The following is a 72,089-nucleotide window of genomic DNA, read 5'->3' on the forward strand; positions in this document are numbered from 1 at the left end:
AAAATGCTGTACTTTGAAAGGCATTCTATGTTTGGATTGCTTTTCTGCAGAGTTTGACAGGTGGTGAGGATATGCCATTTTTAATGTCCTCCAAGTCTGAACAAGCCCTAAAGGACATTTTTATTTACTTAAAATTGAAAACAATTGCTGACAGGTAGGTCTAGAGTCAGAAACCAAAAGGAAAACAAGGAGAAAATGGAAGCACCTGTGAATGATGGAAGCTCTAACATCATGTCGGTAGAGGGGACTGCTTTTAAGGTAAGTCTGCCACAATGTGATCTGAGATGAGCAGGGGGATGGGAACGGGCAGAGAGATCAGAGCATGCAGCTACAGCTCTCTGTTCTCTGTGCTACCAGACACAGCAGAACAAATAACTGATTGACCCTAATTAACAAAGTGGTTTGAGCCCCTTTTGTTAATTAAAAGAAATAAGATATACTGTACCTGTGCTCAAATCACAATAGTTTACACTTACAGAAAGGTTTCTTCACAGTAAGAGCTGTGAAAATGTGGAATAGACTCCCTCAAGAGTTGGTTCTGGCCAGCTCAGTGGATTGCTTTAAAAAAAGGCCTGGATTCTTTCTTAGATACACAGAATATAACTGGATAATAACATTTATAGGTAAAGTTGATCCAGGGAATATCCGATTGCCTCTCGGGGATCAGGAAGGAATTTTTTTTCCCTGCACGAGCAAATTGCACCATGCTTTCCTGGGTTTTTTTTGCCTTCCTCTGGATCAACTGTGGGTATAATATTATAACTTTTTTTTTTTTAATGGTTGAACTGGATGGACTTCTGTCTTTTTTCAGCCAGACTAACTATGTAACTATGTCACGATATATATACTCCATCAGGTGCTAAAGGGGTGGACCACATGTTAACACTAAAAATTCTGGATGAACCCTCTGCACACTGCAATACACCCTTTCTAGCAAACTTTGCACAAACACCGAGATTTTTAGTTCATATACATTGCAATACATGTGTAAGCTGGCCAACTTCCTCAAAGTCTCTGGCCAGCGGCCAGTCCTTACTCTGCTCTGCAAACTGCAAATGCTCCAGTGGAGATAGTGCGCCTATATGGGGCAAATAGAAAAAAGTTGCAGGAGAGTTACAGGTTCAGCTCTGGTCACTGAACTGAATTATTCAAAAGGAATAAGATACAGCATATCTATACTCAAATCTAGATTTTATATATATATATATATATATATATATATATACACACACACACTATATTGCCAAGAGTATTGGGACACCCCTCCAAATAACTGGTTTCAGGTGTTCCAATCACCTCCATGGTCACAGGTGTATAAAATCAAGCGCCTAGGCATGCAGACTGCTTCTACAAACATCTGTGAAAGAATGGGTCGCTGTCAGAAGCTCAGTGAGTTCAAGCGAGGTATCTTGATAGGTTGCCACCTGCAATAAGTCCATCCGTGCAATTTCCTTGCCACTAAATATTCCACAGTCAACTGTTATCCCTGGTTCACACTGATGCGGTGCGGAATTGCAGCGTTTTCAGTGAGAATTCCGCACCACATCACAATCGCCCTCCGTTCATACGAACTGATGCGGGTGTGTAGGTTAAGTTAACAACACCCCGACATGGTTCCACAAAACGCGGTGCGATGTGCAGAATTAGATCGCATAGGTGTGAATACTTATGCGATCCGATTCTAGTGCGGACCAAAAAAGGGTCCTGCATGTTTTTGGTGCGGGTGCGGTGCGAATAGAGCCATGCAAAATGTATGGCTCTGATCGTACCACATAAAAATCGCATGTGATTTGTACAGGAATGCGGTGCGGTTTCTGTGTGAATCACATGGGATTTACCACACCGCTGTAGTGTGAACCTAGGCTCAGTGGTATTATAACAAAGTGCAACCAACTGGGAACAACAGCAACTCAGCCACAAAGTGGTATGCCATGTAAAATGACAGAGTGGGGTCAGCACATGCTGAAGCGCACAGCGCGCAGAAGTTGCCAACTGTCTGCAGAGTCAATAGCTAAAGACCTCCAAACTTCATGTGGCCTTCAGATTAGCACAACAACAGTGCGTAGAGAACTTCATGGAATGGGTTTCTATGGCCGAGCAGCTGCATCCAAGCCTTACATCACCAAGTGCAATGCAAATTGTTGGATGCAGTGAAGACGTGTTCTCTGGAGTGATGAATCACGCCTATGTCTGGCAATCTGATGGACGTGTCTGGGTTTGGCAGTTACCAGGAAAACAGTACTTGCCTGACTTCATTGTGCCAAGTGTAAACTTTGGTGGAGGGGGATTATTGTGTGGAGTTGTTTTTCAGGGGTTGGGCTTGGCCCCTTAGTTCCAGTGAAGGGAACTCTTAAGACGTCAGCATACCAAGACATTTTGGACAATTTCATGCTCCAACTTTGTGGGAACAGTTTGGGAATGGCCCCTTCCTGTTCCAACATAACTGAGCAGTCACCAAAGATCCATTATCTCCTGCGCTCAAAGACTCAGATCAAACAGGCGTTAGTAACAAGCAGCGTGTTGTGTGTTCATCCGCTTATGATCAGAGCTTGTGCAGCTCTATCATGAAGCTGGGGAAGCTTAATAAAACTGTAGAAGATGAAAGAAAGAGCGCACAAACCTTGTGCATTGCCTCAATAAATAGTGACTAATTTTATTATTAAGGAAATAACAGGCATAAGTAACCATAATCCAAACAGGGTTACAGGTAAATCCAAAGGGGGGGGGGGATGAAGGCTATCGCGTTTCGAAGGGTGCTCCCTTCTTCATCAGAGCTGGGTTGAGCAGATAGAGACTTCAGTATGGCAGAGTTCCCATGGCAAGGAGATATTCAGCCACTGAGTGTCAGTATTACAGCAGTTCAGCCTGTTTCACATCTGCTCATTCCCCCCCCCCCCCTTTTGGATTTACCTGTAACCCTGTTTGGATTATGGTTACTTATGTCTGTTATACCATCATAGTATATTTCCTTAATAATAAAATTAGTCACTATTTATTGAGGTAATGCGCAAGGCTTGCACGCTCTCTTTCTTTCATCTTTTCCAACATGACTGAGCATCAGTGCACAAAGCAAGGCCCATAAAAGACAAGGATGAGCGATTTTGGGGTGGCGGAACTTGACTGTCCTAACCTCAACCTGATAGAACACCTTTGGGATAAATTACAAGGAGGCTGCGAGCCAGGCCTTCTCGTGCAACATCAGTGCCTGACCTCACAAATGCACGTCTGAAAGAATGGTCAAAAATTCTAATAGACACACTCCTAAACCTTGTGGACAGCCTTCCCAGAAGAGTTGAAGCTGTTATAGCTGCAAAGGGTGCGCCAACTCAATATTGAACCCTACGGACTAAGACTGGGATGCCATTAAAGTTCATGTGCGTGTAAAGGCAGGCATCCAAAACTATTGGCAATACAGTATATATATATACTGACATTCTCTAGTGGGCCCTGTGTTCACTGTGCAGCACCATAGAGCTCGATTTGCATTTGCCATTGAATACCAGAATTGGCAGGTCCACCACTGGCGCTCTGTGCTTTTCACAGATGAGAGCAAGTTCACCCTGATCACATGTAACAGACATGAAAGGGTCTGGAGAAGCTGTAGAGAACATTATGCTGCCTGTAACATCGTTCATCATGACCGTTTTGGTGGTGGGTCAGTAATGGTCTGGGGAGGCATATCCATGAAGGGATGTACAGATCTTTACTGACTAGAAAATGGCACCCTAACTGCCATAGTGCAGTGAATCCTGGGTTCCTCCTGGTGCACGACAATGAACGGCCTCATGTGGCGAGAGTGTGCAGGCAGTTCCTGGAGGATGAAGAAATTGATAGCATTGAATTGCTCCCACCTAAATCCTCTGGGATATCATGTTTCGGTCCATCCGAAGCAGCCAGAAGCTCCGTGATGCCCTGTTCCAGATCTGGGGGGAAATACCCCAGGACACCATCCATCATCTCATTAGGAGCATGCCTCGATGTTGTCAGGCATGCATACAAGCACGTGGGGGCCATACAAACTACTGAGTACCATTTTGAGTTTCTGTAATGACATTTCAGCAAAATGGACTAGCCTGCTGCATCATTTTTTCACTTTGATTTTCCGGCTGTCTTTGAATTCAGTCCTCTGTAGGCTGATAATTTTCATATCCAGCATGATATTTTTCCCCATTGAGATCTGATGTGTCATCAAAGTGTTCCTTTAATTTTTTTGAGCAGTGTATTTATACATACAGAACAAAAGTAGAAAAAAAAGTATATATATGTCTATCTATCTATCTATCTATCTATCTATCTATCTATCTATCTATCATCAGGTGCTAAAGCGGTGTGACCATATGTTAACACTGAAAATTTTGGATGAACCCTCTGCAATCTATGTGAAAAACATCCCTTATTTGTGGAAAATTTACCAGAAAGGGTGTGGCAGTGTGCAAAGGGTTCATGCAGAATTTGGAGTGTTAACATGCAGTCACACCCCTTTAGGACCTGCTGGGTTTTATATATATATATATATAAAAAGCTATAGGGATATCTTACTTCTATTTCATAGTCTAGGTCAGTGACTAGACATGCACCTGTAGCTCTCCTACAACTTGTGTCTGTTTCAATTTTGAACTATATCCACTGTAACATTTGCATTTTGCAAAGCAGAGAAGGGACTGGCCAGAGAGGAAATGCCTGATACAGATAAAGTGGAGTTCCACCCAAAATGGGAAGTAACGCTTTAAAGACTGGTCCCCCGCTCCCCATTAAGGATTGGAACCTTTGGGGAGCAGGGGGGAGCGGGTACCCGCTCCCACTTTCCCTGCGATCGCTTAGGCGAATGGAAGCGGAAGTTGTCCTCCTACCATCCCTCCTCGTAGTCTTCTGGGACACGTGACAGGTCCCAGAAGACTATGGGGTCATTCAGGAAGCACAGCACTACTCACGCATGCGCAGTGGGCACCTGGCTGTGAAGCAGCAAGCTGTCACAGCCAGGTGCCCACACTGAAGATGCTGGTATTTGGAATACCAGATGACTGGTGAAACTGGCAGCGGGGAGGACACCACGGGATCGTGGGACAGGTCAGTGGCTGTTTTTTAAAAGTCAGCAGCTACAGTTTTTGTAGCTGCTGACTTTTATTTTTTTACAGTGTAAGTGGATCTCCACTTTAAACACATATTGCAATGTATGTGAATATACATTTTTGTATAAAAATATTTGTTTTTGTGAAAAGTTTTCTAGAATAGTTGTATAGCACTGTGTAGGGTACATCCAGAACCTTTTGTTATTAAGCCCCGGTTCACAAATATGCAGCTGTGTGGGCTGCATTTTGTGCGAGCATGAGAGCACATTCATTTGAATGGACCCCCGTGCCCGTGACACGCAGAGAAGAAGTCCCTGCACTTCTTCCAAAAACGCAGCCCGCATGGGAACCTCAGTTCCCAGTATGGTTGCGTTTTCTAATATGTTTTCCAGTGCGGGCGGCGTGTCATTAGAACTAATGGCGCCAACCCGCGGGTCCGCATTTCTCTGTGCTGGTGGTGTGGCTGCACGGATTTTCGTGCAGATCCGCAGTGGCACCACCCGCACAGATGTGAACCTAGCCTTAGATAGAGTAATGCAAGCATGGTACCTGCATCACTCTTTGTTAATTCCTCCATTATGGCTAAAAGCACCTGGGGACTTTTTAATTTTTTATGAGGTTTAATTTCACTTTAAAACCTGAGTTGTCTTCCCAGAGCTCTTACTAACATAGAATCTGCCAGCTAGAAGCTAGTTTCATCATCTTTCATGGCAGGAAACTCCCTGTAACTCCGGCTACTGACTTTCTTGAAATGATATTGAACCCAATTGCACAACAGCCAGGTTTAATCGGATGGCATCAATGCAATGAAAGTGCATGACATGGCAATTGGAGAAAGCAGCATACAAGCCAACTAACATGAAAAGCAGGTCCTACTACATGTATTAGTCTCAAACAACAACACAATACAAAATGATCCATCATTTTACAATGCATTAAACTTTAGTGATAAAAGTTACTTATTTGCACCCTGCAATTCAAAGCAGTATGTGATTGTATACTGATGTCAGCACATTCACTGAGATGTGAAGATCTGATGGCGTTCACTGTGGTACAGCAAGCAGGATGTGTCACCGCACAATGTGCATGCAGCATCCAGCACCTTGTAAATATAAACCACAACAAAGGCTTGCCAACCACTGCAGAAAGTGGGGCATGCTAATTAATACAATTGCTGACATACAATCTCACACCTTATAGATACAAACTAGAGATGGTAAGGATTTCAGCAGATAAACACTCTTTTGGAAATAAATACTGTTTCTCATTAAATATGAAGATAAAATGTCATCAAGCAAACAAGAGTATGTACTTAATAGGAAAAGTTACACAATACATCCAGTCACATTTAAAAACTAGGAACATTTTCAAGGACAAACTTTAAAGACCGAGATTGTCCTTGGAACAGCTCGCAGCTCTATAAATTTTGGATATCAAAAGGCTATCTTAATTACTGTAAAGAAAAACCTGTGGTGGCACAGAAAATAAAAGAAAAACGTTAAAGCTGAATTTCAATCAATTCCAATCACAAAATGTATTTTGAATAAATTAAATATTTTAGTTACATATATTCTTCAATAGCCATAAAGGATATAAATTTACTTTGGGTGCACAAAATGCCTTTACAAACTCAGATAATACCATGTAAACGTAGCAGTGACATCATCACTGTGCTGTACATAGCTTGTGCAAAAAAGAAGAACTGTAGGAGGGGCCCAACAGGCCGCACCCACCACAGGCTACTTGCAGAAAACTAAAGGAGGGGGTGGAGACAAGACAAGTCACCCTGTACAAGGAGAAAGACCAGCAGTGACTGGTCTTTATTATAGGAAGCTCCTGTACAGAGGTAAAGTATCACACTGGATTACTGCAGAGATCCAGAAGAAATACACAAAGCACACCTAGATTCAAGGAAGAATACACATAATGTGTGTTGTTTTTTTTTCTTTTTTTCTTGGAGTTCAGATTTAACGTTTATTTTAGTATTTACTAAAACTGCAACTACTGCACCTTTATTTTTCAAATGCCACCTATCTTATAATATGAAAAAGAGAAAAGGAGATGGAGGTGCAGCAAGCAAGCAAAGGAACTGGAATTGTCATCATCCATCGAAATGGCATGGATACTCTACCGCAGTGGTTTTCATTTTATGACACATAGAGGGCCTCAACTGCTGCCCCTTAACCACTTCCCGTCCGCCCACAGCCTATAAACAGTGGACGGGAAGCAGCACGAATGCAGATTGACATGCCTGTACATCAACCTGCGACAGAGGCTCCTGCAAGGCTCACAGAGTGCACACCTGGGACCCTTGTGATCGATTTGTTGCCTGAACACAGCAGACCGCATTACTCTCCGGGTGATCATATGGTCTTGTACCATGTGATTGTTGTGTCCAATCACAGCATACACATAGTAAAAAATGCAAACTGAAAGTAAGCATTGGGTCCCTGCTGTCACTGTGAGTGCAGAAAGAACTGATGCTGCAGGCTGTCAGGCTGCATGTACACTGACAGTCTGCAGTGCCAGCCGGCCTCAGTGTCCCTGATCATTTTCCCATATGTAGTGCAAATAAAGAGTGCTGCCAGTCCCTGTCACCTGTCCCAGTGTCACCAGCGCTCACATTAACACCGCCATACTCAATACCAACATACTGATCACCACCGTACACCATACCAGAGTCCTGATCACTGCCATACACTGTACCAGTGCCCTGATCACCATCATATGCCATACCAGCCTCTTGATCACTGCAATATCCCATACCAACCTCCTGATCACTGCAATACCACATACCAGTAACCTGATCACTGCCTTACCCCATACCAGCATTCTGATCACCCCCATAACCCATACCAGCATCCTGATCACCTTCATACCTCATACCAACACCCTGATCAACACCATATCCCATACCAGTGTCCTGATCCCCATCATACCCCACCCCAGTGCCCTGATCACCTTCATATCCCATACCAGTGTCCTGTTCCCCATCATACCCCACTCCAGTACCCTGATCACCTCCATACCCCATACCAGCACCCTGATCACCACCATACCCAATACCAGCACCGTGATCACCGCCATACACCATACCAGTGTCCTGATCCCCATCATACCCCACTCCAGTACCCGGATCACCTCCATACCGCATACCAGCACCCTGATCACCACCATACCCAATACCAGCACCCTGATCACCGCCATACACCATACCAGTGTCCTGATCACCACCATACCCGATACCAGCACCCTGATCAATTTTCAAATATATATCCCATAGTTTGTAGACTCTATAACTTTCACACAAGCTAAATAATATACACTGTTTTGGGTTATTCTTACCAACAAATGTAGCAGAATACATTATGGCCTAAATTTATGAAGAAACATTATTTATTTGCAAAATTGTATAACAAAAACTGGAGAAAAAAAGAAAAAATTAGGTTTTTTTTTCAAAATGTTCGGTATTTTTTCTGTTATATAGTAAAAAATAAAAAAAAAAACCAGTGGTGATCGAATACCACCAAAAGAAAGCTCTATCAGTCTTAAAAAATTATACAAATTTCATTTGGGTGCAGTTTTGCATGACTAAGTGCCATTCAAAGTGTGACAGCACTGAAAGCTGGCCTGGACTGGAAGTGGGTGAAAGTGTCTGCACTTGAGATGGTTAAAGCACCAAAGGACCACACATACTGCTCATTATATCTAATGTTACAGAAAACTGTCAGAAATACAGACATACCAGAAAAAATGGTCAAAGACTGCAGATATGTCACTGGTGTTTTTAAAAACCTGTGCAGGAGAACATCAGAGACAAGACATGTTACATAAAAAAAAAACACTTACCAATACTCCCTCTTCGGAAATCAGTTCTCCTATTCCCAGTACTGGGGTCTTAAAGGGCCACATAGCAAGAGCTCCATGTGGTCCTCGAACCATAGTTTGGACACCTTTGGATCTACGCAATGAACCTACCCTCATCACACCCTCCTTCTGATAACCTGACAGGTGCTTACTGAAGATATCTTTTGATGTAGACCTGTCAACCAAAAAGCAGGACTTATAACATTTACAGATTAAAAAAGAATAAAATGTGAACCCACATCAGGCTCACCGCTCCGCTAGCTACTGAGGAAGCCCTTAGAGGGGGCGCAACGTATCTAGGAAGGAGGAGCCGGTACTGTGTTACCACGCTGCCACTATGTTGCTAGCGGAGTGTTGAGCTGGATGTGGATAAACATTTTATGCTTTTATATCCACAAGCAAGGGCGGACTGACCATTTGGAAATTCGGGCATTGCTTGAGGGCCCGGGGTCAGTGGGGGGCCCCATGAGATGCCCCTGGTACCTTTTTCATAGGCTTTTTTGAGTTTGGGCAAGGACACAGGGGCCCCATGATCCCCTATTGCCCGGGGGCCCCATGAGTTGTCAGTCCGCCCCTGTCCACAAGTGTTATTTTAGTGGGGGATACAATAAAGTGTTATACAGAGAGAACTATGTTTCCATCTTTCTGTTGCATGAGATCAATTTTGGCCTGATGTCAGAGTGAGTGGAAGGCGAGAGGAGATAAGAAGATATGTCACTGTGACTGAGGAGTTGAGTTCACCCAGATGAGCACATATTTTCTTTTCTTGAGGTGAGCAGGTTTTTCACCTGGTGTGGTGGAGGATAACTGAATACTAGTAAAGAAGAAGATATTCACAGGAGTGATACACGTCACTGAGGGGATTGTTTATGGACTCTTTAGTTTATCACGTTTTCTAACAATTATTCATTTAGAGAGTTGCGCTGCACTAGTAATTTGTGAACGTCTGTATTCTATCACACAGCAGGCCGAGGCAACAATAAGTCTGCTTTAGAACTGACAATCGTCCATATTACCATTGAGGGGAGGGAAAATGTCACCAGCACACCAAGGATCACCAATATGCGTCCAAAATTTTAATGAGCGATCACATAGTTACAGCAAGGCAACGTTTCGGAGTCTCGCAGGACTTTCAGCAGGCATGTGACGTCACATGCCTGAAGGGGTCCTGCGAGACTCCGAAACGTTGCCTTGCTGTAACTATGTGATCGTTCATTAAAACTTTTGGACCCATATTGGTGATCCTCAGTGTGCTGGTGACATTTTCCCTTGCTGATTCTGGTCGGTCCCAGCCGATGGTCGCTGCAGCACCCACTTATACACACAGCCATTTTTAACGCAGGAACGTGTGCGTTTTGACTGTACACTTACATATTACCATTGAAGGGAGGGAAAATGTCACCAGCACACTGAGGATCACCAATATGCGTCCAAAAGTTTTAATAAGCGATCAGATAGTTACAGCAAGGCAACGTTTCGGAGTCTCGCAGAACTTTCAGCAGGCATGTGACGTCACATACCTGATGAAGGGGTCCTGCGAGACTCCGAAACGTTGCCTTGCTGTAACTATGTGATCGTTTCTTAAAACCTTTGGACCCATATTGGTGATCCTCAGTGTGCTGGTGACATTCTCCCTCGCTGATTCTGGTCGGTCCCAGCCGACGGTCGCTGCAGCACCCACTTATACACACAGCCATTTTTAACGCAGGAACGTGTGCGTTTAATTGTACACTTACATATTACCATTGCACACATTCCTGGAATGGGCTCTAAAGTAATGGGTGCTGCCACAACCATCAGCTGGAGACTGGAACATGCAGTGTAGTGTAAATATATGCCAGCACACCACAGATCTTCAGAAAAAGTCAGAACTTTTTTATTGAAAAAAGATCACATCGCAAATAGGAAGTTGCTACATTTCTGAGCTGCGCAGGACCCCTTTGTCATCACATGCCTGACAAAGGGGTCCTGCGTGGCTCTGAAACCTTACACTTTCCTTTTTGTGATATGATCTTTCTTTAATAACAAAAGTTCTGTTTTTCTCTGAAGATCCGTTGTGTGCTGGCAAATGTTTATACTACACCATGCTTTAAAACGGAGCCCCAGAGCCTGCAGTGGATGTGACACAAGGTTTTAGGAATGTCTGCAACTGTAGGTTGATCTCTTCCATAAGCAAGTTTCCCACCTTGTTCATAAAATAGCTGGATCAAGCAATGCCCCCCATGTCCCAGATTGCCTCCCAGTGTGGCTGCAAGTTTTTAATCTGCTCTGATCACTCATGATCTCCATTGAGTTCTGAGCTATAGTGTCTGTTTTACATTTATATTGTACATTCACATCAGTACCTGCCCTCAAGGAACTTACAATCCAACGTCCCTAACTCACATGTTAAAGCCAACGCAGACAGGAGCCAATTAAAAGAGAAGCATAGCCAATGCTATTTTGGCTATACTTCGCCTGTAGGTGACGGGTGCAGTGTGTTCTGCACTCCTGTGGCCCATTTTTAGCTGACAGCAAGCTAAAGTCCGCCAGCCACTCCCACCCCTTCCAGACATTGACTGTCACAGCTCTCTATTTAGAGCTGGGAACTGAGCAAACAGTGATATTTGATCGCTCAATTCTCTGTGCAGAGCTGACAAAGGATCGGTGCTGTTTTCACCTAGGTGAGTATAATGGGGTTTTTTTTTTTGTTAAGTCCATAACTTGCCTTTTAACCTACCAGCATGGTTTTGGCGTGTGGGAGGAAACCCACGCAGACACAGGGAGAACATGCAAACTCCATGCAGGTAGTGCCGTGGTTAGGATTCAGACCCAAGTGCTGCCAAGCAGAAATAATAACCACATAGCCACTGTGCTAAGTGCAGAGCCACTCTGCTTAAATAATTGTTGTATGTTAACATATCCACTATCTCGTAGTTTATTTTGTGAGAACATGTATTGATTTTAAGGGGCTTCTCCAGGTATTTAATTTATTATTAAGATATAGCCAACAAATTACGCAGCACTTAACATATATTGCACATTTACATCAGTCCTTGCCCTCAAGGGGCCTACATTCTAAGGTCTCTATCTCACACGTATACATATATTAAGCTATGGTCAATTTGACTAGCTTTGCAGAGTGGGAGGAAACCAATGCAAGTCAAGAAGAACATGCACACTCCTTGCAGGTAGCATTCTGGTTGGGATTCAGGGCTTGACTGCTAACCACCAAGCCACTGAGCCATTGATTTACCAGTTTATGAAAACTGCATGGAATGTAATGGTCATATTTACTATGCTCTCAAACTGTCTAACCATCAAATGGCTGGTGTCATAACTGATTACATGTGCAACATCATGGCAATTGCAGATCAAGCAGTGGCTAAGATGGCAGCTTTCTTGGCTGAAAATGGTAGGAGGGTCTAATTCCTCTTTAGGAACATCATTCAAAGGCACAGGTCAGAGTTGCCTCCAAGCACTGAAAGAAGCTCTCTGGGGAGGATGGTGGGTACTGTTATAAGAGACCTACTGCCTCTTTTACAATAATTTCAGTAAAACATATACATTCTCCGTATATCACTCATTAAAGCAACACTAAAGCTTCCTTTTTTAATTAAAATAACAAACATAGTATACTTACCTGCTCTGTGCAATGGTTGTGCACAGAGCAGCTATGGTCCTCTTCTTCTGGGGTACCCCTCTGGCGCTCCAGGCTTCTCCTCTTCGGTGGCTGCCCCCAAGGAAAGCCGCTTTCCATGGTGCATCCATGTGGGCTTGCTCCCGAGCTTCTGTGTCTGTGTATTGACACTCTGCACAGCATTTGATTGACAGTAGCAGAAGCCAATGGCTCACACTGCTATCAATATGCCCAGTGAGGAGAGAGGACCAGACCGGTATTGGCCCTAGGTCCACCAAGTTGGTGGAGTTGTGGTGGTGGGAGCTGAGTGGTGGCTATTTTTGGCCACTATGTGGCGTTTAGTACTGCTATTTAGGTGCACGTTTGATATTGTAGGGTTAGTAAGGAGAATATATAGGTGTCATGGCCATCTCCTAGACGTGAGGATGCTGGAAGTGAAACTGGTAAGGACAAAAGTGACGTAGACGCGCATGCGCAATGTGTGCCGACCATGGTATGGGCGGTTTATTCTCATGTGATGTAATAATCCGGCCCTGATTGATGACATCATTTAAATGCCCAGTTAGATGATTGTTTTGGTGCCAACGTTGAAGGACGCACACATTGAGCGGTTGCCGCTATACAGTATATTGGAGGTAGGATATATACCATTTTGAGTCGGCATGTTGTTTGGAATGCTTGGAATGGGGAACAGTATGGTTTACTGAACATGGCCACATTTTTATACAATTATAGGAGCCATATGTGAATGATCCTGATGACCTATAACGAAGAGTTGCTGGATAAGCAATCTAGAGATATTGCATAATTATCATTTGTGGGTGGACTTTATCTACCTCCACTTTGATATTGATATTACCAGGTATGGGTCTATTGATTTTAGGTTTAGTGGGATTAATGGAATAGTGAGAATTGTGGATGTTCCCACTGACTTTGTATTATTGTGTTTAGACTGCTTTGTGGAAACTGTATACAGGATATATTGAATATGTCTGACCTCGACATGTGGATAGATTTGCTGTCTCTCTTACCAATCAGCTACTTATTGTGAATCATGTTTGGGAGTTTCCTTGTTCCCCTCCTTTTTTCCTCTTATTTTCCCATCCCCCCTTCCTGTTTCTATTTTAGGATGAAAAATGATTATCTGGTCTATTTACAGGGCCTCATTGTGTGGGGTATGAGGGGATCTGGCCGTATGTGCGGATGTTCATCTATGACTATTTTAACTGCTATGTGGATGCTGCTACCCTTTATCACCGCTCATGTTGACGTGAGTTTGTGGAGAAGGTTTTTTTTGGTAAATTGTGTGTAATTATTACATTTAATTAATTTTTTGTATATATATATATATATATATATATATCTATCTATCTTCCAGCTAGGGCATTGGATTTTTTTGCCTCCAACTCTTTCGAGGTCCTGAGGAAGCTAATAAACAAAACGTGTCCACCTCTGGAGAACTCTGGTTGTCATGACATACAATGCTATATACTAATAGGCTGACTAGCCAAAATACTGTTTTATGGTAAATTTTTGGAAGATATGTTTCAATAAACATGTTTTTATATAATAACATGACGTTGTTCGTTTTCTGTACCAGTAACGCCCCATTTGTTTTTTTTCTGTGGTTCTTTATACGATACATAAGGGATGAGGTACGTTTGCAGTCTGATTTCTATATAAAAATGCATAGAATGCATTAAGGTGAAAAACCTTAAGGCTTTAGAACCACTTTAAATACAAATACTTTGGTTGTATTTTCGCAAAACTGTTTTGTTGATGTGTGATCAGCTTATCCCTGCTGAATAACATATTTGACTTTTTAATCCCTCTGCTTGGCATTTAGCAGTGAGCAAATATTTTAATAATATCATGCATGACCACCTTATTCCAGGACCTCTCAGCAATCTGTAAATTATGTTGGTATACACCGTGTCTAACCATGACTAGAGGACAATGCCGTGTTTTCTGTACAAACACACGCAGATTCATCCTCAGATATTCCCACAACACAAATGTTCACATCAGACAGCTGGAGGTGCTTTACATATGTAGAAAGGGCAGGTAAAACTCAATGCAAACACTATAGTTTCCAGCCCTCTGACATGAGAACCAGAAACACCTTATAGGACAAAGTAGGCAGACAAAGGACACATCTTTAGTTATGTGGGCCACCGAAAATTATTGTGCAAAAATTGATTTGTATTGGGCAGTCCCTCCAAATGATGGAAAGTTAGACACTACAATATGTAATTACCTTCAGTGCTACATTAACAGCATTAAATATTAGCAAAGGGACAAGATTTTGTAACCACTTGACATCCATAGGCTATAAATAAGTGGCTCAGACTTTAAGTGGGTAAAATACATGTGATATCGTTCTTTTCAGTCAGCTCTCAGCTTTTCAGTAAAAACAATCACTTCTAGGCTCCATGTACACAGGACACTTCTGAACGATGGAAACTGACTGCTGGAAAACGTAGGTTAAAAAAACGTCTGTTTAGCCGCGTTTGCATACCGCGTTTATGAGCGTTTGCGTTTAGAAGCGTTTTTTAAAGATAACCTCAGGAGACCTTCCAAAATGCCCAAAATGCACTGAAAACAGTACAAAATTTACTATTTCAGACATTTTGAGAGAAATGGAGAGAGCAGAAGCAGAGAGAGCAGTATTTGTTGAGATTAGCTGTCTTTTTTTTTTTTGTGGTGTGGATGTGTTCCAGCTCATTTCTGTGCAGAGATTATTGCAGCAGTGTCTAACATATTTTCTTTCATGCAAAACCTCAAAGTATGGTGTACCAGGTCCATTTGAGTACCGGGAAAACGCTTTGCATGCCTTTTTCATGATGAAACAAGGCTCTGGACAGCATCTGAAAATGGAAGAGTTAAAAAAATTTCCAAATGCAAACGCTTATAAACGCGGTTAGACACTGATGGGAACTATTGGGGAATGATAGGTGGCACTGATGGGCACTGAACAATACTAATAATAAGATCTTATACACTGCCACACAAGCGACCAAACAACTAAACTAAAACAAAAAAACAAAAAGCAGCAAGCACCCAAAAACATGTGAACACCAGTGCCCTGATTATCAGTGCAGCCCCAGCAGTGCAGTTTATCAGTGCCCACCACTAAATAAATGTATAGAAGAAAGATAGTGCTGCTACACTAAACAAAAAAGAACAATCCCTATATGAAAATTTATCTATTTTCATGTAGGGATTGTTCTTTTTTGTTTTAGCGTGGCACTCTATCTTCTATACATTTCTTTACTGATGGGCACTGATAAACTGCACTGCTGGGGCTGCACTGATAATCAGGGCACTGGTGTTCAGTGCCCTGATTACCAGTGTAAACAAATCGCTTTCAGGATTGCTGGTTATGGACTTTCCTTTCCCCATGCTGTGACATCGCTGAGGAAAGAAAAGGCCGATAACCGGCAAGCTTTGTACTTGTGATCAGCTGTGACTGGACACAGCTGATCACATGGTAAAGGGCAGCTGTGATTGGACACAGCTGATCACATGGTAAAGGGCAGCTGTGATTGACCCTTTACCACGATGTGTGATCAGCTGTGTGCAAAGAACACAGCGGTCACAGATCATACCATAGGAGGCACGCGCAAAGGAAGTTCTGGGAGGACGTCCATAGACACCCTCTTAGAACGAGAGAACCGTGCCGCAGCCATCTTTCGGCTATAGCGCGGTAATGAGGTGGTTAGGTACAGATATCTCACCAGCACAGTGGCTAAATGGTTAGCACTTCCGCCTGGCAGGACTAGGGTTGTTAGTTCCAATCGCAGCCACGGCACCTCCTGCCTGGAGTTTGCATGTTCTCCCTGTGCCTGCGTGGGTTTCCTCTGGGTACTCCGGTTTTCTCCCACGCTTCAAAGACATGCTGGCAGGTTAATTGGCTCCTGTCTAAACTGGCCCTTGTATATGAATGTAAGTTAGGGACCTTAGATTGTATGCCCTTTGAGGGTTAGGGACTGATGTGAATGTACAATATATATGTAAAGCGCTGTGTAAATTGATGGCGCTATATAAGTACCTGAAATAAATAAATAAAAGCCACCTAGAATTTCTGAGCAGCCCCTCAGGTGGTTTAGCTCTCCAGTATCTCCTAGAAACTGAATTAGTTTTGGGTGAGATGGTCCTCTAAACGAGATAAGATATTTTAAAGTACAATTATGTTTTAGCCCAAAAGGAAAGTGGCATTCAGATTGCATGATGCAACTAATCAGAATGTATCCTTTGTCTTCTCTATTCTCATGACGTCTGAATTGTGACACTGGAGACCTACATATTGCTGTCTTTTGTATTATATCGTGAACTAAAAGACCTACAGTATAAGGTGAGGTCAATCACTGTCCTAAAGAGAAAAAGAATGCTTTTTCAGAAACCCAGCTGGTGCTCGTCAATATGGGGAGTGATGGCAAACAGATCTAAAGTAGTAAATGTCACTGATAAATAGTGGTCATTCCTCATTTTCTGGCCTGGTAAGCACCTGCTGACACAGTTCAGTTTAGTAAGGACTCGTTATCAAGGGATGACTCCGACAAGCTATATATAGATGTTTCTGAAAAGTGACTGTGGGATTCTTCAAGCAAGCATGACGGGGATCAGCCATATTTCTCAGTGCTAACACTCAGCTCACCTCTAGGTCTGCCTAGGAGGAGAACATGAAGCTATCTATGAAACACCTCATTGTATCTGTCCTCTTCTATCACCTAAGATATCACCCAACTGACACTGTAATGTAGGACAGGGAAATAATAAACCATAAAACCTACCTTGTTCTGTCATGTCTCTGCATATTTTAAAGGGAATGTACAATATTTAACCACTTGCCTACCGGGCATTTATACCCCCTTCCTGCCCAGGCCAATTTTCAGCTTTCAGCGCTGTCGCACTTTGAATGACAATTGTGCGGTCATGCAACACTGTACCTATATGAAATTTTTATCACTTTTTTTCAAAGTGATAAAAGGACGTCATATGACACCCTCCCAGAACTGGACAACCGCGCTGTAGCCGTCATTAGGCTATAGCGCGGTCGGCAAGTGGTTAAAGGGAGTTCTACAGTCAGAGCATACACTTTCCTTTTATAACATCAGCATTGTAATAACAATACAAACATGAATTACTTTTGACAAAACAATATAAGCTTATTGAAAAATCTCTCTCGAGATTTCTGCCTGTCTGCTGGTCATCTCTTTCCACAACTTCCTGGATTCCCTGCATGCTTTGCAGCTTTTCCTCTGCTGTTTACAGTCAATTTATAAGGACAACATATCCCATGGTACCTTGCTGCCAGCAAACAGTGATTCCCATACTGACTCTGCCTCCTGAAACTCCTCCTCTCAGCACCTCTGTACATCAGAAGGCAGGCTCTGTGAAATGTGTGACAAAGAAGTGCCTAATCACAGGGCATAGGGAATGAGTATGTGTTACAGAGTTCATATTTTTTTCTTCTTACAGTACATCCAGAAAGTATTCACAGCGCTTAACCTTTGCCACATTTTATTATGTTACAGCCTTATTCCAAAATGGATTAAATTCATTTTTTTCCACAACATTCTACTAACAATACTCCATAATGACAACGGGAAAGAAGTTTGTTTTGAAATTCTTGCAATTTGTTAATAACAGAAAACAAAAAAAAAACACATGTACATAAGTATTCACAGCCTTTTCTCAATACTTTGTTGAAGCCTCTTTAGCACCAATTATAGCCTCAAGTCGTTTTGAGGATGATGCTACAAGCTTGGCACACCTATTTTTGGGCAATTTCTCCCATTCTTCTTTGCAGTACCTCTCAAGCTCCATCAGGTTGGACAGGGAGCGTCGGTGCACAGCAGTTTTCAGATCTCTCCAGAGATGTTCAATCGGGTTCAAGTCTGGGCTCTGGCTGGGCCACTCTAGGACATTCACAGAGTTGGCCCGTAGCCACTCCTTTGTTATGTGGGCTGTGTGCTTAGGGTCGTTGTCCTGTTGAAAGATGAACCGTCGCCCCAGTCTAAGGTCCAGAGCGCTCTGGAACAGGTTTTCATCAAGGATGTCTCTGTACATTGCTGCATTCATCTTTCCTTATACTGTAAAACATCCCCACAGCATGATGCTGCTACCACCATGATTCACTGTAGGGATGTATTGGCCAGGTGGTGAGCGGTGCCTGCTTTCCTCCAGACATGATGCTTGGCATTCAGGCTATAAAGTTCAATCTTTGTTTCATCAGACCAGAGAGTTTTGTTTCTCATGGTCTGAGAGTCCCTCATGTGTCTTTTGGCAAACTCCAGGCGGGCTGCCATTTGCCTTTTACTGAGGAGTGGCTTCCATATGGCAACTCTACCATGCAGGCCTGATTGGTGGAGTGCTGCAGAGATGGTTGTTCTTCTGGAAGGTTCTCCTCTCTCCACAGAGAAACACTGGAACTCTTTCAGAGTGACCATCGGGTGCTTGGTTACCTCCCTGGCTAAAACCCTTCTCCCTCGATCGCTCATTTTGGCTGCTCTAGGAAGATTCCTGGTGGTTCCAAACTTCTTCCATTTACGGATGATGGAGGCCACTGTGCTTATTGGGACCTTCAATGCTGCAGAAATGTTTCTGTGCCCTTCCCCAGATCTTTGTCTTGATACAATCCTGTCTCGGAGATCTACGGACAATTCCTTGGACTTCATGGCTTGGTTTGTGCTCTGACATGCATTGTTAACTCTGGGACCTTATATAGACAGGTTTATACCTTTCCTAATCATGTCCAATCAACTGAACTCCCCTCAGGTGGACTCCAATCAAGTTGTGGAAACATCTCAAGGATGATCAGTGGGAACAGGATGCACCAGAACTCAATTTTGAGTGTCATGGCAAAGGCTGTGAATACTTATGTACATGTGTTTTTTTTTAACAAATTGCAAAGATTTAAAAAGAACTTCTTTCAGGTTGTCATTATGGGGTATTGTTTGTAGAATGTTGAGGAAAGAAATTAATTTAATCCATTTTAGAATTAGTCTGTAAAATAACAAAATGTGGCAAACATTAAGCGCTGTGAATCCTTTCTGGATGCACTGCATTCTTTTTGGGATGAAGCCTTTTCTCAATCGCCTCATCCCCACTGATCAGACTGTACATTGTAATTTTGTAGCAATTCATTCAGCAACAATAAACGTAGCCACTGCGCTGGGATAGAGGAGAGAGACGTGCACTATGCAGCTTTTGAATCAGGAAGCACGTTTGCTCATGTGATGCTGGGAGTGAGAGTCCAATGTCTGCACTTCCTGGAACTAGGCCAGAATGTAGAAATATAAACATTGGGAGTATTTCAGCCTGACTGCAAAAAGGCCTACAGGTATGGCAATTACATTAAAGCAGAACTAAACGTTTTCAATTAACATTAACTATGTGTAATACTTATGCTGCTAGTATTAATAAATAAATATGAAAGTATATCATATTTACTTATTTAAAACTTTTTTTTTACATTTCTTCAGTTGCTTCCTGGTTTCTGGCCTAGGCCAAAATTATGTCACATATCCCAAGAGTCTTTCTGACCATTTTTTGCTTTCATTTAGAGGAGGGGAGGAGGGCTTTTCTCAGCTAAGCACACCCTCCTGTCTGCAAGTCTGAGCTAAGGGTAGCTGGATTCCAGGAAGTTAATGCTACATGAATCATCTGCCCTTACTCAAGATGGCTGTAGCTAGAAAAGCTAGCAGGGTGTTTTTCAAGCTCAACAAAATAATTAATGCAGACACTTATGGATGGGTGAGTTTGCTTTTGATGTTAATAAAAAATTAAATAGCGTTTTCAGTTTGTGGTACACAGATACAGTTGAGTTCCACTTCTAATAGAATTTTTAAAAATGGGACAGTGTATCTTACTACTAGATCCCTTTACCTGCACGGGGCAGTTTGTGCAATAGATGTTGCAATGCTCATGGTTAAAGTGTATTTAAAGTAGTTGTAAAGGCTAAAGGTTTTTTACCTTCATGCTTTCTATGCACAAAGATAAAAAACCTTCTGTGTGCAGCAGCTTCCCCAGCCCCCTCAATACTTACCTGACCTCATCGAGATCCAGCGATGTGCACAACAGCCTCGGCTGTCCCGGGTGTCTGCCTCCTCATTGGCTGAGACAGCAAGCAGGAGCCATTGGCTCCGCTGCTATCAATCACAGTCAATCAGCCAATGAGGAGAGAGAGGGGGCGGGGCCAAGCCGTGGCTCCATGTGTGAATGGACACACGGAGCAATGGGTGCCTCCATAGCAAGCTGCTTGCTATGGGGGCACCCAACAGGAGGGAGGGGACAGGAGAGCCTGTGGGGGACCCGAGAAGAGGAAGATCCAGGTTGCTCTGTGCAAAACCACTGCACACAGCAGGTAAGAATAGACATGTTTGTTATTTTCCAAAAAAAAAAAAAAAACCTTTAGAATCACTTTAACCACTTGCCGCCCTGCCACTGTAGAAATACTGCGGCAGGGAGGCACTGGCAGGCAAAACCACGTTTTAAAACATGTGTTTTGTAAACAGATAGGGGGCACGTGCAAGGCGTGCCGCCGCCCTATCTGTCCCGCCGATCACCGCCGCGGATGTCAGTCGCCGGGTCACAGCCGGTCCTTAGCGGCTGTTTCCCGGCGATCGGCGGTAAACAGTGACAGAGAGCACAGCTGCAGTAGCTGTGCTGTCTGTCACTTCCTTGTCAGCTCGAGGACGAGCTGATCGTGACAGAAGAGTTTCTCTCTCTCGATCAGCCTTGTCCCGTCCAGCACACACCCCCGCCCCCTAGTAAAACACTCCCCCTCACTCAGATAACCCTTCCCTGCAAAATAAAGTTAACCCCTTCCTCCCAGTGCCATTAGTACAGTGTCAGTGTTTTTCTTTTTGCACTGATCACTGTATTAGTGTTTTTGGGGATGTCAGTGACCCCAAGTCAATACCCCCCAATGTCAGAATGTCCGCCGCAGTCCCGCCATAAGTCGCTGCCATAAGTCACTGATCGCCGCCATAATTCACTGATCACGCCCATTATTAGTATAAAAAAAACCCTAAAAATCCCAGTATCTTTCCCGCCATTTGTAAACGCTATAACTTTCACGTAAACCAATTAATTTACACGTATTGGTTTTTTTTTTTAGCAAAGACATGTCGCAGAATGCATTTTGGCAGAAATTTATGACTAAATTTGATTTTTGCATTTTTTTTTACTGGACATGTTTTATAGCAAAAAGTCCAAAATATTATTTTTTTTCCTCAAAATTGTCAGCCTTTTTTTTTATAGCAAAAAATAAAAACCGCACAGGCGATCAAATACCACCAAAAGAAAGCTCAATTTGTGGGGGAAAAAAAGGATGTCAATTATGTACCGTATTGCATGATTGCGCAATTGTCCGTTAAACTAGCGCCGCGCTGTATAGCAGAAAAATGGCGTAAGTTGCAGTATTTATACCATAGTTTGTAGACGCTATAACTTCCACACAAAGCAATCAATATACATGCATTGGGATTTTTTTTTACCAAAAACATGTAGCAGAATACATTTTGGCCTAAATTTATAACCAACTTTGAGTTTACTATATATTTTTTATAGCTGAAAGTAAAAAATATTGTTTTTCTTTAAAATTTGTGGCATTTTTGTTTATAGCGTGAAAAATAAAAAGCGCACAGATGATCAAATACCACCGAAAGAAAGCTCTATTTGTGTGAAAAAAAGGACGTAAATTTCGTTTGGGTGCAGCATTGCATGACCGCGCAATTTTCCAGTTGAATTAGTGCAGCGCCGAGTAGCAAAAAGAGGCCTGGTCATTAAGGGGGGTAAATCCTCTGGAGCTCAAGTGGTTAAAGTAGGACTAAAGGCAAAACTTTTTTTGTTCATCTTTAGATAGGGGTAAGAATGAGTTGTAACCTCTATCAGGTTTTTCGCTGCTATCTGTGTCCCATTGTGGAGATTAAAAATTAAAGTAACAAATACCGTGCTGTAGAAATAAAAACCCTAATACTCCTGAGTGATTCAAAATAGCAATAAATAGCAATAAATCGTTAATTCCCTCCTACTATAGCCATAAACATAATCATTTAAGTTAATTACTTGTGCTAAGTAATTACCTTATATTATTATGTTTATGGCTATAGTAGGAGGGAATTAACGATTTATTGCTATTTATTGCTATCACTCAGGAGTATTACGGTTTTTATTTCTACAGGGCAGCACTTGTTCTTTAAAGAGGAGTTTCGCCACCCCTCCCAAAAATTAAAAGTCAGCGGCTAAAAATCCTGAAGCTACTGACTTTTTTTATTAGGGCACTTACCTGTCCAGGCATCTAGTGGTGTCCCCCCCCCCCCCCCCCCCCGAGCTGATTCTTCAATCGGCTGTCTCGGATGCTCGTGCCACCATTTTGAGTAAGGGAAACCGGCAGTGAAGCCTTGTGGCTGCGCATTGTGAATGGGCTGAAGTGCGGTAGAAAGGAGGGGAGGGGGCGAAATTCTGCGACGAACTGATAGAAGTGGGAGCAGGTACCCGCTCTCCCCAAAATGTGCCAGCAGAGGGGGAAGACAGATAAGCAGAACTTACACTTCTGAGTGGAACTCCGCTTTTAATTTTTTTATTTCACACATTAGGGACTGTACATTTTATTAGTTGGTCCACACTGTTTGTGCCTAGCAGCTTGTTACATCGTTTTGAAACTGTTTAGGTTTTAGGAGAGTGCAGGATCTATACTACTAATCCATTGGAGAGATTCACTTAATTCCCTGTCCATGTCCAAAACAGGAAGTGCGAGGAAATCCCTCGTGATTCTCTGGTTGTCACCAGAACTAGTGTCCCCATAAGATTTTCCCTCCATTCTTCTTCTGGCTACAACTCAAAATTTGGTACTGTATTTTATTTTCAGTGATTATTATACAGGATTTATATAGCTCCAACAGTTTGTACAGCACTTTACAATATAACGGGAGACAATACAGCAACAATACAGTTCAATACAAGAGGGATTTGAGGGCCCTGCTCCTTGGAGCTTACAATCTAAAAAGTGATAATGGTAAACACAATGAAATGAGAAGGTGAATCTCCTGAATGGGGTCAAAGGCAGCAATAAAACCTAACAGGTGTTCTAATCCCTCTCCTCTCTATCCAAAACAAAAAAAGTTTTTGCTTTATTTATACTTTAAGCTTTTTCAAGGCAATGTATATAGGAGCTGTTTTACCTGCCAAATTTGTATTTCTGTCCATCCAGCTTGAGATTTACACAGCCCTACCACATAGCACGGGCCAGTCTGGCAGGGAACAGGACCTGTTTTTTTTCTCTGCTATATTTTAAGTGTATCTACAGTATATCCAAGAACAAAAAGTTATATTTTTGCAGATTATAGGAGCTCAGATGTGGTGGGTGCATTCATTTTCTTTTTCCTTTACTGGTAATCCTGCCATAAAAACACTTTCTGTCTTGGAGTGACAACCATACTAAGCAGCGTTGTCACCCAAGGACAGGGAGTATGTCAGAACTATGTAACACCTCCCTGTCTTCGTCATAACAGGAGGAGGTAGTTTGTAGTCTACAGAGATAGTAGGGAACAATATTAACAACAGTCCAGAGGCAGAGAGTACTTGTAAAACAGTTATAGTAACACTCTTTTAATTTTATGTCTACCAGACCAAAACGGAGCAAATGAGAGAAATGTATTGTTGAGGTTTACTCCACATCGATGTGAAAGACTCACTGCCAGTTTTCGCAAATGCTTGATTGCAGTTGTTGCCGCCAAGGGTGGCACAACCACTTATTCGGTTTAAGGGGCAATTACTTTTTCACATCAGACCAGGCAGGTTTAAACAGCTTTTTTCCCATAATAAATGAAATCTCGATTTAAAAACGTAATTTTGTATTTACTTGGGTTATCTTTGCGTAATATTAAAATGTGTTTGATGATCTGAATCAATAAGGTGCAACAAATATGCAAAAAACAAAATCAGGAAGGGGGCAAATACTTTTTCCAGAGATTTTTGAGCTTAAAAAAAAAGCTAGTGTCCATGGAGCCTGAGTGTGCAAAGGTGTATTTGCTTTGAAAGAATAAATCACTTCTACGTGTGCAATCGTTGCTTTGTTATGTCATAATAGTTTCATTTTTTACATTTTTCTTATATAGAATGGGGTGCCTCAAGATTGTGTATAATTTTAAATGGTTTCTTGACTGAAAAAAGGTTGAGAAACACTGGTCAAAGGTAAGAAGATTCCATTGTTTATGTTCTCAACGTAGATCAGAAAATGAAAGGTGAATCTGGATCCACTGTTGTGTCCATTTTCCTTGGCTTTATTTTATATATTTTATTTATTTTATATACTGTAAGAAGGTCAAAGCAGTAGTGGTCAACTTTCCTAATATGAGGCCGCTCTTAAGCAGCCACCAACATCACCAAAGGGCTGCACATAAAATTAAGTGAATATTCAGTGTCAGGGACAACAGACACAAACAGGATATAGTAAAAGACTGTGGACATGATACAAAAGATGGTCAGAGACTGAAGACATGACACAAGAGATGGTCAGAGACTGCAGACATAATACAAGAGATGGTCAGAGACTGCACACATGATATAGGAGATAGTCAGAGACTGCGGACATGATATAAGAGATGGTCAGAGACTGCAGACATGACACAGGAGATGGTCAGAGACTGAAGACATAATAAAAGAGATGGTCAGAGACTGCGGACATGACACAAGAGATGGTCAGAGACTGCAGACATGACACAGGAGATGGTCAGAGACTGCAGACATAATAAAAGAGATGGTCAGAGACTGCGGACATGACACAAGAGATGGTCAGAGACTGCAGACATGACACAGGAGATGGTCAGAGACTGAAGGCATAATAAAAGAGATGGTCAGAGACTGCAGACATGATACAAGAGATGGTCAGAGACTGCGTACATGATGCAAGAGATGGTCAGAGACTGTAGATATTACACAAAAGATGATCAGAGACTGCAGACATAATAGAAGAGATGGTCAGAGACTGCAGATATTGCATAAGCGTTGGTCAGAGACTGCAGACATAATATAAGAGACTGCAGACATGATATAGGAGATAGTCAGAGACTGCGGACATGATATAAGAGATGGTCAGAGACTGCAGACATGACACAGGAGATGGTCAGAGACTGAAGACATAATAAAAGAGATGGTCAGAGACTGCGGACATGACACAAGAGATTGTCAGAGACTGCAAACATGATATAAGAGATGGTCAGAGACTGAAGACATAATAAAAGAGATGGTCAGAGACTGCGGACCTGACACAAGAGATGGTCAGAGACTGCAAACATGATATAAGAGATGGTCATAGACTGAAGACATAATAAAAGAGATGGTCAGAGACTGCATACATGATACAAGAGATGGTCAGAGACTGCGTACATGATGCAAGAGATGGTCAGAGACTGTAGATATTACACAAAAGATGATCAGAGACTGCAGACATAATAGAAGAGATGGTCAGAGACTGCAGATATTGCATAAGAGATGGTCAGAGACTGCAGACATAATATAAGAGATGGTCAGAGACGGCAGACATGACACAAGAGATGGTCAGAGACTGCAGACATGATACAAGAGATGGACAGAGACTGCAGATATTACACAAGAGATGGTCAGAGACGGCAGACATAATAAAAGAGATTGTCAGAGACTGCAGATATTGCACAAGAGATGGTCAGAGACTGTAGACATAATATAAAAGATGCTCAGAGACTGCAGACATAATAAAAGAGATGGTCAGAGACTGCAAACATGACACAAGAGATGGTCAGAGACTGCAGACATGACACCCGAGACGGTCAGAGACTGCAGACATGACACAAGAGATGGTCAGAGACTGCAGATATTACACAAAAGATGGTCAAAGACTGCAGACATGACACAAGAGATGGTTGGAGACTGCAGACATCATTCAAGAGATAATTTGATCAAAATTATTAGATCAGTCAGGGCATAAAATGATAATTTTGAATCAATCATCAGCACTGAGATGTTTTGGTCATGAATCTGATCATATTTTCATCGATCAGATTATAAGTTTGCATGGTAGAAACAGAAATAGATTTGATAACTTACGATTGCATCTTTCAACTATCAATCAAACTCCACTCCTGGGTTGTTGACTTGAGAATGATTATTCTGATTGGAAAAAAATGATCAGGGAAGAAACTGATCATTTATAGAAGCATGTACGACCACCATTGCTCTTCTGTCTGTGATGAGAAAGAGGTACAGCTGTGTGACAGTGACCACATTGATCACGTTGCCAGCAATCATGATTCAGCAGCATTTGGACCAGGGACAGAGTGACTGCCTCTAGATACAGAGGAAGCAATTCCATGGGGATAGATAGGCAGCCTCTTTAGGGATCTTGCCACTGGTGATTTGTCTCTAACAACAGACGTGCCCCTCTGACATCAGGCTTATAGAGGTCATACATGTAACAAATTGATCGAAAGGTTCTGCACAGAATTGCATAACATTATTGGATCTATGAATTATCAGTGAGACATATACAGTGTCTTCAATTGATTTCCAACAAAACAACAATTTATTGGAAATTCTTCTGACTGGTCTGGACAAAAAAATCAGTTTGTAGGAAAGCAGTTAATTCAATATGATTGTTTAGTGTACGGTGCACTGAATGATCTTCTAATTGTATTTCTAATTGGGAAGTCAATCTTTTTACAGTGTGATCATATTTAAAATCAATAGACTGGTGTCATAGATATCATTAGAAATACAGTTTAGGAGGCTGGTTCAAAATACTAAAATAGTAGTAGAAAAAAGTCACAAAATAGTGCTAAATAATTACTTAGATCAAGGCTCAGAGTGGTACTAAACTCTTTTACGCTACTATTACCTACAGGTTAGCTTATAATAAAGTTTACCTGTAGGTAAAATGAATATCTCCTAAATGTGCACCATTGGGCGGCACAGTGGCTTTAGTGGTTAGCACGTCTGCAGTAAATGGGTTATCGGTTCGATTCCCAACCATGGCGCCTCCTGCATGGAGTTTGCATGGTCTCCCTGTGCTTGCGTGGGTTTCCTCCGGGTGCTCCGGTTTCCTCCAACACTCCAAAGACATGCGGGTAGGTTAATTGGATCCTGTCTAAATTGGCCCTAATATGTGTATGTATGAATGTGAGTTAGGGACCTTAGATTGTACACCCTTTGAGGGTTAGGGACTGATGTGAATGTTCAATATATATGTGTAAAGTGCTGCGTAAAATTGACAGCGCTATATAAGTACCTGAAATTAATACATTTAGGGGATATTCACTGTTTCTGCAGCTGGTGACGTCACTCTGAAGGGACGGCATACTCATGCCTTCTGTTCAGAGCTCTGTGGAGTGACTCCCGTGTGAATGTGCACGTTGACGTCACTGAGACTTGGCCGTTCAAACAGCTGGAGCCCTTGAAACTGGAAGGAAGACTGGTGTGAAGATGGAAGCCCTGTCAGCGGTGACAGCGCACTGCTGGAGGGCTTCGTTTTAAGGTAAGTCTCTCATTATGTGATGCATACAAGCACAGTATAACATTACTTTGAAGGGGCCTGGACATATTTTTTTTCCGCATTTACTACCATCTAGATTAGTTTAAAGGTGCTCATACATGCTTTGATAAATAATTGATCTCTTTTCCAATCGATCTCTTCCAAAAGGAATAATTGATCTATAGACAACCCATTCAATCAATATGTCACCAATGGGGAAGTTGATTTTGATCGACACTTAAAGGGAAGCTCCAGTCAAACCTGCAAAAAATAAAAGTCAGTAGCTACAAAATCTGTAGTTGCTGACTTATAAAAAACAGACACTCATCTGTCTCATGATCCAGCAATGTGCTCACTGCAGCCCCTTTCAGCAGCCATCCTCGCTCCCTGGCGACATCCTAAGTGTGGGCCCCCGGCTGTGACAGCTTGCGGCTTCACAGCCGGGTACCCATTGTACATGCAGGAGTCTTCTGGGACCGGTCACGTGTCCCAAAAGACTACAGGGAGGGAGGAGGGAACACAATTTTTGCTTTTGATCGCTTAGGCAATTGCAGCGGAAATGGGAGTGCGTACCTGTCAAAATCAGATACCAGCTCCCCAAAGGTGTCAATTCTTATTGGACTTTTAATAGACCTCCGCTTTAATATACAATGGTAATTTATGATCATAAATTATCAACTACATCTCTGCTTCCACCACTTAATCTCATAATCTGATCAAGTGAAATATGATCGTATCCATGAACAAAGCCTCTCAATCCTGCCAGCCAATGCACAATGATTGATAGAATTCTGCCCTGGCTGATCAACTCTAATCAAAATTGAGTCTATATCGAACAGAAGGGAAGTTATGGCTATTTGATTGTTTGCAGATTCAATTGCTTTGATTGAATCACACATTGATCGGATACAATAAAAACTGAAGGCCATCATGCAGTAAGAGTTAGTGCCATTCATTTTTAGTGTTGATGTGTTAACAAAACAAAATGTATTACAGTGGTATTGTGAGGGGTATAGCATGCGGGTGATCAAGCACCTATAGTGTCAGTGTTTGTATTAGGGTTCATGTCAGTGCCAGTGTTAGACTTACATTCACAGTACTGCAAATTCAAATATGAGTCACACAGAATAGCATGACAGTGAAAATCACATTCAGTTAGTCCCCCACATTTGAACATTCAACTTGTGAACCTTCAAAGATCCAGCGGCCTGGATGAAAAAAAAACTCGAACAGATTGCCTTACCAACACGAGCAATGTTAGTGCGGCGATCTCCCCCACTGTGCCTTTGTGTTCTGACAGGGGGGACTCACCCAGCCAGAACATACTGTTCAGTGCTTGAGACCATTGTCTTCAAGCACTGATCTTTGTTGGACTTACAAACAAGTTGGACTTATGAACAGGCTCCCATAATGGAACATGATCAGAAGTAGGGGAATTACTGTATATCAATGCGACTTAGCACAGTGCAATTTTGAAAACTTTTCCCGCACTATTTTGGTGTGATTCCAGCTCGATTTTGACCCCAGAAAATATGCAAACTACTTCAACGTATTATGAGGGGTCTTCAAAAAGTTTCTGCAATTTTATACATACATACATATCTATCTATCTATCTATCTATCTATCTATCTATCTATCTATCTATCTATATATATGTGTGTGTTAAAAAAAGTGTAGACAATTTTTGAAGACCCCTTTTATCATAAAAGTATTATCAAAGTAACCTCCCGATTGCTGTACATAATCGCACTGAAAGTAGGATCAAAATTGTATCACAGCAATGTGAACCTACCCTTACAGCAGCCATACATGGATCAAAATTTGGCCAGACAGCCAAATTTCGATCCATATACAGGGACAGTGGTTGTACAGAAGTTGGTCTAATTTCTGTGCAAGCAGCCTGTCAGGTTTATATCAAAATGATCAATGCCGCCAGACGTCTCCCCACCATGAATACAATAGCTCAGCGGGAGTGATTCCCCCAACCACACTTTTCATTGGGTCATTTGCTTTTGTTCAACCTGCTGGTTGAGCGCAAACCAAATGAATAATGTATGGGCAGCCATGGACTAGATTCACATGGACGCACATGCCACCAGCACAATTCTTGTAGATCTAAAGGCTGCATGCACACAGGGTGTGTGAACAGCAACAGCTGTCAGATCTGTACCATGGGCAGCGCTGTAAGAGCTTAGACGCAGACAGCGTGATTCCAAGGTCGGAGTTTGTGAGCGCAGCTGATCGGACAGTTTGTATGTGGCCAGGAGTGGCGTTTAGCTGTCTCTGATTATCCGTCCCATCACCCATGTGAATGTAACCTTAGCTAGGATTAAAAATAAAAGTTTTTCTCTTTTTTTCTGGAGGTGGTGGGCACTGTGCAGCAGATCACTGAAAAGTTAAAGGTCCTGCCCCCCTGTATATGAATTCTAATAATAACCAGTGCTGGTTGTACATGTGATCAGCCTGTCATGTCCACCTGGCACTGACACCAATCCCACATCAGGGATCGCTCAGCACCTGCTCCCTTCACTCCACACTGACAACAAGTGGTGATCCTGCAGGAAGTTCCATCACACACTGCATTACCTGCCACCAGCAGCAAGCAGCCGATCGTCACTGTCCTACACATCCGATGACTCAGATCCATCCTATGGGCTATAGACACACTCCACCAATGATCTAATCAGGCGATCCTTCCACAAGGCAAGCAGACTGGCAGCAGATTTCCTGTAGAGGGGAATCCGAGCACAGACGTGGGCAGCATGAGGAGCAGGTGTCACTGAGGAAGGGCTGAGATGACACCGTCTATTCTACACTCTGCTCTGCGATCATTTACTTTCCATGCTTCCTCCTTCCCACGCCTCCTAGCTGCTGTGTGACCACAGGGCGACCCCTCCTGGACGATGCGCTGCAATGTCATGCTCCGTGCAGCCATTGTCACCAACAGGGGGGACCTGTCACACTACACCTGTCACAAGAGCTGCTGATGTCACCAGACATTCCCATGTGCTGCTTATCAGCTCCAGGGCAAAGTGATACCTGAACTAACCCAGAAATACAGGAACGACTGCTTGTGTCTATTACGCACCATGAGGAAATCAGACGCAAATAACCACGTTTACAGTCACCGGCCAAGTCTGGTACACAAGAGGAGAACATCAGACGAATGATCGCCAGTTTTTTTGCATGCCATTCTTATTGCCACAAGCACCGAAAGTCACAAAATCATGCAACTGAGAGTAAAACTGCAATCCCCCCCCCCCCCCCCCCCCCCCCCGGGCACAGCAAACAGTCCTATATGTAAAACCAGCGCACACTTTATCCTTCAATCCCCGCTATCTATGATTGTGGGATAAACTGCGCTGGTTTTATTTACAGGGCCGGATCTAGGGGGGTGCTGGGGTGGGCTGTGCCCCCCAGATTTTAGTTGTGCCCGCTCAGGTCTCTGAGAGTGCATCCTCTGATCCATGAGCCACTCTAATGTAGACAGTTGATATAAGTAGGCACCATGTAAGGGGGCACTCTGATGGGGACACCAGATGTAAAAAGACACTCTGATGGGGATAACTATATGTAAGGAGGCACTCTGATGGGGACAACTGATGTAAAGAGACACTCTGATGGGGTCACCTGAAATAAAGGGCACTCTGATGGGGACACATGATGTAAAGGGGCACTCTGATGGGGATCCTGATGTAAAGGGGCACTTTGATGGGGACACTTGATATATGGGGCACTCTGATGGGGACACCTGATGTAAGGGGGCACTCTGATGGGGACAACTGATGTAAAGAGACACTCTGATGGGGTCACCTGAAATAAAGGGCACTCTGATGGGGACACATGATGTAAAGGGGCACTCTGATGGGGATCCTGATGTAAAGGGGCACTTTGATGGGGACACTTGATATATGGGGCACTCTGATGGGGACACCTGATGTAAGGGGGCACTCTGATGGGGTCACCTGATATAAAGGGCACTTTGATGGGGACACATGATGTAAAGGGGCACTCTGATGCGGATCCTGATGTAAAGGGGCACTTTGATGGGGACACTTGATATATGGGGCACTCTGATGGGGACACCTGATGTAAGGGGGCACTCTGATGGGGACACCTGATGTAAAGAGACACTCTGATGGGGTCACCTGATATAAAGGGCACTTTGATGGGGACACATGATGTAAAGGGGCACTCCGATGGAGATCCTGATGTAAAGGGGCACTTTGATGGGGACAATTGATATATGGGGTACTCTGATGGGGACACCTGATGTAAGGGGGCACTCTGATGGGGATAACTAATTATCTGTAAGGGGGCACGCTGATGGGGACACCTGATGTAAGGGGGCACGCTGATGGGGACACCTGATGTAAGGAAGCACTCTGATGGGGATAACTAATTATCTGTTAGGGGGCACTCTGATGGAGATAACTAATTATATGTAAATAATTATATGTAAGTGGGCACTTTGATGGGGACACCTGATGTAAGGAGACAATCTGGAGGGGACACCTGATGTAAGGGGGCACTCTGATGGGGATCCTGATGTAAAGGGGCACTTTGATGGAGACACTTGATATATGGGGCTCTCTGATGGGGACACCTGATGTAAGGAGGCACTCTGATGGGGATAACTAATTATCTGTAAGGGGGCACTCTGATGGGGACACCTGATGTAAGGGGGCACGCTGATGGGGACACCTGATGTAAGGAAGCACTCTGATGGGGATAACTAATTATCTGTTAGGGGGCACTCTGATGGAGATAACTAATAATATGTAAATAATTATATGTAAGTGGGCACTTTGATGGGGACACCTGATGTAAGGAGACAATCTGGAGGAGACACCTGATGTAAGGGGGCACTCTGATGGGGATCCTGATGTAAAGGGGCACTTTGATGGGGACACTTGATATATGGGGCACTCTGATGGGGACACCTGATGTAAGGGGCACTCTGATAGGGATAACTAATTATCTGTAAGGGGGCACTCTGATGGGGACACCTGATGTAAGGGGGCACACTGATGGGGACACCTGATGTAAGGAAGCACTCTGATGGGGATAACTATCTGTAAGGGGGCACTCTGATGGGGATAACTAATTATATGTAAATAATTATATGTAAGTGGGCACTCTGATGGGGGCACCTGATGTAAGGAGACAATCTGGAGGAGACACCTGATGTAAGGGGGCACTCTGATGGGGATCCTGATGTAAAGGGGCACTTTGATGGGGACACTTGATATATGGGGCACTCTGATGGGGACACCTGATGTAAGGGGCACTCTGATAGGGATAACTAATTATCTGTAAGGGGGCACTCTGATGGGGACACCTGATGTAAGGGGGCACGCTGATGGGGACACCTGATGTAAGGAAGCACTCTGATGGGGATAACTATCTGTAAGGGGGCACTCTGATGGGGATAACTAATTATATGTAAATAATTATATGTAAGTGGGCACTCTGATGGGGGCACCTGATGTAAGGAGACAATCTGGACGGGACACCTGATGTAAAGGGGCACTCTAGTGGGGATCCTTATGTAAGGGGGCACTCTGATGGGGACAACAGATGTAAGGGGACACTCTGATGGGGATAACTAATTATATGTAAGGGGGCACTCTGATGGGGACACCTGATGTAAGTGGCACTCTGATGGGGACACATGATGTAAAGGGGCACACTGAAGGGGATCCTGATGTAAAGGGACACTTTGATGGGGACACCTGATAAAAGGGACACTGTGATGAGGACACCTGATGTAAGGGGGCACTCTGATGGGGACACCAGATGTAAGGGGGCACTCTGATAGAGACACCTGATGTAAGGGGGCACTCTGATAGAGACACCTGATGTAAGGGGGCACTCTGATAGAGACACCTGATGTAAGGGGGCACTCTGATAGAGACACCTGATGTAAGGGGGCACTCTGATAGAGACACCTGATGTAAGGGGGCACTCTGATAGAGACACCTGATGTAAGGGGGCACTCTGATAGAGACACCTGATGTAAGGGGACACTCTAATGGGGATCCTGATATAAGGGGGGCTATGATAAGGATATCTGATATAAGGGGACAACCTAATACATAATAGTGTTTCCAAGGTCATTACACTGTGTGACACTCTCAGTTACTCACACACAGTGCTGTCATTGTGCCCCCTGACCTCTTTTTTTACTGCACCCCCAGATCAGATTAGGCTAGATCCAGCCCTGATTTTATATATATAGGATTTTTTGAGTGCCAGTCTCAAATCAAAAATGAATAGTTTACTAAAGTTATGAAAAGACAGAATACAACTTCCGGCGATCATGTAAAGTATTGTATTGTAATGTATTCTTTCGTTTCCAATCATGCGGGGCCTTGGTTATTTGATTTTTTTAATGCAAATATTATACTAGTTATATGTAAATCGTTGGTTCTGTTATCTTACGAGAAACTTTTTCATGCTTGTCCCTTCGGATATTTTTGCATGAACTGTCATGATCGGCTATCAAAAGCTGTGTCCTAATGATCAGATTATTGGACAATCATAGGCCCAGTACACACCATGAGATTATCAGATGAATGATCATCCATTTTTTTTTTTCTTTTTTGCATGCTAGTCTCATATTGAAAGTGAAGCAGTTACTAAAGTTACTAAAATTCTTGTACGACAGAATAAAAATTTGAAAGTGATGTAATGTATTGTACTTGTATTGTATTTTTGGACGAAAACTGTACTGATTAAATGAAAATCGTATGATCTGGTACCGTACGAGAAACATTTTTATGCTTGTCCCTTAAAATAATTTCTGACAAAAGCTGTGTACCAACGATCAGATTATTGTACGATCATTTCGAAAGCTGTATTTTTCGTACTGTTTTCTGTTTGTGTGTACTAAGCAGAATAGTACATGGCTTCTAACATCCAATCACAATAGTTCAGACAAAAAATTCCAAAGGAACATGAGCGCAAATTTTTCTTATTTGATAATTAAACAAACAATTTTCACCTTATTAGTACAGTATTGGTACTAAATTCTAGTGACCAAGACAGTGCATGTTTGGAAATGAAAGGACGACCCAGAAGAAGAAAAGGGCAACAAAGACAATTACAGTGTAAAATGAAAAATGTTTTCAAATACAAAAAAATCATAGTTTGCTTATCAGGTGGCCTTCTAATAAAGATTGAGACCTCTTTTTTGTGAATAATAATTTGTTATCATGTTGGTAGCCCTTAGGACTCTTATTACTGTATTCTTTTATAAAAATATAATTATTAGATGTGCGAGTTCATTACGAATCAAAATTCAAACAAATTTTAATTAATCGGAGATTCAGATGTATCTGAATCTTTGAATCACAATAGTAATAAATTTCAATGAATCTAAAAGAACAAATTCATTCGTATTCATTTGTTTCATATGTTTGCGACTTCAGAGGGTTTTGTAAGTTCAATAATATGTGTCACACTCTGTATTGTTATGATTGGCCAAGGTCCAGCAAAATATCAAAGTTGCAAGCAAGTTGCATCAAAATAGTAAACAAGTAGCATAGAATTCGTAAGCAAGTCGCAGAAATAACATAATGACATAACAAATGAATCCGAATCTTCCTTAAAGCGATTTTAAAGGTTAATTTTTTTTTTGTAAAATAACAAACATGGTATACTTACCGGCTCTGTGAAGTGGTTTTGCACAGAGCAGCCATGATCCTCTTCTCAGGTCCCCTGCAGGCTCTACTGGCTCCTCCTGGCTGTCGAGTGCCCCCACAGCAACCAGCTTGCTATGGTGGCACCCGCTGCACCTTGTGTCCATTCACACATGGAGCTGCGGCTTGGCCCCACCCCCTCTCTCTCCTCATTACCTGACTGTGATTGACAGCAGTGGGAGCCAATTTTTCTTGCTTGCTGTCTCAGCTAATGAGGAGGCAGAGATCCAAGACAGCCAAGGCTGTCATTCACATCGCTGGATCACGATGAGGCTCAGGTAAGTATTGAGGGGGCTGGGGGTATTTTTTTTTTGTAAAATAACAAACATGTTATACTTACCGGCTTTGTGTAGTGGTTTTGCACAGAGAAGCCCTGATCCTCTTTTCGGGTCCCTTGCAGGCTCTACTGGCTCCTCCTGTCTGTCGGGTGCCCCTATAGCAAGCAGCTTGCTATGGGGGCACCCGCTGCTCCTTGTGTCCATTCACACATGGAGCTGCGGCTTGGCCCCACCCCCTCTCTCTTCTCATTACCTGACTGTGATTGACAGCAGTGGGAGCCAATTTTTCCCGCTTGCTGTCTCAGCCAATGAGGAGGCAGAGATCCGAGACAGCCAAGGCTGTCATTCACATTGCTGGATTGTGATGAGGCTCAGGTGAGTATTGAGGGGGGGGCTGGGGGAGCTGCTGCATGCAGAAGGTTTTTTACCTTAAAAAACCTTCAGCCTTTACAACTACTTTAATAACTTCCAAAAATACAAATTGATTCAGAAAAACAACAAATATACAAAATGAATCAGAATATACTAAACAAATTCCGAAAACAAATCATCCTAACATAGCAAATATGAGGAAACTAAATTATTTACTTCACAAATAAATACAAAATGAAACGCAACAAATATTTTTGTTGCATACATTTCTAATAATTAGCACAAATTACATAAATCCATAAAACAATCAAGAGATCAATTGTGTTTGTTTCCAATATCTTTTCAGCTAGCATTGAAAAAAAATGTGCTATCCAGCGACTAGTAGCAAGCAGTAGTAACACATATGTTACACCACTTCCGATTCCATGCTGGAACACAGCTACATACACGGGAAGTTGTAGTCTGTTGTACAAGAATTTTTGTACCTTTATTCACCCCATATCTTTGATATGAGACTATCATGCAAAAAAAAAACGTACAATCTTTCATCTGATATTCTCATCATGTGTACTAGGCATTACACTCAGTGCCTGATTACCAATTAGATTCAGACCTATGGGCCCCACACGAGCCCCCATAACAACGAATCAAAATAATATTGATTTGATTTTGAAAGAAAATTACAATGAAGCTTTCTTAAATTGTTTACAAAATATTAAAAAAAATAATCAACTCAAACAAACGAAAACTTTACATTAAAGACTCTATAGAGAAAATACTGTATTAACTCCTTGGGTGTCCGTTTATGAACCAGCGGTAATAGCTCGCTGCTCAGTTCTCCGGCATTCTCAGAGAACACAGTTCTCCTGAGAATGCAGTTTATTAAGCAGTTCTCCGAACGAAGGGAGAACGGTCTCCAAACGCTGGAGAACGGTCTACAAACTCTGGAAAACGGCTGACTTTACTATAATCTTGTGAGATTACAGTAAAAGATCAGTTTACTAAGCAGAGGTAAATTATCTCTGCTTAGTTTGCGGTCCCTCTGATTCTCCAGCTCTGGGCTGGAGAATCTGGAGGGAGAACACAGATCTCCAGTGAAGGGCTGACATGATCTCCTGAGTGTCATAAACTGTGAATGACCAGAGAATAGCTGAGATCCGTTGAATCGCAGCTATTCTCTGTGTCATAAACGGACACCTTGGTGCTGAGCATACTCAAATATGAGGCCTCTCAGCGGCTGGGCCTTGGTGCTGCATATGTAAACAAAACGTGCCAATAGCACGTGCCCTGCATGCTCACAGCACATTTACGGGCACCTCATGAAAAGGTCCCAATCACTACTTGCAGTCGGGAGATTTCTGATCATGTGACCACCGTGACAACCAATCACGATGGTCATATGGCCCTAAACTATTCCTCCTGGCATCACAAACCCCTTAAAAGTCCAGAAGGCACCGGCACCGAGGGATTAGTATAATGTACCCAATAACAACTTAACCCCTTCCTGCTGCCACCTCCCTGCCCTTTAAAGTAGAACTATAGGCAAAACTTTTTTTTTTTTTTTCATTTCGGATATAGCAAGGGAGGGTTATAACCCCTGTCAGATTTTTTTCACCATCTGCGTTTCTTTCAGAGATTTCCCTTCACTTCCTGTCCCATAACCAAACAGGAAGTGAGAGAATATCCCTGAAAATTAGGGAATTCCTTGGGGACCTCCAGCTCACCAGGACTAATGTCCCGATTGGAACACTTTCTCTCTATTACTTTTCTTGGGACAACACAAAATTTGGGATTTCTTTTACTTTCACTTTTGATGATAATGGTAAACAGGACAAATTTAGAGGGTGAATTTCCCTAACAGGGGCAGAGACTGCAATAAAAATTGACAGGCGTTCAAATCAATCTCCCTGCTATGCAAAATGAAAATATCTTTTGCCTTTAGTTATACTTTAACAGGCTCTAAATGCCAGGAGGCGAAGGCAGGCATTCCGATCATGTGACCGCTATGATCGGAAGTCACAATAGTCACATGATCAGAAAGCTCCCGATCGCAAGTATGCATCGGGAGCTTTACGGTACCCACTGGATACTGTGCTAGGAGCATGCTCTCAGCACAGTAAAGTGTTTACATAGTGACACATATATGTGGCTGCTGGCCATTAAAGCCCCTTGCCAAGAAGCCATATACACTCACCGGCCATCTGTTCAATTGCTTGGTAACAAAAATTGCTAATCAGCCAATCACATGGCAGCTACTCAATGCATTTAGGCATGTAGACGATGTGAAGATGACTTGAAGTTCAGACTGAGCATCAGAATGTGGAAGAAAGAGGATTTAAGTGACTTTGAATATGGCATTATTGTTGGTGCCAGACGAGCTGGTCTGAGTATTTCAAAAACTGCTGATCTACTGGGATTTTCACACACAACCATCTCTAGGGTTTACAGAGAATGGTCTGAAAAAGAGAAAGTATCCAGCAAGCTGCAGTTGTGTGGACAAAAATGTCTTGTTGATGTCAAAGGTCAGAGAATGGGCAGACTGGTTCGAGATGATAGAAAGGCAACAGTAACTCCATCTCTGAATACACAACACATCGAACCTTGAAGCAGCTGCCGGAGCAAAAGACCACACTGGGTGCTACTTCTGTCAGCTAAGAACAGAAAATGGAGGCTACATGTAAGGGAATTCCTGTGCGGCAACTGGCTAATAGAAATGAGCATAGGCTTGCGCATGCACGCATACGGGTGCACACAGGCGGAAGCATGCCCACTGTTTCTGGCGCCAGACAGACTATTTAAAGGAGGTTCTTACTCTCTGTCAGTGCTGACTGGTCTTCAGCTAACTTCCTGTTTCCTGCTGTATCCTGTGTGTATCAGTTACTGACCCGGCTTGCCATTGACCTGCTCTTGGATCCTGTTTATGCTTCTGCTCATCAGTTTCTGATCCTGGCTTCCTCCTGACCTTGTCCCTGTTTGATGTTTTGGTACCTCATCGCTTGCTCGTTGCTGACCCTGGCTATTACTCTGACTATGCTTCTGGCTCCAGTTTTGGCTTTACAGTCCTGCCGAGTGCCTGTCCTGTCTGTCATTACATCAGCTCCGTTTATTACGGTGTGTTCCGGCCTCACGCTTATCAAAAGTTCTGGCAAGCCACGTACACAGATCTCGCAGCCCAGTGGAGTGCGTCATTAACCTCAGCTGGCTGTTCCAGCATCTCCTCTGTTCCTGACTGGATGCCCTGTCTGATTTACCGAGGGTACATCACCAGCCACAAGTTCCACAATCAATATCCACAGGTACTCGTGTTCCTCCTGTCCCTCGACACCATCTGTTTCACCTTCAGTGGGGCCTGGGTTGGAGATACAAGAAAGGCTGACCTCATCAATTCAGACTTCTATCAGGTATGTGACACTACAATTTGCTCACCAAAATTGGAAAATAGAAATTTTGAAAAACGTTGCCTGGTCTAATGAGTCTCAATTTCAGCAGTGACATTCAGATGGTAGGGTCAGAATTTGATGTAAACAACATGAAACCATGGATCCATCCTGCCTTGTATCAGGCTGGTGGTGGAGGTGGTGTGAGGGATATTTTCTTGGCACACTTTGGGCCCTCAGTACTAACTGAGCATCATTTAAAAGCCATGGCCTACCTGAGTATTGTTGCTGACCATGTCCATCCCTTTATGGCTACAGTGTACCCATCTTCTGATGGCTACTTCCAGCAGGATAATGTCACACAGCTCAAATAATCTCAACCTGGTTTCTTGAACATGACAATGAGTTCACTGTACTCCAATGGCCTCCAAAGTCACCAGATCTCTATCCAATAGAGCACCTTTGAGATGTGGTGAAATGGGAGATTCACAACATGGATGTGCAGCTGACAAATCTGCAGCAACTGAGTGATGCTATCATGTCAATATGGACAAAAATCTCTGAGGAATGTTTTCAACACCTTTTTGAATCTATGCCATGAAAAATCAAGGCAGTTCTGAAGGCAAAATGGGGTCCAACCTGGTACTAGCAAGGTGTACCTAATAAAGTAGCTGGTGAGTGTATATTCTATGCATGAAGGTAAAAAAACCTTCTCTGTGCGGGATTCTCCCCAGCCCCCCTAATACTCACCTAACCCCCTTTCAAACAAGCGATGTGCACTGGAGTCTTGGCTGTCCCAGGACTCCCTCTCTTCATTGGCTGATAGCTGACTATTGGCTCTCGTTGCTGTCAATCACAGCCAGTGAGCCAATGTGAGGAGAGAGGGGGCGGGGCCAAAATACCTGGTATTTTTTACAGGTACCATGGTACCTGTAAAAATTATGTTTAGTAAATTTGCTACCCCATTTTTTTCTTTTTTTTTTCTCTTTTTCCTTGTTTTAGGGCTCATTCAGGATAAGTATTATTTGACAGGTGGGCTGCCCATCACATTAAAGTGCAATGGCATGGCCAAGTTTCAACACCCTAGTTAAAGTTAATATCTCCATATGAAAGACTTATACAGATGGCGATTCAGACCATCCTCTGTGCAGAGCTGCTGGCAGATGCATGTGCATCCACCTTGATGCTGACTGCAGGCAGCTGGATGCACATGCAATGGCTGCATGGAGATAATTGTAAGTCCAAATTTGGCATGTGGGCAGGAGCGGGTGCACAGATCTGAATGCAGACACTGTGCAACACCTATCCTTGGCTTTAGGGTAGATGCTTTTAGTGCTTCTGGGGTGAGATACCAAAAGAAAAAGTATATAAATATACAGAGATTGGAAAAAATTATGGAAACAACAGGATAAAAGAATGAAACTGTTACCTAATATGGTGTTGGTCCACCTTTAGCATCCAAGATGGCCGGAATTCTCCTGGGAATTGACAAGTATAGGTCTTGGATGGTGGATAATGGAATCTGATACCACTCTTCATGCAAAATTCGCGCCAGCTCTCGCAGAGATGGCGGAAAATAAGGCTGGACCTTGTTCTCCAAAGTTGACCATAGGCCATGCTAAAGTTGACCATAGGCCATGCCCAGAGAAGTTGCGAGACTTTGTATGGTCGTCAAACAAAGATTTGACAACAACAGCTGTGTGAATTAGAGCATTATCTTCTTGGTAAATGGTGCTTTCTTTGGGAAACAATGTCTGCACCATGGGGGCACATGGTCAGCACATCCGGTGGCCAGAAACAGTGTGAACCTAGATTCATCAGACCATATTACAGTCTTCCATTGATCAATAGTCCACGATTTATGGGTGTTGTACCACTCTTTCCTCTTTTGAGCATTAATATCTTTGACTAGTGGTTTGGCAATTGCAGCTAGCCCGTGAATGTTTTGCTTATGGAGTTCCCTCCGCATAGTTTTTGTGGACACGGGCTTTGGAAGACTGAGATTGAGCTCTGCAGTCACTTTTGCAGCAATTGTTTCCCTATTCCGGGTCAAAATCCTGCACAATGTCCTTTTGTCTCTTTCAGTCAGTTGCGTATGCGTATTGGACAACGTTTTCATAGAAGCTGTATATGTTGTCCTAACTAGAGATGAGCGAATCGAACATGACGAAGTGGAATTCGTTCCGAAAATTTGGAAAAATTCTATTCGCGACGAATCCGAAGATTAGCAAACTTCGGATGCACGAATCGAATTTTCCCAAAAATGGCGGCGACATGTGTGGCGACGGAGAAAATGGACAGAGAAGATGGGGCGGGGATCTCTGGGAAGGCGCGCAGACAAGGCGCGCTGACCCATAATGCATTCATGACATGTGATTGCATTAGCCAATCAGCAGCCAGCCAGCACTGTGTAATGGTGGAGCTATAAATCGCGGCCATCTTAGAATTCTCCATTAGCCTCCGGTCATTCAAGAGAGACAGACCTGTGTGTATTAAGGGACAGAGTTAGGGCCACAGAGACTTTAGGGCCACAGAATCGTTACTCAGGGACACAGAATCGTTACTCAGGGACACAGAATCGTTACTCAGGGACACAGAATCGTTACTTAGGGCCACAGCTATCAAAGAATCGAAAATTTAAAGTGACATACACCCTTTTTTTTTTTGGTGGCTGTCGTGCACAGTTGGTGCTGCAGTTTGCCGATTGTGCAAAATAAACTGACTTTCTGCTTCACAACCACTATTGTACATTCAAAGAGTTAAATCCATTTACACGCCGGCTGGCGGTAATATTTTTTGGGTGATTAGTGCATTCCAGTGACACAAACGTACAGTTTCCAGCCAACGGCAAGCTGCAATTGACCGATTGTGTACAATAAACTGACTTTCTGCTTCACAACCACTATTGTACGTTCAAAGAGTTAGATCCATTTACATGCCGGGTGGCGGTAATATTTTTTGGGTGATTAGTGCATTCCAGTGACATAAACGTACAGTTTCCAGCCAACGGCAAGCTGCAATTGACCGATTGTGCTAAATAAACTGACTTTCTGCTTCACAACCACTATTGTACGTTCAAAGAGTTAAATCCATTTACACGCCGGCTGGCGGTAATATTTTTTGGGTGATTAGTGCATTCCAGTGACATAAACGTACAGTTTACAGCCAACGGCAAGCTGCAATTGACCGATTGTGTACAATAAACTGACTTTCTGCTTCACAACCACTATTGTACGTTCAAAGAGTTAAATCCATTTACACGCCGGCTGGCGGTAATATTTTTTGGGTGATTAGTGCATTCCAGTGACCTAAACGTACAGTTTCCAGCCAACGGCAAGCTGCAATTGACCGATTGTGTACAATAAACTGACTTTCTGCTTCACAACCACTATTGTACGTTCAAAGAGTTAAATCCATATACACGCCGGGTGGCGGTAATATTTTTTGGGTGATTAGTGCATTCCAGTGACATAAACGTACAGTTTCCAGCCAACGGCAAGCTGCAATTGACCGATTGTGCTAAATAAACTGACTTTCTGCTTCACAACCACTATTGTACGTTCAAAGAGTTAAATCCGGTTTTATTTTTGGGGTGCTTATTGAATTAAAGAGTATGTCAGACAACACGCAGAGGAGTGGCAGAGGAGGCAATGTTTCAGGAGCGAGCAGACGTGGCAGCAGAGGAAGGGGTCGAGGCAGCACTAGTCGCAGCCAGAGGCCAGTGCTCCCGGTGTCATCCAGCGGTCGTGTCTCCACCGACAACCCTGCCGTCATCGATTGGTTGACTCGGTCGTCTTCCTCTTCCCAGGTCACCTCTGACACCTACAGCCAACGGTCGTTGGGTACGTCAGACACAACCGTTAGTTGGCATGGCCCGGGAGCAAGCCCACTGAAATCACGTGTCCTCGACCTGCCCCTGTCCCTGGTATATGATCTTCTTCGCACCCACGGCATTACTTCGTAGAATTTCTGCATTGCATCTGCAATCACAACGCTGACTTCCCGGATCGCCACTCAGCCATTGGACTCTTGATAGTCGTCTCCCCACACTGCTGCTGGGGGGACTTTTTAACCTAGGCCTGTGTATGGCCTTCAATTGAAGCTGCTTCCGCTCCGCCACTCTGCCATTGGACTCTTGATATTCGTCTCCCCACGCTGCTGCTGGGGGGACTTTTTAACCTAGGCCTGTGTATGGCCTTCAATTGAAGCTGCTTCTGCTCCGCCACTCTGCCATTGGACTCTTGATAGTCGTCTCCCCACACTGCTGCTGGGGGGACATTTTAACATAGGCCTCTGTATGGCCTTCAATTTAAGCTGCTTACGCTTCGCCACTCTGCCATGGGCCCCTGTACCGCCTCCTCTTGCTGCTGCCAGGTCCAGAGTGTGTCATGGGTCCCTGTACGGCCTCCCATTGCTGCTGACTTCATCACCAGACTCTGCCATGTGCCACTTTCAGGTCTCCTTACACTGTTGGTGGGTTCCATTTTGTGATAGGGTGCTGTATGGCCTTCCATTGCTGCTGCCTCCACCGCCACCCTGCGCCATGTGCCTCTGTCGTCTGCTCACGCTGCTGACGGCTTCCGCTTTTTAACCCAGGCCTGTGTTTGGCTTCCGAATACTGCTGCATCCACCGCCACCCTGCGCCATGTGTCTCTGTCGTCTGCTCACGCTGCTGACGGCTTCCGCTTTTTAACCTAGGCCTGTGTATGGCTTCAGAATAATGCTGCCTACACCGCCACCCTGCGCCATGTGCCTCTGTCGTCTGCTCACGCTGCTGCCAGGTCCATACTGATTCATGGCCCCCTGTACCGGCTCCTCATGAACGTGGTTCAGCGGGTTTGCATCACTTAACGGCAAATCGTTGACAAACGCTGGGACGTTCAGTGTTGTGCGCATTAAGCCAGACACCAAAGGGCAGCACAGACCTGTTATTACTCGCTCAAGCATGGCTGAACAAAACCAGTCTCTACCACAAATTGGACCCAGACCTGCCCAGGGTCTCGTAAGTAGATTGCACGGAGGAGTAGAGTTCGTTATTGGAATTAACTGTGAGGGACTTTTAAACCTAGGCCTGTGTATGGCCTTCAATTGAAGCTGCTTCTGCTCCGCCACTCTGCCATTGGACTCTTGATAGTCGTCTCCCCACGCTGCTGCTGGGGGGACTTTTTAACATAGGCCTCTGTATGGCCTTCAATTTTAGCTGCTTACGCTCCGCCACTCTGCCATGGGCCCCTGTACCGCCTCCTCATGCTGCTGCCAGGCCCGTAATCTGTCATGGGCCCCCGTACCGACTCCTCATGCTGCTGCCAGGCCCGTAATCTGTCATGGGCCCCTGTACCGCCTCCTCATGCTGCTGCCAGGTCCAGAGTGTGTCATGGGTCCCTGTATGGCCTCCCATTGCTGCTGTCTCCATCGCCACACTCTGCCATGTGCCACTTTCAGGTCTCCTCACACTGCTGGTGGGTTCCATTTTGTCATAGGGTGCTGTATGGCCTCCCATTGCTGCTGCCTCCACTGCCACACTGTGGCTCCACACTCTGGTTTTGGCCCCGTGACTGCCCAAATGAGTGAAGTGTGCGGTGATTCTAAGATCGACGGCACTCATCTGCATGTCATACTGACTGACAGTATTATTTCTCTTCCCCAGCAGACTCCAAGGGCATTTAAATTAAAGGTACAGTGTTCTGCACTAATATAAAGGCTCTCTGAAGCCTAGAAACACCCTTTTTATAAGTTAAATTCGCAGCGAATATATTCGGCTCGAAGCGAATTTATTCGGCGAATTCGGCGAATCAGCCGAACCGAATTTTTGAATAATTTGCTCATCTCTAGTCCTAACCTTTGATACTGTAACCTGTGACACCACAAATAAATTCCCAACTTCAGTTACAGAGGCAGCAGCTAAGTGGGCACCAACAATTTGCCCTCTTTAAAACTCAGTAAGCTCTGACATGACTTACTAGCAGTACACCCAGTGAGGCTTTCCACCTGTTAGCTAAGTGTCCCATCACACAGCAGAAGCAAAAAAAAACGTTACATCACTTCTGCTTTTAACGCAAAACATGTCATCACTTTCACACCTGCAAATCATGTACTGTTTCCATATTTTTACCCAACCCCTGTATAATATACAGTGAAGGAAATAAGTATTTTATCCCCTGCTGATTTTGAATGTTTGCCCACTCACAAAGAAATGATCGGTCTAAAAATCGAATGGTAGGTGTATTGTAACACTGAGAGACAGAATAGCAACAAAAAATTCTAAAGAAATGCATGTCTAACAAATGATGCACTGATTTGCATGTTCATGAGGGAAATAAGTATTTGATCCCCTATCATTCAGCAGGATTTCTGGCTACCAGGTGTCTTTTATACAGGTAACAAGCTGAGATTAGAAGCAGTCTCTTAAAGGGAGTGCTACTAATCTCACTTTGTTACCTGTATAAAAGACACCTGTCTACAGGAGCAATCAAACAATCAGATTTCAAACTCTCCACCATGGCAAAGACCAAAGAGCTGTCCTAGGATGTCAGGGACAAGATTGTAGACCTACACAAGGCTGGACTGGGCTACAAAACTATCACCAAACAGCTTGGTGAGAAGGTGACAACAGTTGGTGCAATCATTTGCAAATGGAGGAAACACAAAACAACTGTCAGTCTCCCCAGGTCTGGTGCGCCATGCAAGATCTCACCTCGTGGAGTGTCAATGATCATGAGAACAGTGAGGAATCATTCCAGAACTACACGTGAGGATCTTGTCAATGATCACCAGGCAGCTGGGACCACAGTCACCAAGAAAACAATTGGTAACACACTACGCCGACAAGGATGAAATCCTGCAGTACCCGCAAGATCCCTCTGCTCAAGAAAGCACATATCCAGCCCCATCTGAAGTTTGCCACTGAACATCTGAATGATGCAGAGGGGGACTGGTTTGAAAGTGTTGTGGTCAGATAAGACCAAAATCGAGCTCTTTGGCATCAACTCAACTCGCCGTGTTTGGAGGAGGAGGAATGCTGCCTATGACCCCAAGAACACCATCCCAACTGTCAAACATGGTGGTGGATACATTCTGCTTTGGGGGTATTTTTCTGCTAAGGGACAGGACAACTGCACCGCATCAAAGGTACGATGGATGGGGCAATGTACCATCAAATCTTGAGTGAGAACCTTCTTCCCTCAGCCAGGGCATTGAAAATGGGCCGTGGATGGGTGTTCCAGCATGACAATGACCCAAAACACACGGCTAAGGCAACAAATGAGTGGCTCAATAAGAAGCACATTAAGGTCATGGAGTGAGCTAGCCAGTCTCCAGACCTTAATCTGATTGAAAATCTGTGGAGGAAGCTGAAAGTTTGAGTTGCCAAACATCAGCCACCAAACCTTAATGACTTGGAGAGGATCTGCCAAGAGGAGTGGGCCAAAATCCCTTCTGAGATGTGTGCAAACCTGGTGGCCAACTACAGAAAACGTCTGACCTCTGTGATTGCCAACAAGGGAATTGCCACCAAGTACTAAGTCATGTTTTGTGAAGGTGATCAAATACTTATTTCCCTCATGAACATGCAAATCAGTGCATCATTTGTTAGACATGCATTTCTTTAGATTTTTTTGTTGCTACTCTGTCTCTCAGTGTTACAATACTCCTTCCATTCGATTTTTAGACTGATCATTTTTATGTGAGTGGGCAAACATTCAAAATCAGCAGGGGATCAAATACTTATTTCCTTCACTGTATATGCAGTGGGGATCGAAAGTTTGGGCACCCCAGCTAAAAATTTGTATTAATGTGCACAAAGAAGCCAAGGAAAGATGGAAAAATCTCCAAAAGGCATCAAATTACAGATTAGACATTCTTATAATATGTCAACAAAAGTTAGATTTTATTTCCATCATATAACAGAAAACAAAAAAATGGCGTCTGCAAATGTTTGGGCACCCTGCAGAATTTATAGCATGCATTGCCCCCTTTGCCAAGCTGAGACCTGCCAGTGTCATGGATTGTTCTCAATCATCGTCTGGGAAGACCAGGTGATGTCAATCTCAAAGGTTTTAAATGCCCAGACTCATCTGACCTTGCCCCAACAATCAGCACCATGGGTTCTTCTAAGCAGTTGTCTAGAAAACTGAAACTGAAAATAGTTGACGCTCACAAAGCTGGAGAAGGTTATAAGAAGATAGCAAAGCGTTTTCAGATGTCAATATCCTCTGTTCGGAATGTAATTAAGAAATGGCAGTCATCAGGAACAGTGGAAGTTAAAGCAAGATCTGGAAGACCAAGAAAAATATCAGTCAGAACAGCTCGCAGGATTGTGAGGAAAAACAATTCAAAACCCACGTTTGACTGCACGATCCCTCCAGAAAGATCTGGCAGACACTGGAGTTGTGGTACACTATTCCACTATAAAAGAGATACTTGTACAAATATGGTCTTCATGGAAGAGTCATCAGAAGAAAACCTCTTCTACGTCCTCACCACAAAAATCATCGTTTGAACTTTGCAAATGAACATATAGACAAGCCTGATGCATTTTGGAAACAAGTTCTGTGGACCGATGAGGTTAAAATTGAACTTTTTGGCCGGAATGAGCAAAGGTACGTTTGGAGAAGAAGGGGCACAGAATTTAATGAAAAGAACCTCTGTCCAACTGTTAAGCATGGGGTTGGATCAATCATGCTTTGGGGTTGTGTTGCAGCCAGTGGCACAGGGAACATCTCACGAGTAGAAGGAAAAATGGATTCAATAAAATTTCAGCAAATTTTGGATGGTAACTTGATGCCATCTGTGAAAAAGCTGAAGTTAAAGAGAGGATGGCTTCTACAAATGGATAATGATCCTAAACACACCTCGAAATCCACGGGGGATTACATCAAGAGGCGTAAACTGAAGGTTTTGCCATGGCCTTCACAATCTCCTGACCTCAACATAATTGAAAATCTATGGATAGACCTTAAAAGAGCAGTGCGTGACAGACAGCCCAGAAATCTCAAAGAACTGGAAGACTTTTGTAAGTAAGAATGGGCAAAGATACCTCAAACAAGAATTGAAAGACTCTTGGCTGGCTACAAAAAGCATTTACAAGCTGTGATACTTGCCAAAGGGGGCAGTACAACATATTAACTCTGCAGGGTGCCCAAACTTTTACAGATGCCATTTTTTTGTTTTCTGTCATTTTGAAAGTGTAAATGATGGAAATAAAATCTAACTTTTGTTGACATTATAAGAATGTCTAATCTGTAATTTGATGCCTTTTGGAGATTTTTCCATCTTTCCTTGGCTTCTTTATGCACATTAATACAAATTTTTAGCTGGGGTGCTCAAACTTTTGATCGCCACTGTATATATATATATATTAATATTTATTATTATTACAGGTACTTATATAGCGCCGTCAATTTACACAGCGCTTTACATATATGTTGTACATTCACATCAGTCCCTAACCCTCAAGGGGTGTACAATCTAAAGTCCCTACCTTACATTCATACGTACACATACTAGGGCCAATTTAGACAGGAGCCAATCAACCTACCAGCATGTCTTTGGAGTGTGGTAGGTAACCGGAGTACTCGGAGGAAACCCACGCAGGCACAGGGAGAACATGCAACTCCAGGCAGGTGGTGTTGTGGTTGGGATATATATATAAATTTTATTTTTATAAAGTGTGCAAACAAATGCTCAAGGGTGCTCTTGATTGTATTATTGGTCATCTTTCTAGGTATAGGTCCTCCCCATGGCCTTCATCATAGATAGGTGTCTGTATGAGATATGTTTCACTTCACACTGCCCCATTGCAGTTTGGCAGCACAGTGTACCTGCGGTTTTTGCGTTGGTTTCCCATAGACTTCTATTATGTTCCACATTTTTTGTGCATTTTTGAAAGCGCAACAAAAGTCCTGTATGCTGTATATTTGGTGCACTTTCAGAAAGTGGATAAAAAACACGGGACATAGTAGAAGTCTATAGCAAACCACAGGTAACCCACATGAAAACCATGGGTACACTGTGCTGCACCCTCTCTGCAGCCAAACTGCAGCGGGGCAGTGTGAAAGAGACAATATACTTTTAATCGCAAGGTGGACATGCAATTTCTTTTTCTTCTCCAGTAGGAAGACACAGGTTTAGATCCTATGATATGATTAGAACACTTTATGGACTAATATCATAATGTAATGCTTAAGTAGGCAATTACCTGCAATATCTAGTAAGAAAGCAGTATTATACACCCAATCTGGCAGTTGTCTAAACATGTATGTTTAGCTGGCAAGGAGAAAACAGCAGGAAAGAGAGTTCCTGGTGGGAGAGAATGATAACAATTGGTCAAAATTTTCATAGTTGTAAGATCAATCTTTTTTCCCCAAGGTTTGGCATGGTCAACTCGTTGCTGGCAACCACATAAGACCATCATTCAGTTTGTTCAAAAACAGATCAAGCAAATGTCATTTGAAGTCTATGGTCGGCTTACTCAGATGGTTAATGAAAGATTCATTGTGAATGGTGTCTGTAAAAGGATGCAGGCCAGTGCTCCACATTTTAAGTGATTATTAATAATTAAAGAGCTCTGTTCTAGGTTCTAATTATCCTTCTAATTATATGTAATTTTGATCCCTTGACAGAGACAGCTTCAACAGATTTCATTGTTTACCTGACCAGATGTTAAAATTTATGTAGTTAATACAATGCTTGTTAGATACTAGGTAATGGAAGAAAACTCATGTACAGTATGTAATGGGTTTTGCACTTTTTATATCTAATTTTCATATATATATATATATATATATATAGGAGCAGCCACAATACTGTCCAGCACTTCAGTGTGACAAACTTTCCCAGGAAATGATACAATGGAAAAATAACTGAAAGAAAGAAGGTACTGTATTAGGAGGTCTATATATATATATATATATATATATATATATATATATATATATATATATATATAAAACAAAACACTTTGCAAATGTGTTCACATTCATGCAAGTGAATAATTTACAATGTGTTTGTAATATGTGTGTAATAGCTTTTTTTACACATATTACCATGAATTTGCCTTTTGCTGAGCAAATGTAACATTCCCTAATATTCGGTCCTAAGAGAAAAATAGACCTATGAACATTCGACCATGAGCGTTAATGTTCACCAGTAGAGAAAATTGCCTAACACTATAAGCTAAGAACAGTCAACCAGCAGATGAAATAATATGGGGATACAGTGCCTTGAAAAAGTATTCATACCTCTTGAAATTTTCCACATTTTGTCATGTTACAACCAAAAATGTAAATGTGTCTTATTGGGATTTTATGTGATAGACCAACACAAAGTGGCACACAATTGCGAAGTGGAAGGAAAATGATAAATTGTTTTCAAATTTTTTTACAAATAAATATCTGAAAAATGTGGCGTGCATTTGTATTCAGCCCCCTTTACTCTGATAACTAAAATATAGTGGAACCAATTGCCTTCAAAAGTCACCTAATTAGTAAATAGAGTCTATCTTTGTAATTTAATTTCATTATAAATACAGCTGTTCTGTAAAGCCCTCAGAGGTTTGTTAGAGGACATTAATGAGCAAAAAGCATCATGAAAGCCAAGGAACACACCAGACAGGTCAGGGATAAAGTTGTGGAAACGTTTAAAGCAGGGTTAGGTTATAAAAAGTATCCCAAGCTTTTAACATCTCATGGAGCACTGTTCAATTCATCATTTGAAGATGGAAAGAGTATGGCACAACTACAGACCTACCAAGACATGGCCGTCCACCTAAACTGACAGGCCGGGCAAGAAGAGCATTAATCAGAGAAGCAGCCAAGAGGCCCATGGTAACTCTGGATGAGCTGGAAAGATCCACAGTTCAGGTGGAGAATCTGTACACATGACAACTATTAGTCGTGCACTCCACAAATCTGGCCTTTATGAAAGAGTGGCAAGAAGAAAGCCATTGTTGAAAGAAAATCATAAGAAGTCACATTTTCAGTTTGCAAGAAGCCATGTGGGGAACACAGCAAACAGGTGGAAGAAGGTGCTCTGGTCAGATGAGACCAAAATTGCTCTTTTTGCCCTAAAAGCAAAATGCTATGTGTGGCAGAAAACTAAGACTGCACATCACCCTGAACACACCATCCCCACTGTGAAACATGGTGGCAGCATCATGTGGTGGGGATGCTTTTCTTCTGCAGGGACAAGTAAGCTGGTCAAAGCTGATGGGAAGATGGATGGAGCCAAATACAGGCAATCTTATAAGAAAACCTGTTAGAGTCTGCAAAAGACTTGAGACTGAGGTGGAAATTCACATTCCAGCAGGACAACAACCCTAAACATACAAACAGAGCTACAATGGAATGGTTTAGATCAAAGCATATTCATGTGTTAGAATGGCCCAGTCAAAGTCCTGACCTAAATCCAATTGAGAATCTGTGGCAAGACTTGAAAATTGCTGTTCAGATGCTCTCCATCCAATCTGACAGAGCTTGAGCTATCTTGCAAAGAAAACTGGGAAAAAATGTCACTCTCTAGATGTGCAAAGCTGGTAGAGACATCCCCAAAAAGACTTGCAGCTGTAATTGCAGTTAAAGGTGGTTCTACAAATTATTGACTCAGGGGGGCTGAATACAAATGAACACCACACTTTTCACATATTTTGAAAACCATTTATCAGTTTCCTTCCACATCACATTTATGTGCCACTTTGTGTTGGTCTATCACATAAAATCCCAGTAAAATACATTTACATTTTTGGTTGTAAAATGACAAAATATGGAAAATTTCAAGGAGTATGAATACTTTTTGAAGGCACTGTATCTGCACTCTTTACATGTATGGAGAATCCTGTGCAAACGGCCAAATGGACGGGTGTTTGTCCAGCCAAAACTGCAGCTGTAGCGTGAAGCAAAACATTTAGCAGTAGTATTATTAGCACTGCTAAATGTGACAGCTCCTTCTTGGTTGTTAGGGAGCAGACACCTGTTGGCGTCCTAACAACCAGTGACTCATCTCTGCCTGACACCTTTAGCATTAAGCCAGGGGTTCCCAAGTTATAGGTGAATGTATAAAAACAGCAGGAATAGTGTAAAAAAGCAACAACAAAAAAGAAAAATGACTTTCCCCCTCCCCCAAATTCATAGTGGGGTCTTAAGGTCTGGTATGGATTTTAACAGGGACACCATTAAGAAAAAATGGAAAGGATCCCTCAAAATGCATACCAGACCCCTCTCTGAGCATGCAGCCTGGGTGGTCAGGAAAGGGAGGAATAAGCGCTTGCCATCTTTTCCCAGAACACCCCAGGCCACATGCCCCAAAAAGGAGGATATACCTTTTTTAGGCTGACCCAAGGTTTGGACATGTCAGCAAGCAGCGTTTTTTTTGTTTTTGTTTGAATGAGTAGGGGCTACTTAATCACATGGGGAGGCGGTATCTGAGGACCCCTTATTTTTAAATGGAACTTCCATATTTTGATAAGCCTTCATCCTGCAAACCCCCAGGGTTAGGGTTACCACCGGGTTACAGTTGTGGGAAAGAGGCCTTTGCCCTTTTCAACATGGGGACAAGGTGCTTTGCCATGTGGCCTAGTAAGGTTCACAGAAGGGGGTGCTACATGCTCACCCCCATCCCTTTCTTGGCCATCCAGTCTGCATGCTCGGATATGAATCCGAGTCTGGTATGGAATTTGGGGGGAACCCCATGTTTTTTTTCTTGTTTTTTTGTGTGGGCTCTCCCTTAAAATCCACACCAGACTCAAAAGGCCTGCTATGAATTTTGGGGGACACCCAATGCCAGTTTCTGTTTGTTTTTTCTCTCCGTTTACACTATCATGCTGTTTTTTTTACATTTATCTATCAGTCCAGTATCCCTGGTTAAGAGCTGAATGTTCTGGGCAGGGATTAGTCACTGGTTGTTAGGATGCCGGCGGGTGCCAGCTCCCGAAGGGTATATTTGCACCAGATGTGGTGGGATTGTGTTAGGCAGCTATTCCAGTGCAGTTCCACTGCATGGACAAGGCAAAATGCCTCGTCACCTGTGTGCTTGGTTCACATTACTGAGTTGTGGTGATGCGTGGACACCTGGTGCAGGGAAAAAATAATGCATGCGGTACTTTTTATCAGGGCAGCATAGTGTGAGGCAACCCACTACCAATCACAGCGCAGCTGGCAATTGAACTTTATTAGCTGTCTCAAAAAAGTTCATTAAATCATCATCAGTGAAGAGAAGGGCAACCAAACTGATAAGAGGCATGGAGGAGCTCAGCTATGAGGAAAGATTAGAGGAACTGAATTTATTCTCTTGAGAAGAGGAGATTAAGGGGGAATATGATCAACATGTATAAATACATCAGTGGTTCATATAGTGAACTCGTGTAGAGCTATTCACCCTGAGGTCATCACAGAGGACAAGGGGGTACTCTTTACGTCTGGAGGAAAAGAGATTTAATCTCCAAATACTGAAAGGTTTCTTCACAGTGAGAGCTGTGAAAATGTGGAATAGACTCCCTCAAGAGTTGGTTCTGGCCAGCTCAGTGGATTGCTTTAAAAAAGGCCTGGATTCTTTCCTAGATACACAGAATATAACTGGATACTAACATTTATAGGTAAAGTTGATCCAGGGAATATCTGATTGCCTCTCGGGATCTGGAAGGAATTGTTTCCCCTGCAGGAGCATATTGGATCATGCTTTGCTGGGGGTTTTTTTTGCCTTCCTCTGGATCAACTAAAGGATTATAACTTTTTTTTTTTTTGTTGAACTGGGCTGATCTCATTCAGATCACACTGCACACCAGCTGCTGCACTGCTTTGCAGTGACTGGTGTGAACAAGCCCTAACAATCACTGCTAAAGTTTTCATTTCATGCTGCAGCTGGAAGTTTGCCTATTTGTTCAACTGTTCACACAGAAATCCATAGACTATATACAGTGCAGAAGTCTCCCTCAATATTTCCCCTGCTGGTCAAATATAGGGTTCCCACCTCATCCCTTTAAAACAAAACACATATTAATTACATAAGTCCTGAGGCTAATTTAATGCAGATAAGGCACTAGGTGAGTTTATTACCACCTTACCAGCCACACAACCTGTGTAATTAATGTGTTCGGTTTTAAAGGGATGAGGTGGCAACCCTATTTGAATGTACATATCTTAGAGCACAAATGTCAAACTGGCGGCCCTGCAGCTGTTACAAGTCCCATGGGGCATTGCAAGGCTGGCAGTTACCAGCATGACTCCCAAAGGCAGAGGCATTATGGGACTTGTAGTTTCACAACAGCTTGAGGGCCAAAAGTTTGACACCCCTGCCATAGAGTGTTAGACTATTTTCTCTACTGGTGAATTTTAATTCTTATGGTTAAATGTTCATAGGGCTATTTTTCTCTTAGGATGAAATGTTAGGGAATGTTACATTCACCCAAAGAATTACACACAGTACAATTGTTATAGGTATTTTTCATTACACTTACACAAATGTTGACATTCACAGTTTTTTAAAATAAACAGACGCCCAAGAGTATTGTAATACAAAAATGTTTCTACATCTAGTACTACCCTCTTGAGGGTGGCTGAGTTTTTGGGTCTCCCTTAGCGCTGCACAGCCAGGCAACACGCATTTTTCACACTTTCATCCAGTCAGTAAACAGTCCATGCGCTTGTTTTTTTTTGTTGCTTTATTAGGGGTTAACAACTTGGAGAGGCTGAAGGGGTTATGGGATGCCCAATTTGATTGAAGAAACTGCAGGATGAGGACATTTCCTGCTCTAGCACATTTATAAAGAAAATAAGAAAAAATACTTGACTGCATTCTAGCTGGAACCATCACAGTCCTTAGTAGAACAATCCCTGTATAGGAGCTTGGTGTCCCTTGAGTGGATTTTTAGCAACATGACAACGTATAGGAGCTCTTGGTCCCCTTAGTGCACAGAATACTAGCCCACCTGGGTATGGTATCTGATCCTAGGAAAAGGGATTCGGTAACCTATGAACTGTCCCCTGAAGACCAGAACTTGCATCCAGCAGACCTCTTCCTTCCAGGCCCTGGGGTTGTAGAGGTACTCACACTGTCCTTGTCCTGCAGCTGTGGATACAATTGCTTTCAGGCCTTCCAGCTGAGCTGGTTTCTCTCCATACTTTGCAGGCTGTCCTTCCCTGGTGGACTGTAGGGCAGTGGAGCTCCCTCTTAAAGCTTCTCCTCAGCTTTCAGCCTTGAAGCAGAACCCTGTCCCTCTGGGGCTCCCTCCCAGGCTACACCTCAACACCTTTCAGCAATCCATTTTCCACCCGACTACCCTGCTAGCATGACTCTCTCATATTTATTGGCTAGTCTACCACATTACCAGGGCCTCTTAGCCTAGGATTGGTCAGACTCCCATGAAAATGCAGATTGAGGTATCTACCCTTCCACCCACTGGCTTCTGGAGGTTTCCATGGACCTCCAAATCAGGTGGACCTCACACTGAACCCACAGAAAATCAGGCTCACTCACTACCATGAGCCAAAAATACATTTAACTTAAACTAGCCCTACCTAGTGGGCGCTACATACATTTATTATTTTATTTTACAATGGTTTTCAAAAGTAAATGTTCGTTTTACAAACTTAAATGAATTTATACATTCTCTATGAATTCCCATGACTGTGTTTGAATGAAAACTCTGGTGCTGATGTACTAATGAGCAAGGAATGTTGGGATGAGTCATAGTTTTGATGAAATAAAATGACCGTAAATTATATCCTTATCCTCCAAAAGAGTGGCCCTGTATCTATTTTTCATTACATTGCTTCTTTTTGCCCTTATAACATCATCTGTGATCCCCCCACTTCCATTTGTTTGGACTGAGCAAAGCAGATTAGTTCACAGTGCATTGCTCCCCATAGTCATTATGCCAACTTGGAAGCAAGCAAGGGGGGGTGACTGCGTCCCTACATACAGTGTAACAGTGGAGAACAAACGTAGCCACCATCTAACAGGAAGTTGAATCACAGCAGCAAAAAATAGGAATTTGGAGATTTGGAGGAGGCTGAGAACAATAGAAGGTATTTTTCTGATTTATGATACATACTATTGATCTATAGTATATATAGCAGATATTTTTATGCCAGGGTTTAATTTCACTTGTGTGTGTTCATTTCAGCTTGAACCATTTTGCTCTTTAAACACCAGGCTTTCTTTTTAACAGAAGGTAAATACAAACTTGAAATCTGTAAAGTGGTATCTAAATCCTGTGTTTACCAGAACAAAAAAAAGTATTTTTTATTTAAATTAGAAAATTACTTCTGCACTGCCACACTTTAGTGATCCTTGCTTTTAATTGTGTGTACGGAGCTGCTGCTACCACCTAAGTGTACTCCCACACAGATTCAACCATATATTGATCATCCAGTGATGTGCTGCTCCTTTAAGATATTAAAAAATAATATACTAAATAAATATTAACTGTGCCTTTTGTGTAACAATTATAAAAATAAATTAATATTGCACATATTACATCCAAACAAACTCTATAAATTAGCCATAAATATACTCAATAACTGCATTATGTAGGGCATGTCCAACATTAATAGTGCTATGTGTCCATGATAGATTCCTTAAATACATAGTTACATAGTTAGAATGGCTGAAAAAAGACAGAAGTCCATCCAGTTCAACCATAAAAAAACAAAAAACAAAAAAAGTTATAATCCTATACCCACAGTTGACACAGTGCAGCAGCTGGTGTGCAGTGTGATCTGGCTGAGATCAGCGCAGTGATATAGTTACATAGTTAGTCTGGCTGAAAAAAGACCAAAGTCCATCCAGTTCAACAAAAAAAAAAAGTTATAATCCTTTACCCGCAGTTGATCCAGAGGAAGGCAAAAAAAACAGCAAAGCATGATCCAATTTGCCCCTGCAGGGGTACAAAATCCTTACTGATCTCCCGAGAGGCAATCGGATATTCCCTGGACCAACCTTACCTATAAACATTAGTATATCCAGTTATATTGTGTGCATCTAGGAAAGAATCCAGGACTTTTTTTTTTGCAAAGCAATCCACTGAGCTGGCCAGAACCAACTCTTGAGGGAGTCTATTCCACATTTTCACAACTCTCACTGTGAAGAAACCTTTCCGTATTTGGAGATTAAATTTCTTTTCCTCCAGACGTAAAGATTGCCCCCTTGTCCTCTGTGATGACCTCAAGGTGAATAACTCTACACTCTAGCTCCTCCATGCCTCTTGTCAGTTTGGTTGCCCTTCTCTGTACTTTCTCCAGTTCCCCAATGTTCTTTTTGTGAATTGGTGCCCAAAACTGAACTGCATATTCCAGATGAGGTATTACATAGTTACATAGCTAGTCTGGCTGAAAAAGGCAAGTCAATCCAGTTCAAACCATTAAAAAAAAAATTGGCTGTTTGAAAAATACATAAATGACCAGTGTTAACAAAATGCGTGATAATATGTGACTGTGCATCTGTTTATAGTAGAAATCTCCTATTTTCAATAATAAATCTGTCTCAGAACTCTGTCGCACTTAGCTGCCCAGGAATACAAAAGCACAGGTCAGTAAACCTGTCACGGAGACTTTGCTGAGAGAGAGGTATAGTGATTTGTAACTAATTGTGTTGCTAAATTGCTTGATAAATGTCCCCTATTATGGCCTTGTTCACACTTACTCAAAATATTGATACTGAACAAACACACCTATAGCATAAATGCGCAGTAAAAAAAGTAAAAAAAAAACTTCTCTAAGCGCCCTGTGTACATTTGACGTGCATTAAAGCCCAGTTTAGGTGCCTGTTTTTTTTTGTTTTTTTTAAATGAGAGCTAGGCCTAATGTGTGTAGCATTTGTAGCACATTACCATAGACTTGAATGGTAGTAGGTGAGATGCTTCAACTCCTTCTATACTTGAGCTTCAGCGCAGCAACGCAACACAAATGCTTCATGTTTTGGTAGTATGAGCTCTGTACACTGTTTATTTTATCAATCGTAGACTGCTTTACTAGTTGTTTGCTCCTCAAACACCTCCTTTTAATGCCATTTTGTATGTTTTTTCCTACAGAATGCTTATAGCAATATAAGTGCACTTGCAACAAAAACATTTGAGTACTGTCTGTGATACTTTTTTTTTTACATTTGGATGTTACTGCAAGTTAAAAAAAAAAAACATCACGGACAGTACTCAATTGTTTTCATACAGAACAAAAATTACACTGACAATTGAACCATTTTATATTTAAACTGAACATGACAAGTTAAAGGCTGTATAACTGTGACAGCACCACTAGATGTCACCTTTTTCATTTCTAAACTATTTTCCAGTCCTTTTCTTGCCTCATCTACTTTACTGAAGTCACAAATGTTTCATGAATTAGACACATTTTGGCTTCAGATTGCAGGTTTAAAAGGAGCCCTATTTAACCACTTGCCTACCGGGCACTTATACCCCCTTCCTGCCCAGGCCAATTTTCAGCTTTCAGCGCTGTCACACTTTGAATGACAATTGCGCGGTCATGCAACACTGTACCCATATGAAATTTTTATCATTTTTTTTCACACAAATAGAGCTTTCTTTTGGTGGTATTTAATCGCCATTGGGGGTTTTATTTTTTGCACTATAAGCAAAAAAAGAGCAAAAAATTTTAAAAAAAAGTTTTTCTTTGTTTCTATTATAACATTTTGCAAACAGGTAATTTTTCTCCTTCACTGATGTGCGTTGATGAGGCTGCACTGATAGGCAGCACTGATGGGCACTGATGAGGTGGCATGGATAGGCAGCACTGATGGGCACTGATAGCCTGCACTGATGAGGCGGCACTGGTGGGCATTGAAGAGGAGGCACTGATGGTGCTGCACTGATATGCAGCAATGATGGGCACTGATAGGCAGCACTGATAGGTGGCACTGATAGGCGACACTGACAGGTGGCGCTGACTGATGGCACTGACTGACAGCTCTGACTGGCAGAACTGACTGGTGGCACTGCTGGGAACTGATGGGTGGCACTGCTGGGGGGCACTGCTAAGCACTGGCACTGGTGGGTGGCACTGCAGGGCGTTGATCATCAGGGCACTGATAATCAGTGAGACTGTGCAGAGCTCTTCCTATTCATTCATCTGCAGTGCAACTGAGACTGCAAAGCCAGTGATTGAGCACTGTCTCCTTTTATCTGTCTCAAAGGTGAGACATCAGGGGACTGTATAGAGCCCTTATATTTCACCAAAGCTCCCTCCCTAACAGTATTGTGAAAAGAAATTGTACAAATAATAACAAAAAAAAACAGTAAAAAATGTATTTTTTAAAAAAAAATAATTCAAAACAATAAATGGCTTGTTCACACCAGATCTAGCCTGTCTAATGGGGGGGAGCGGAAAAAAAATGTCAGTGGGGCAGAGGATGGGAGGCCAGCAGGCCAGTGTACGGGGGGGGGGGGGGGGTAAGCAGGGCAGAGGATAGGATCAGTAGTTTGTAGGGCAGAGTTCACGTGTCAGTAGTAACTGAAGCAGAGTTCAGGGGTCAGTAGTAAGTGAAGCAGAGTTCAGGGGTCAGTAGTAAGTGAAGCAGAGTTCAGGGGTCAGTAGTAAGTGACACAGAGGACAGATTTTGCCTAACAGTGGGAGGAGCTTGAAGGGGAATGAATAAACAGAATCTGTGCCAAGTCACTGTATACACTGCAAACATATACCACAGTCCTTGTATCCACAACTTACTACCCCCTTAGGAGTCACTGATTTTTGGGTCCCCCTATAGTCCTGCACAGCCAGGCAACACACATTTTCTCAGACATGCATTCCAGAGACAGTGAACAGGCCTTGAGCTTGGTTTTTATGTTTTATTAGGGGTGTTGGACTTGGATAGGGTAAGGGGTGTATGGGATGCCCAAGGAACAGTAAACTGAGAACAACTTCTTAGCAACTATGTACAAGTCTACGGATAGAGAATTCTCTTTTAGGAGAGCTCTCCAGCCTCGCCTGGTGTACCACCCTAGACCCCAGATAAATCCTCTCCTTTACCCAGCTGTCTGGAGGAATTCCTTGGCAAGGGGATCCAGTGGCTGCTACTTGAAAGAGTTAACAGTCCTGGGTATGGAGCCATTCAGGTTTCCCACCTGAATGCTCTGTCTCCTTAACTGGCCTGGGGGAGGGGGGGTTGGATTACTCACTCAGTCCTTGCCTGTGAGTTGGCTGGGTTGGTGGCTGCCTTCAGGCCTTCTGCTGGGCTGGCTCCTTCCTTGGCTGCACAGGTGGTCATCCCTCCGGGGACTGATGAGGCTGAGTGATCCTCCTTTTCAGGTCCCGACCTGTAGATAGGCCACTTCCCACTGGGCCCTTTCCCAGGCTCCTGCATCTCAGATTTCTTCACATCTTCCACTTGAACTCTCCTGCTGCTAAGCAGCCTCGATCATACTTAAGGGCTGTCCTGATCCTGTGCCATGTCCTGACCTAATTGATTATCTGACTCAGCCCAGGCTGCTACTCAGCCTCTCTAGCTAAAAAAAAACTGGCTAGCTCTCCCTAGCTAACTAGAGGTGTGCTACAAATCTCACAAGTGACAGTCTCACAGATACATTTAAACCTTAGAAAAAAGAATCATTTTTAAAAATATACTGTAAATGTTTCCATCTCCTTCTGCAGCATCAGGTCGAACCCACCTGTTCATATCAGAATCCCCCCTTACATCAAGAATCCCCATCGGAATTCCCCCTCAGAGTCTCCCCTCTACATCAGAGTCCTCCCCCTTTCATCAAGGTCCCAAGAATCACCCCCGCCCCTAGGAAAAGTGTCCCCAGAATAATCCCCCTTACATCAGGTTCCGCAGAGTAACCCTCCTAACATCAGGGTCCCTGGGGCTCCTCAGGCTTGCCTTAGAGTCCCCAGAGCCACCCCTCCTTTACATCAGGGTCCCCAGAGTAATCCCCCTTACATCAGGGTATCCAGAATCACCCCTCCCCTTATTTAAGGGTCTCAAGAGCCCCCCTAAAGTCAGGGTCCTTATGGTCACCCCCCCAACATCAAGGTCCCTAGTGTTACCCCCCCCATGTCAGGGTCCCCAAAGCCCCCCATCCCTCTTACATCAGGGTTCCTAGAGTCACTCTCTTTACATCAGGGTCCCCCCTCCTCCTTACATCAGGGTCCTAAGAGTCCCTTTTGAATTATAGGCAATAAGAATGAAAAATAAAATGAAGGGGGCACTTCTAAAGCCAGCCATAGATGGATCAAAATTTGCCAGGTTCAGCAGGAACTGGCCGAATTGTGATCCATGTATGGGCAGGCTGGATGATCTAGAGATTGACTTCAGTACTACGAGCCTGATGGGTTTTTTCATACGATTATTGCTGGCAGCTATAGCAGTGATCATTGTATTCTGACTGCTGGGAAAACTCCGCACTGTCAGAATACAATAGCTCCATGGAATGGATTCCCCCATTAACACTGAACCTATTGATGGGGGAACCAAGCGATTTTCTTTCGATCAAACTATGGTTGAAGGAAAGAAAATTGCATAAAGTATGGCTTGCATAAAAGTAGCCAAGCAAACAACTGCACAGAAGTAAAGGGTTAGATTAAAGTAAGCTTTCTCCCCTGGTAACAGAACTTTCAGTGTACACATCCTTATGTACTGCTTGGCTGATTGTGTATTTCCACCTCCAAGCGACTCAGCTTTATTTACTGCTGGGCTGACTGTCAGTGTGCAGTGGACATTCAGTATAGAGTGGAGGTGGAAATACACAGTCAGCCCGGCAGTAAATAAGGCTGTGTACACTGAAAGTTCCGTTAACAGGGGAGATTTCCTTTGATTCATCACTGTATTCTGTGTCTTCATTTACAAGAAGAGGGAGAAGTACTGCACCTTCCTTGTCACGGTTCTGAGAGTAGTTTACCAGTTGCGCACAGTGGCTCGGGGTTGAGGGGGGTGCCTGTTGGCTTTTGTGGGGTGAGACTGGAATCTGGGGGGGGGCGCAGCCCACCCCAGCACCCCTCTAGATCTGACCATTGTTTACATGAGTTCTCTGGCTCATACAGAGTGCATGAGTAGTCTGTGTGGCTTTTACTCTATGGGGGCGTAGCAACTGTATGAACACAGCCGCAGGTCCTAATTGGAGAGGTGTGCAGGTGTGGGTTAAGGGCCCCGCACACACAGTGTCTGTGTTCAGGGCCATACACCTGCACCCACACGCTTGCCAAATTAGGACCTTTGGCTGTGTTCAAACAGCAGCTGCATCCCCATGTAACGTAGTCTGAAAGCACACAGCTCCAGCCACATAAAAAATGCTGATTCACACTGTACAGGGCACAGTACATTATTATTACAGATTTGCTCCTCAAATGGTGCCCTCTTGTACTTAGCTGTCATCACTCCCAGCGTTTCCATCTTCACCCGGTCTTCCTTTCAAGTTTGTTCTCTCTGGCTGCTTGAATGGGTGGGTCACAATGACATCACTCCTGCATTTGCATGCTGAGTCACTTCGCCACTACTCACAGTGGGTGCCGTAAATGTGGTCTAAGCTGGGCATGCACATCTCAGATTATATTACTGCTGACAGGCAAGGAAACATTTATGGCAGAGGCACAGGGAGGGGGATAGTGTAAAAAAGAAGTGGGAGCAGCGTGTACAGAGGAAAAGGAGGTCAGTGTATACAGGGGGCAGTGTGTACAGGAGGGCCATGTACAGAGAGGGCATGACAGTGTGTACACTTTTTGTCGCAGGTCACTGTCTTCCTACTGCGTCCTTCATTCTCACGTCCAAAAGTTAGGAGGTATGTATAAATTAATATCATACCTTTAGATATCCCACAGGAGAAAGCTGATCATTTTCTGTAAATTAAAAGCAGCTATTACATGCAGATGTGTATTCCAGTATTGTGTATATATAGATAGATGGCCTTTAACCAGATATTAAAATCTAAATACGAGACCAAATGTTTTATTGACATAACTATCAAGAGAGATTGTGGATGCTGAGCAACTGACTGCATGAATAACACCTTTATTAGCTCTCTGAAACAGTGGCTCCAGATAACCACAACCACCACCACAAGAAAAGCTTCAACAATTGTATGTTGCCCTTCTAGCAATCTATGACTCAGGGCACTGCTCACAAGTGCCCTCTCTATGCAGCTTCAAAACAGTTTTTTATTATTACATGTACCTCTATAGCACAATCAATTTACACAGCGCAGGGGTGGGCAACTGTGGCCCTCCAGCTGTTGGTGAACTACAAGTCCCATCATGCCTCTGCAAGCCATGCTTGTAATTGTCAGTTTTGCAATGCCTCATGGGACTTGTAGTTCTACAACAGCTGGAGGGCCACAGTTGCCCACCCCTTATATAGTGTATTCACATCAGTCCCTAACCCTCAAGGAGTATACAACCTAAGGTACCTAACTCACATTCATACATACACATACTAGGGTCAGTTTAGATGGGAGCCAATTAACCTACCTGCATGTCTTTGGAGTGTAATAGGAAAGTCATGCAGGTATAGAGAGAACATGCAAACTCTAGGCAGGTGGTGTCATGGTTGGGATTCGAACCAACAATCCTAGTACTGCCAGGTGGAAGTGCTAACCATTTAGCTACTGTGCATCCATGAAGACCTGCATAGCTAAAATCAGCTAGTCTTACCACATTAATGTTACATTACACGTAGAAATACTACTGAGGCTTGGTTTAAACATTGCAATACTACTCTCTCTCTCCTGTCTCCTAAAAGGGGAAAAAGAGGGGAGTCAAAAGCAAGACATTGAGTGTGCATCAGAGAGGATATACACTACAAATCTGATAAAAACATCTTACAAATCTTTCTACATAGTTAAAATAAAATAAAAGTCACAGAGTACTTAGACTGCCACATACAGAAGTGAGTACACCCCTCACATTTTTTTGTAAATATTTTACTCTATCTTTTCATGTGGCAACACTGAAGAAATGACACTTTGCTACAATGTAAAGTAGTGAGTGTACAGCTTGTATAACACTGTAAATTTGCTGTCCCCTCAAAATAACCCATTGTCTAAACCGCTGGCAACAAAAGTGAGTACATTCCTAAGTCAAAATGTCCAAATTGGGCTCAAAGTGTGAATATTTTGTGTGGCCACCATTATTTTCCAGCATTGCCTTAACCCTCTTGGGCATGGAGTTCACCAGAGCTTCAATGGTTACCACTGGAGTCCTCTTTCACTCCTCCATGACAACATCACGGAGCTGGTGGATGTTAGAGACCTTGCGCTTCACCACCTTCCATTTGAGGATGCCCCACAGATGCTCAATAGGGTTTAGGTCTGGAGACATGCTCGGCCAGTCCATCACCTTTACCCTCAGCTCCTTTTGCAAGGCAGTTGTCGCCTTGGAGGAGTGTTTGGGGTCATTGTCATGTTGGAATACTGCCCTGCGGCCCAGTCTTCGAAGGGAGGTGATCATGCTCTGCTTCAGTATGTCACAGTACATGTTGGCATTCATGGTTCCCACAATGAACTGTAGCTCCCCAGTGCCGGTAGCACTCATGCAGCCCCAGACCATGACACTCCCACCACCATGCTTGACTGTACGCAAGACACACTTGTCTTTGTACTCCACACTCACTTGACACCATCTGAACCAAATAAGTTTATCTTGGTCTATTCAGACCACAGGACATGGTTCCAGTAATTCATGCCCTTAGTCTGCTTGGCTTCAGCAAACTGTTTGCGGACTTTCTTGTGCATCATCTTTAGAAGAGACTTCCTTCTGGGACAACAGCCAGGCAGACCAATTTGATGCAGTGTGCAGCGCATGGTCTGAGCACTGACAGACTGACCCCTCACCCCTTCAACCTCTGCAGCAATGCTGGCAGCACTCATATGTCTGTTTCCCAAAGACAACCTCTGGATATGACGCTGAGCTCGTGCACTCAACCTTTTTTGCCAACCACGGCGAGGCCCATTCTGAGTGGAACCTATCCTGTATGGTCTTGGCCACTGTGCTGCAGCTCAGTTTCAGGGTCTTGGCAATCTTCTTATAGCCTAGGCCATCTTTATGTAGAGCAACAATTCTTTTTTTCAGATCCTCAGAGAGTTCTTTGCCATGAGGTGCCATGTTGAACTTCCAGTGACCAGTATGAGAGAGTGAGAGCGATAACACCAAATTTAACACACCTGCTCCCCATTCACACCTGATACCTTGTAACACTAACGAGTCACATGACACCGGGGAGGGAAAATGGCTCCTTGGGCCCAGTTTGGACATTTTCACTTAGGGATGTACTCACTTTTGTTGCCAGCGGTTCAAACATTAAGGGCTGTGTGTTGAGTTATTTTGAGGGGACAATAAATTTACACTGTTACACAAGCTGTATACTCACTACTGTACTTTGTAACAAAGTTGTCACATGAAAAGATAGAATAAAATATTTACAAAAATGTACTCACTTCTGGGAGATACTGTAGGTTTTGATAACTTGGTGCATGAATCCAAAATGGTATCATGGAGCAACACGTTTCACAGTAATAAATATTGAGTTGCTATAACTCAGTTTACAATGTTGTCATTTTGATTTCCTGAACTTGTGTTTTTGAAAAATATCTTTGCCGTGCTGGTTGTTGATGTATTTTTGTTATATTTGTAGGGAAACATTGGTTGCATCCAAAAGATGTGGACCCTGAAGAAGCGAGTGTTACTGCAAAACATGTCAATCCATTACACCATTTTGGGAACTTGATTCATGCACCAAGTTATCAAAGTCTATGCGACAGTCTGACCGCTTTGTGACTTTTATTATGTTTCAAACTATGTAATAAAGATTTGTAAGATGTTTTATCAAATTTGTAGTGTGTATCCTCCCTGTGGCACACTGAAAGTCCCAGTTTTGAATTCATTCTTTTTCCTCCTTTATATGAGGAGAGAGAGGGTAGTCTATTGCAATGATTAGATGGTGATGGTGCCCTGAAGGGAGTTTAGAAGGACCCCACAATTCTAATATTTTGGTAAGGTTGGGATTACACCATTGACAGAACTTACCACTCCTCTGAAAAGCAAGCCAACCCATCACAAGCCGGGTTTGCAAAGCAGAATCATTCACTTGAATAGGTCGTGTTGGGTTGCAGCACTGCCTGCCAAACATGGGGGGGGGGGGGGGGAGGAATAATTTTTGCCATGGTCACTAAATAAAGTATCACAGTCATGGGATGTGTACACGCACCTCTGGCTGCCTTTGCAAAGTGTTTTACCAACCCCCCAGCTGCAAGTGTAAATTATTCCTTATGTAAATCTTCCTTTTATCTTTCTGTGCAGATGCACATGTGCAAATTTGGGACTTTATTCTTCTAAGACCAACAAATACCCACCGTATGGACAGAAGAAAATAAAAAAGAAATACAAGAAAAGGCTAGGAGACCTAAAAAGTAATTGCTTATCACTGATATGGCAGTTTTTTATTACTAAGAAAAGTGTTAGACAAGTTTCAGATTATCTGTTGTGCTGTTACACTTATTGTATAACAATATAACAGAGTGCATAGTAATGGTAATGTTAATATACTGTCATCTTGTGGACATTTTGGTTATTGCACCTTCCTTTTCTGTCTTTCATCCTGTCCCCTCCTACTAGCTAGTGATGCATTTCCTCTTCCTTCTTCATTGTCTTCTTGGGATGAATATGGCTGCTTGTCTCTAGGCCACATGTAATCTGCTTGCATCCGGGGTCACATTACCATGGTTTGACCTGGAAATACTGTCCTTTTATTCATCTGCTACATCTTGTTGTCTGATGTACCTTCTGCATTGCAGTAAAGATCCATGGATGAGAAAAACAGGTGTCTGATGAGTTTAGCTATCTGATAAAGCCTGTCTGCAGTGATCTGCTTATACAGGCCAGGCATAGAGGTCTTAACAAGGGATAAGTCACTAATACAACAGAGTCAGAATATCTGTTATGCTGAAGAAGTCCTAACTACATGTGCTGATGTGCTGTAAAAAAGCAGGCAACCAGGGATGAACCTCCATATCATGCAGAACCTTATATATGATGTACTTAGCATGTCATGTAAAATCAGGGATGAGCAGGTGATTTTACAGAACTTGATTTTGTCTCTTCTTATTAACATTGAACAGGAGGGGACTATGTTCACTGTGAACCCCCTCCTTATGATATCGGCCAGGGATAGATCTAGCCTGATAACGTGTTTATACCCCCCAAAGACTCTCTACTATATACGGTACCACAATGTTGATGAGACATGACATTGGTGTCACACAGAAATAGGTACATTCATACACGTAGGCATGAGCTGGTGATGGAAATGAATACAGTGAGAGAACTGACAATAGCTGTAGACCCTTTAATCATGTTCTTAGGCATAGGAGGGACGAGACACACCCCTACACACATCTCACAGGAACAGAGCTGAGGCTATCAATCTGCTGGAGGTCCCTTCCTGTCACCACTTTTCTCTTGGTATCAGGAAAATTTGGCAGAAGTGACTCATGCTGATAGCAGAAGGATGAAGCAGCAGACAGAAATGACACTTCTGGGAGTATTTTTTTCTGTATTCTTTATTTCTAAACTTTTTTCATTACAAAACAGAAAAAGAGAAACAAATAGAACAATCCATTGGATAACCTTCTAGATTTCACATAGGTTAAAGTACAATAGCAGTCTGGTGAACAATCCAGGCTATGGAATATGCAAAAAATACTATAAAATCAACAAAGAACAATCCTGAGCTCCAAGAGTACAGTAGTAGAGCAGTGAGTGCAGCAGTGCAGATCCGGAGCCCCTTACCAAAGGAAATTTACATGTTATGGCCCAACTTCTGGGAGTGTTGAACCCCTGGTCCTTCACCACAAGATGTGACCCTTTTTTCCAACCCTCGTATCACTACTGGGTCCTGTAGTGATCTAGTGGTCAGCAGGAAGAACCACAGAGTGCAGTGGATGACCAAGAGATCAACACTCTCAAAAGTGTCAGTTTCTATTGCAATCTTTTTATTGAATTTGAAATAACAAAACAGTACAAAAGCACCAAAACAGTAATCAAAATGAGGCATTTACAGAAGTAAATCTTATACATAGAAAAGTGTCAGTTTCTGAAGAGTCTTCAGTGGGCAGCAGGAGAGGAAAGTATTACATTGTTTCCTTGCAGAGGGCACCACATTTATTGGTTTTATTTTAGTTACAGAATTGTTGCAGTTGTTATGCATCAGTAGCTTCCATAGAGATCCTTCACTGAATGGAAAAATAAGCCTTCCCTGTACCAACACAACATAGCAAAGACTCAATTTTGCCTGTTTAGTTTCGTTTTCATTAACAGTTTTTATCACAATGATGAGGGGGTGGCAAGAAGGGTGCTTATTTGGTTTGCAGTTTGGTTGTACCATAATAAGGCTGCTGAAGCTGGTCTGCGGTCAGGAACGGGCTGAAGGGAGAAGAGGCCGGAAGAAAGGTTGCATTTGAGGTTTGGAGATTGGGAGGAGTATGCAAGGGATTTTTTGAGCAGCTGAAGGAGGGAGAAATCCCTACAGGGATATCCAGCGCATAAAGGGGAAAGCATTGTGGTGTCTATAGGAAGTACCCTACATCCATCCTATACTGCAGCAATTTTGGCAGGTTCCAGGATATGTGAACCAAAAGTATATCAAGCCTATTTATTAGGCATAGAAGGAGGTGAGCGTACATCTTAATTGATTGAAGGATTCACGGAAAGTCACTATTTGGTGTTTTTGATCACTTCATCACTACTATTGGACTATTATTTGAATAATGGGACTATTATTTTGATTCTTCTTTTTTAAATCACGATCACACAATTTGTATTTAATTATCTGTCAATATTTATTCTGATTAATTCGTTTTTGATTGTAGTCACTCATTATATATTTTATCTTGGTAGTTGGGAGCACAACATTTACTGATATATGGATTAATTGCACAGTTGGAGTATGTGTTAAATGTTAGCGATCCATAGAAGCTTATTGTTTTTGGCTCGCAAGGTATATACGCTTATTTTTCTTCACATAAGAAGGGTGCTTATATTATAAATTCAGTACCACTTTAAAAAGGAGCAAACAAAAAGCTTCTGACTTTTAACAGACACTCACCTCTCCATAGATCTAGTGTCTTCCTCACTGCAGAAATCCGGCTGTGACTCCTTGCTGCTTTACAGTTGTCTCTCCACTGCGTATGCGCAACCCAGACTGTGCTGTGGGCTGGTCCCCCAACTATCTGGGACCTGTGACTTGTCCGAGAAGGTTGCAGGCAGGGAGGGAACGGGGCTGAACTTCCAGTGGAATTGCCTAGGCAATCCGAACGGAAATGAGAGCAGGTACCTGCTAAATCTAAGAACCCCCCCAAAAAAATAAAAAAAAAATCAAATATGGCAGAGGAGGGGGGAGGAGGAAGAAGAGGGGAACATCCCCTTTTGGGTGAATTTCTGCTTGAAATAATGTATACATAATGCTCCCAGCAATGCTTACCAGCTTCTGCAAAATTTGTAAATAAATAAATGCGCCACCAAAATTAAAAAGAAACAACATTGTTTCTTTTTATTTGTTCTGGTTTTCACTGTGCAAGGGTTTATGTTGCAGAACAGGTTTAGGGCTGGAACCAAGTCTACATTCCTTGCTGTTACTAAACTGCTCATTAAAGCTGGATGGTGAGTTACTATCGGCTTGCATGCTGGGAATCTTTCCAATACGGAGAACCAAGAAATGACTATAGCACCAACCTTTTCCCGGCACAAGAGAGCGTCTGCTACCTGGATGAGGATAGTAGAAGATGGAGCAGCTCTTCGCATAGCCTAGAAAAGTGTCATATTTAGGATGCTGGTGCAGATGTACATTTTATGAACTCTGTTTTTAGAGACCGGCAATTTCAACATAATTACGTTTCAGTTACTGGGTGTGTGTTTATAATTAACCCAAATTTTAATAAGAATCTAATTGCCCTGGAATTAACAACTGAAGCAGAGTAAAAAAGATTTTTTACAGCCTTATGTATATTTAACAAATGTGGTTTTGCTATAACTTGTACATTTATAAGCATTATGAACATTGGCTGCAAAAGTATAAAATGTTAAAATAGTCATGAAATGATCTGTAAAAAAATGGAATAGGCAGAAATAGTGCTTTCTCGTTTAAACACTTTGTTTAAATGAATTAAAAGTAGCCACTCACATTATTTTGGTGCTAGATTGCACCAGATATACAGTATACCGCATCATGCAGTATATAGTAACAAAGTGTTTAAACGATAAAGCACTATATCTGCCTATTCTGTTTTTTTATGGATTGTTGGGGAAAGGAAGAGAACTAGGACAAGATCTAAAGCCTGTTGTGGGAGAAGGAGTGCCAACAGGGGAATCCTCATTTTATTTTGTCCCATATAGAGGACACAAGCGTGATGTGACCAAAGCATTGTATAACATGAGGTCAAACAGCTCCAGGTGAGAACACAATTTGGGTGTTGGTGGATGAACACTGTTTTATGCCTTATGAAGATAAAGTGGTGAAAGAGTAAAGTTACATCCAGATATATGGGACTTTATATATTCACTACTGTGCACATGATTCTTTTGTAAATGTGTACATAATTATGAATAATTTATGAATTTTTAGGTAGTTAATAGGAAGAACTGCACTAATTTGTTTGTTTAGTTTTGAGACACCTTGATTACATTACATTGAGTTTATATAGCGCCAAAGGGTTTGCTCAGCGCTGTACAATAGAGGGGGGGACAATACATGAAACATTACAGCAACTACAAACAGCACACGAGGGGTTATAGGGCCCTACTCTTTCGAGCTTACAATCTAGGAGGGAGGGGGTAGTGGTACAGGAGGAAGTGGCTGTGGGGGATGGAGTGGTAGGAGGAATGAAGGAGAGCAGCAGTTAGGTGAGGGTGGGGTAGGCTTCCCTGAAGAGGTGGGTTTTCAGGGAGTGCCTGAAGGTGAGGAGGGAAGGTGACAGTCTGATGGATTGGGGTAGTGGGTTCCAGAGGATGGGGGAGGACCTGATACCTGATGAGTATGTGTATAGGGTGAAAGCGACTATAATTTAAGTAATTAATTGATTTTTATTAATATATATTTTTTGTTTTTTTGGTTGCTCACGGGATTTTTATACATATTTACTCCACAAATCTGGCCTTTTTGCAAGAGTGTCAAGAAGAAAACCATTGTTGAAAGAAAGCCATAAGAAGTCCCGTTTGCAGTTTGCGAGAAGCCATGTGGGAGAAGACAGCCATGTGGGAGACACAGCAAACGTGGGAGAAGGTGCTCTGGTCAAATGAGACCAAAATTGGACTTTTTGGCCTAAAAGCAAAATGCTATGTGTGGTGGAAAACTAACACTGAACATCACCCTGAA

The sequence above is a fragment of the Staurois parvus genome, unplaced genomic scaffold (genome assembly GCF_062004578.1).
Source record: "Staurois parvus isolate SC_StPar_1 unplaced genomic scaffold, SC_StPar_1.0 ptg000044l, whole genome shotgun sequence".
Classification (NCBI taxonomy): domain Eukaryota; kingdom Metazoa; phylum Chordata; class Amphibia; order Anura; family Ranidae; genus Staurois; species Staurois parvus.